The 72089-nt window shown below is 36.0% G+C and overlaps 5 protein-coding genes and 1 pseudogene across 6 annotated transcripts; 4 read left to right on the plus strand and 2 right to left on the minus strand.

The window, feature by feature from the left end:
- Nucleotides 1–9776: 9776 nt before the first annotated feature.
- Nucleotides 9777–12122, minus strand: LOC116128368 (annotated as a pseudogene).
- A 2638-nt stretch (nucleotides 12123–14760) lies between these two features.
- LOC116128393 (rop guanine nucleotide exchange factor 1-like) lies at nucleotides 14761–18060 on the plus strand. Its single transcript, XM_031414101.1, has 5 exons — nucleotides 14761–15244; nucleotides 15623–15739; nucleotides 15837–16375; nucleotides 16753–17106; nucleotides 17399–18060. Exons 1-5 carry the CDS (start codon nucleotides 14962–14964, stop codon nucleotides 17828–17830), a joined length of 1725 nt encoding a protein of 574 aa, XP_031269961.1. The 5' UTR covers nucleotides 14761–14961; the 3' UTR covers nucleotides 17831–18060.
- Nucleotides 18061–19454: 1394 nt separating this feature from the next.
- On the minus strand, nucleotides 19455–22458 carry LOC116128391 (F-box protein SKIP23). The gene is made up of 2 exons (XM_031414100.1): nucleotides 21184–22458; nucleotides 19455–20073 (listed from the first exon to the last, which is right to left on the minus strand). Exons 1-2 carry the CDS (start codon nucleotides 22351–22353, stop codon nucleotides 20008–20010), a joined length of 1236 nt encoding a protein of 411 aa, XP_031269960.1. The 5' UTR covers nucleotides 22354–22458; the 3' UTR covers nucleotides 19455–20007.
- Nucleotides 22459–22658: 200 nt separating this feature from the next.
- Nucleotides 22659–50240, plus strand: LOC116128369 (transcriptional elongation regulator MINIYO). Its single transcript, XM_031414078.1, has 10 exons — nucleotides 22659–22962; nucleotides 23530–24634; nucleotides 25100–25227; nucleotides 25419–25606; nucleotides 26603–26708; nucleotides 26810–27070; nucleotides 28627–28815; nucleotides 29007–31322; nucleotides 31693–31902; nucleotides 50073–50240. Exons 1-10 carry the CDS (start codon nucleotides 22768–22770, stop codon nucleotides 50238–50240), a joined length of 4866 nt encoding a protein of 1621 aa, XP_031269938.1. The 5' UTR covers nucleotides 22659–22767.
- LOC116128403 (acetylserotonin O-methyltransferase-like) lies at nucleotides 34300–35621 on the plus strand. The gene is given in 2 exon segments (XM_031414116.1): nucleotides 34300–35067; nucleotides 35178–35621. Coding segments are annotated over 2 exon segments (1068 nt in total). The 3' UTR covers nucleotides 35478–35621.
- A 17548-nt stretch (nucleotides 50241–67788) lies between the features above and the next one.
- Nucleotides 67789–69997, plus strand: LOC116128402 (acetylserotonin O-methyltransferase-like). Of its 2 annotated transcripts, none has more exons than XM_031414114.1 (2): nucleotides 67789–68699; nucleotides 69695–69997. In XM_031414114.1, the coding sequence occupies exons 1-2, from the start codon at nucleotides 67911–67913 to the stop codon at nucleotides 69995–69997; spliced, it is 1092 nt and encodes a 363-aa protein (XP_031269974.1). In that variant the 5' UTR covers nucleotides 67789–67910. The 2 variants fall into 2 exon arrangements, with proteins under 2 accessions (XP_031269974.1, XP_031269975.1); XM_031414115.1 differs by having other exon boundaries at nucleotides 69698–69997.
- Nucleotides 69998–72089: the final 2092 nt, after the last annotated feature.

Below are 72089 nucleotides of genomic sequence, written 5' to 3' on the forward strand. Positions count from 1 at the left end.
TTTGTACGGTCCGCAAGAGTGCATGTAGATGAGGATTGTACTCACTCACACAGCCAGGGTTCCGAATCCATGCATCAACTGAGTCCGGTTGGCAAAGAAAAGAAAGAATAAGAAAGAATGAGAAAGCTTGAATAAGCAAAGAAAAGAAAAACAAGAAAGAAAAGAGGAGCTTGAGCAAGCAAGAAAAGAAAGAAATGAAAAGAATAGAAAGAAAAGAAAAGAAATAGAATAAGAAATAGAAAAGAAGAAAGAAAATGCATTTCTATGCATTATTGCATATGCATTTCATTCATGCATATTACCATAACTTCCCTCATGGTTGGAAAGAATAGAAAGAAAGAATTAGAAAGAAAGAACAAAGAGAAAGAAAAAACAGCAAGAATTATAAAGAAAGAAATAGCCATGAGAATTAGAAACAGAGAAAGAAAAGAGAAAGAACTAAGAAAGAATGAAGAAGAAAAGAGGAAGAACCAAAAAGGAAGTTGCGGGGATAGAAGAGAAGAGGATTTACTTACTGAGCATTTTTGTGTTCACCCCGTTGTTTTTCCATGTTTTGCAGGAAATAGGTGAGAAGCAGTCGGATAGATGTCGAAAAGCGGAGAGAAATGGCATCAATGTCCACCGTTGCAAAAGTTTTTGTACATGTTACTTTGATATATGTAAAGAATTATATTTTATAAGTAAAGAAAAATTTGCGTCCAATTATTTTTCATATGCTAAGTAAGTATGTTTTCATCGTATATGTTCTAAAGTATACTAGTAGAAAGTAGTTATTACAATACTTCATTAATCCTAATTAACCACTAATTATGTTTAATTAACCTTAATCAATAATAAGACTATTTACTTAACACTTTTAAACTACATGAGGCATGTTTGGCTTATTATTTCTGCACATATTCCCAATCCTATTCTCCAAATAATGTTTGGCACATTATTCCAGAAATATTACCTATTTTTTAATTACTTTTAGACCCTATAAAGTTATTAATTTCATTAAATACCTCCTAAAAAAAGTTTAAAAATTAACAAAAACACCCCCGTGACCCATACCTGCCAAATTCCGGCAACCACTGTTGGTGGTAGCTGGAATCTGCCACAACGGTGAATTACCAACCGAAACTGGTCGGTAATTCACCGATCTGGCCTTTTCCAACCAGATTGGCCATCAGCGACGGCCAAATCTTGGCCATCGTTGACCAAAAACGACGGTCATATCTTTGGCCGTCAAATATGGCTGTCATTTTAGTCTTTTCCGGTCGTCGCAGCCATAGCAAGCCGTGGATCTGGCCTTTTCCGGCCATATCTGTGGTGGATCTGGCCGGAAAAGGCCATAACGATGCATTATGACACATATCCGATCGGTCTGTGTCGTAACGCGATTTTCTGACTAGATTTCAGCAGTGGTGGCCAGAATCTGGTACTACAAGTGGTGAGGGTATTTTTGTCATTTATATATTGGGATGTTTAATTAAATTAGTAAACCTAGGGGTTTTTTAGAAATTTTCAAACTTTACCTCGTAATACTCCCATATTCAACTATCTAATATTATTCTCAAAATCCTATCCAAAATAATAAATCAAACGCACCCATGGCCTTTTAATTAAATTTGAACTTGATTTGGCTTTTTAATCAAATGCCCCTTGCTTCTCCTCTTCGTGATCACGAGAAGAAGATAATTCAGTTTCTTTATTTATTATCGTCACTAAACCTATATTTATATATTTTTTAACTAATTTATATTTAATTATTACATAAAATGAAATAGAAAAGTGGAGTGAGAATTTGCTTTATTTGTGTTCCACTTCCATATTATTAATTAACATTTTTAGTTTATTATTTTATCCAATACAAAGAAAATTTTACAATACAGTACAGTACAGACAGGTGTTAGTCCCATTTCTGAGATCGGTTGAACTTGGTAAAATATCAAGTCCAATGGACCAATCAATTAAGCCCACGGCTTTAAATGACAACAAACTGGACCTAGAACCATAGAAGTCCCGCTGGCTTCGTTCACCCTGTACTACCCAAATTAATACTAGTCATGTTACAAGCAACCCAGTTGGCCAACTTGGGCCTATAGGCTCAAGCCCCATTTTAGTTGATTGTAGTTAAACGGTTGACCCAAGGCCAATCCAATCTCCCATGTATAATTGTATACCCTATTCCAAATTAAATTAAATTAAATTAAATTAAATTAAGTTAAGGGAGAACGACTTTTCCGACCCCAGTTTGATTAAACGACATTTGCCTACTGCTCAAGTTTCAAAATGATATATTTTTACTGTTTGTTAAGTTTTTGTTAATATTTTTAATTAATATTTAACTGAAAATATGAAAATACTCTTAAATAATTTATTTTTTAATTAGTTTATTATAAATTAAAATTAGTTAATTCAAAGTCTTTATTCGATTATTTATTAATCCAAGTATAAAGATATATTTTTTCTTTCTTTATTTAATTAATTAGGAATATTGATTTTTTATGTTAATTAGTAAAATTGAAAAATATTATAAATAATAGTGATTTAATATTGATGACATTATAAATAAATAAAGTATTAAGATTATTTAACTTTAAACAATTTTATAGTATTATTCCTAACTTTTTAGTGAGGTTAACTATTTTTTTTTTAATTTTTAATATTTGACTTTTTTCTAATTAAAAAATAATAAAAAATTTATAAAGTAAAATATTTAAGGTATTTTCGTCTTTTCAGTAAAATATTAACGGAAAACATAATAAAACCTAACGAATAGTGGGAATGTTTCATTTTGAAACTTGATGGATGGGAATGTGTCGTTTCGTCAAACCTTGGGTGGGAACATGTCGTTCTCCCTTAAATTAACTTTGCTTAGAGCATCTCCAATGGTGCTCTTTATTTTGAAGAACATCTTTCATATAAATAAAGAGCATCTTTATTAATTTTAAAACATAAAAAACACAATTTTTATTTAAATCCAATAGACTTTTTAAATTTAACGAAGGTGCTCTTTATTTTAAAAAAAGAGACTTAATGGGAGAGATAATTAATAAATAAAATGCATAGAAATTTGTAATTTATTAATTAAAATTATGATAGAGAGTGAAATTTAACTCTCTAAATGTAGAGAGTCAAACTCACTCTCTAATTTAAATTTTAAAGATAAAAAGTCTGTTAGACTCATGTTTTTATAGATAAACTCTTTATAATAAAGAGTTTAGGTCATATAAAGAATCATTTGAAGATGTTCTTATGCATTTATATTCTGTCAACCTCTCAATTAATTTAGTTTCAAATTATTTTAAATTTTTATTTAAAATTTAAATCCGTGTTAATCAAAGTATAAAACACTTCTAAATTGCCTATCCTAATTAATTCTCTTCGTAATCATAAGTATCATTGACTCCACATTACACGGCCAATGTCACTACCAAATCAATACCAGGTCAACGGCCCAGATTTCCCCATCAATTAACCGAAAAATAAAGCCATGTTTGCCACGTCACCCAAATAACACAATCGTATTTCTAGCCTTTCACTAAGTTAAGCCTAACAAACCCCTAACTTATAATTGTATCTAATAATATTACATATATCGAATTTTTGCACCAATCGACATATCATATGACTTAGATATAGTCACATAGCATACTAACAATTATTCTGTAAATGAACAGTCGTTCATCAAATATGAATAAATGTTCATAATTATTGAATGACCGTTAATTTTAAATAAAATCTTATTTATATAAAAATAACAATAGATTCTTATTTATCTAAAATAGATGCCGTTTATAGTTTAAAATATAAATTTTATAAAACAAAAATTATTACGCTCATCCATTGACATACCAGGATTTAAAAAAAAAAAAAAATTAGGTCTAAAAATTTTGGATCCTAAAAAAGTTTTAAAAAACAAAGGACCTCATATGTCGCTTTTCTTCTTCGTCCTCGTTCCTCATCTGCTGCTCTTCTTCTTCATCGTTGTTCCTCATCTACTACTCTTCTTCTTCGTCAAAGCCATCTGCTATTGTTATTGTAAGTTATTGAGTTTATTTGGTTTCTGTTCATCATGTTATATTGGTTTTGATTGATGATTGAGCTATAAAGAACTCAATGAGATGCTAGAAAAAAGTGAAATTAAAATTGGTGCTTTGATGTAAAGAACTAAATGAGAATATGTTTTCAGTGTGCTTGTGCAATCAATATAAGCTCCATGTGACGATCATTAGCGGCTGCTTGCTCAGTTCTATCTCCATTATATTCTTAGTTTTGCTTGATGCCCATGTGTGATGTGAGTCAGATTTAGCTTGGTTGTGATCTATTTAAAGATCGAAGTGAGAATACCCAAATGCTCTATCCAAGTGAGAATATGTTTTACTAGTTTAAGAGTCGCAGAACTTTTTAATCAATGGTCTGACACCTAGCCTATTGTAGATTGCTGGAACTTTAACTAGTAAATGTACGAAGCAAATTAAAACTTTGCCACCATTTAATTTCGTACTAAAGCTGTAGCCTACATTAGAGAATTTCAATTGACAGTCACAATTCCAGAGTTACTAGTTTCCTCGAGGAGAAGTGCATAATATCAATCTCACTTTGATGGTCACTAGATTTTCTTTGTAGCAAGCAAATGATAAACATATTGGATAACACACCATCCCATTTGGAAGTTGCAGACTAATCAACTAAAAGCAAAATGTTTTCTTTTGAAAACTGATCTTTACTCGACCCTAGGAGAGAAAGGCTTTAATGGAACTAGTCATCAATGCTTTTAAATCTAGTAGTCTATGCTTGCCAAGTAAAGAATGAAACAATTGGAAGAAATGTGCTTCAGGCAGATAGATATTTAGATATTCCTCAGATTTGGAATACGAAATCCTTGATTCATTTTAAGTCTACTACAATTGAGAATTTTTTTGAAGAACAGAGTGTTTCTTTATTTCTTACTTCATTTATGCTATGACTCCGATTTAACTGGCAACACCTTCTTCATTTTAAATAGGCATGGATACATTCTTTTGTAAGATTCATTTTGCACTAATACCAACCACTAGACTTGGATAAACTGAATTACCCTCCAACTTAACTACAATTAGCATTTGCAACGGCAGTCTGCAGAATTATTGTGATTATGCTCTGGAATAAAATTATTGTACTAGTCAGTTTGCATTAATACCACCAGTAAAATTAAAAGTACCAGAAATGCATTCCAAAATTTAAGACTCATGGAGTTTATCATTACTTCAACTCTAAACACAAGTTTTCTTATATAAAACATGATGAACATAAATTTCTCTTCTCAGCTTGAACATCATGGGAAACTTATATAAATTCAGCTTGAACATCATTATTTAATGTGATTGTTTGTGTTACATAATAGTATCAGTTTTCACATTAGTTTTTGTCCAGGGGAGGGATGATTAGTTGTTGGAATTGGTTTCTATAGAATTGTTTCCTGTTGTTTTTTTTTTTCTTATTTCTTTTTTCCTTTGTTGATACACGGATTCACAGATTTGTCTTCCACATTTTTATTATTATAACTTCTTTTTGTGAATATATTATATATATATATAGATATTATATATTTATTATCTATTATATATTAGCTTAAGCCTCGTTTTTTTTTGGAAGATTTGTAGTTGTTGAATTATGCTAGGTTAAGGTAAAAAAGCTTGATGCATTGGTGACTCAAAAAAGCAATGGACTTCTTGTAATATTGGATTTTGTCTGTTTAAGGATATCACTTTTTTTTTTCGTTTCTTTTTTGTGTATTATGTTCTTGATCTAGTTTTTCAGGGACATTCTTTATGTGGTTCTTTGTTTATTTTTATGAAGTGCCTGCAGAAAACATGTTACACATTCGGATGGGCACACTAATATAACATCAGCTTGAACATCATTATTTAATGTAGCTAACTGAGCTTAATTTCTCTTCCTGTGATTGTGTCATTTCTCATTTGTATTGACTTCATATGATTATTGATTGTTTTGTATCTTTCAAACTTCTTTAGTTATCATCGATTATGATGATGAATTTTTTATATATACAGGTTTTAGAAGAAAGCAAAAAATGGTAAGAGCAAAAAATACAATCATTCCTCATGGAGGTACATCGTCATCTGGAGTCCAATTTCAAAACTTGTGACATAAAAAGCAATACAAGAAGGTGTCGAAAAGAGATATTTGCCTTGGAAGAAGTTTTGATTTAAGATTTATAAGGTTTATTTGATGAAATTAATGGTTGGATCTGTGATTTGAAATGAGACTAGTTCGTGAGTATTAGATATGATGGATATAAGCATTTGATCTATGAGTTTTATGATAGTTTGGAAGTTGTGATGAGTTTTCGTCGTATACAATGTTTTTTAGATCAAAGAATAAGAATTTTGTAGTGAGACCACAAGATTTAGCAACCTGGATAGGATTTGATTTTGAATGTTTGGATAACGTATCCAGAACGTGGGATTCCAAACAGGCTTGGATGGATGTTTTTGGAATAGGGATTACCATCCACATATGTGTTAATCTACAAAGTTAAAGGATCCTATTATGAGAGTATTTCATAGGTATCTGACTTACATATTTAATGGTAGGAAAGAGACAAATGGAAATGTGACAATTAAGGATTTATTATACATGGAATCAATAATATCAAGGAGGCAAGTAAATTTTAGCAAAGTTATTGATTAAGACGTAGGGAGAGGTTCAAGCAGAAAAAGGAAAAATATATTAGGGGATGCTTATTACGTTAATATGTGAAAAGTTGGGTATTCAGATCACCCCTAATGATGAAACAAATAAGATTAAGTTTTTTACAAATAATTTGTTAGGGAGATGACATTGTATAAAATGGGTTTGATTAAAAAGAATATGGCAAGAGAATGGTTTGTGATTAGGGATGAAATGGAGGAAGATGCAATGGTTCAAGAAGGTGTCACTGTTCCAGAAGAGGTAAATCAAGGACAACTCTATGTGCGCAAAAGAAAAAAGAAGGAGTATTGAACTTGGATCATCTCAGAATGTACAAGATATGTCTTCTCATACTTTAGACGAAATAGTAAGTAGATTTGAGTAGATAAAAAAAGTTTCAAGAGGAGCGTTTTTCACGTATTGAGAGGAAAATGCAGGAATAACAGGATCAGTTGCGAAGTGATTTCAACTCGTTCACATCAAGAATAGAAGAAATGGTTAACATCCTTGGGGAACGCATGACAACAATTTTCAGCATGATGAAGAACTTCTCAACAGGCTCTTCCTCCTCTAGTCAACCTCCACCCCCTGCACTATGATGAAGAATTTCTCAACAACCTCCTCCTTTTCAACATCCTTGGAGAACACATTATGAATGTTAATTGTCATTATATGTGGTTCAAATACTAAGCTTTATGTACTAAGATTATATTTGCCTTTTGTTTATAAATATGTTAATTGTTAAAAATTTATTTCACAAGATGTTCTTGATAAAGATTGTCTTTTGTTTATAAATATATTTGCCTTTTGTTTATACATATCTTAACTATTCTTTTGAATGCATATGTATATGTAATACTAGACATACCAAAAGACATCAAAATTCAAATCTCAAATGAAACGTATATCCAAAATTTCATCTAGAACCGGTTAATAAATAGTCTGCAATATGACGGTAATATATACTAAAAACATTCAGAATAAGTTACATTAACGTTATTATTATGAATTCACAACCTTACAGTAGACAGCCTACTCATACTCAACCAACGACCAAAATAATAAAAACAAAACAACTGAATAAGCATACAACTCAACTGCATTCGTCAAAAATTAACCAAAACGTGAATAATTTCTACCAAATACAATTCTATATGCTTCAACCTGTCCAACATCAAGTCTCTCCCAACGAAACATGTTCATCATTTACAGACTCCTGCCCAGTACATAAATTACTTTTTCCTGCGAGATTCTGAACCAGACCAATGGACAACTTTCAATGTTTAACAACCACAATTTAGCACACGTTATAGAAAACTTAAGTCAGTTAAAATTATACAACATACATAACACATACATGGGTAGTAACATCATTCGACAACACTTGGGTTTTCGGCATACTTTCAACAATGTTGACGTAATTATATGGGAGGTCATCGGCCATGGAAGTAGATGAAAGAAATTGTTCATTTTCTCACTCTGTTGATGATTATTTTCCTAAAAAGTAGCATAACATATTAATAATCAAATCGATATTATTATAAATTTCAAATAAGTAAATAATGTTTCAAAAACAAATATCATGTAAGAATAGGTATATAATTCATACCAATTCTTAGTTTTTGTAATTTTTTATTTTTAACCCTACGTACAATTTCCTCAACATTCGATTGCTTGCTACAAACTGCCTGTGGACTAATAATTAGACTATTCCCCTCTTTCAGATGAGTGTCCTCATCTTTACTATTCAAATTGGTTATGGAAGAGGTGTACTTTTCTACCAAGCCCTCCCTCACTTTCTTTCTGCTTCAACTTTTTTCTTATGTCAATCATAAATTCCATCAACATATTACAATCTTCCTTATTGTTTGATGTCATATCGGCTACTGTCAACATTATATTAGACAACTTATCAAAACGTTGTCTTTCAAAGTTAGTGCTCCACCTATTATAACTTATCTTAATTTTTGTATGACAGCTGTTTATATTTTCCTCCAACACTGTAAAATGTACTTATTTGAAACATGTGAACCCTTTTATGAATCAACACAACAATGGCATGTCTGCAGAAAATCCCTTTAAACTCAAACAAATGATAAGTACAACGAATATCATACGAACTTTCTTCAAAGTATACTGCAAATAGAGGACTCCCCTTCTCATTTTCGGGATCTCTAATCTTTACTTTTATAAGCAATCAATAGCAAAGACAACCTATGAGAAAAAAACTGACTTGATATTCTCTCTAAATACTCAATTATTATACCTCTGCTAATTGTTTGCTATATACGACCTCTTGTAAACGTTCATATATAAAAGAAACAATGGACGTAGGAATCGCTTTAGACATCCGAAGCACTTTAAAAATCATCTCACTCATTTATTATTCAATTTTTGCATTTGATAATATTGTTTAACCTTATCCTGACTCTTAAATCAGTTAATCACGTATAATTTCCAAGAACAACTTAGCACTTTACACGTGCGGGTCGTTGATGTCAAAATCACGCATCAACAATATATATGCAATATATTTGTGATAAAAATGCAAAGCCTTTTGCCCCAAATTTTAAGTACATATAACTGGTGAATTTTATTTAAACCTTATATCCTATATGTCATAATTTGGTCCTCTTTCTGCAAAATTTAGTAGTTATTTTGATATACTTCCATGTTTTACTGTTAAGTGAAGTGAATAACGTTGAACTTTCAAATTAAAAATTATTTTTCCCAGTAGTTATGAGATCAAGCCAATTTTTGTTCCTTGAGCCTTCCCACATGCTGTAGAAGCGTATGATACAATAACTGGTAAATTATAGCACTGCAAGCATTTAACTGTTGTAGACTTCAGAAGCTCATCAACAAATTATCGTTTTCTCCCTGGATTGGTTGGCGTTTGTTGATTTTTATCATCTTTCATTGATATTGTGTCCCATGGTGTAATTAATGATTTTCATTACCATATACCTCTGGCTTCAAGCCAGGAGACATGAAAGGTTTGGCCCAGTGCTTTAAAGATCAATATTAAGTGGCTATTTGTTCAGCCGTGTTGTGGCGGTCCGAGTGCTCCTGACAGCCGTATTGACGACATTGAGTTGAATCCTTGAACACGCTCTCGCCCATAAATATAATTACTTAAAAAATGGCAGAATATTAATATCAGAGCAGCAAACAATTGGTGAAGTGAATCACCCCAAATGTAGATAGTAAATTACTCGTGATGAGAGGAATCGACCCAACTAGACCCTGCTGGCTTCTTAATATTATTTTTTTTCATTACTACTCTCAATTGTGTTGTATAGCAGCACGTATGGGGTTGAACTTTCTGGTTCAAGTTTCATCAATGCCTCAGCTGCAACTCGGGCCAACTCTACATTGTTATGCACCCGGCATGCACCCAGCAATGCACCCCACACAGCTTTATCTGGTTCAAATGGCATGTTTTTTATCAAATCCATGGCCTCCTCCAGATGCCCATGCCTACCCACTATGTCCAAAAGGGCAGCAAACTGCTCAATTCTTGGCTCAATACCATATTCACTGATCATTGATTTAAAATGTCCACGGCCTTCTTCTACTAGTCCTGCATGAGCACAAGCACTCAACGCTGAAATAAATGTTATATATGTAGGCAAAACTTTGGAACTCTTCATCAATTTGAAAACTTGTAAAGCCTCTGTTGCAAAACCATGGGATGTATATCCTCCAATCATTGCATTCCACGAGATTACACTTCTCTGCAGTTTCATCTCATCAAAAATACTACATGCCTCAGTTATTGCTCCGCATCTTGAATACATGGTGATGAGGCCATTGTTTATTGGCAAATCTGGAATAACTTTTTTAGTGACTAGTTGANACACTGAAATAAATGTTATATATGTAGGCAAAACTTTGGAACTCTTCATCAATTTGAAAACTTGTAAAGCCTCTGTTGCAAAACCATGGGATGTATATCCTCCAATCATTGCATTCCACGAGATTACACTTCTCTGCAGTTTCATCTCATCAAAAATACTACATGCCTCAGTTATTGCTCCGCATCTTGAATACATGGTGATGAGGCCATTGTTTATTGGCAAATCTGGAATAACTTTTTTAGTGACTAGTTGATGAATCTGCATTCCCAGGTGCAGGTCCAGAATTTGAGTAGACACACTGAGAACTGAAGATAAGGTGTGCCGGTCAGGTTTCTCTACTTCATCTTGCATCTGGCTGAAGAGCTCAATTGCTCCTTTATAGTCCTCGTTTCTCTCACATCCTGCTATCATTGAATTCCATGAGACCAAATTCTTTTGAGGCATCCTCTCAAAAAAATCACGAGCAAGCTCTAAATTACCCATCTCAGCATACCCCGATATCATTTTGTTCCATGAATGAGTATCAGGATTCGGCATTTCACCAAAGAGATTAGAGGCCTCTTCCATATTTGACAAATGAACATACCCACTAATCATAATATTCCATGAAAAACTGTCTCGTTCCACCATTTGATCAAAGATTCCCCTTGCAGAAACAATATCTCCCGCCTTCACATAACACATAATCATCGAATTCCATGACACAACATTTCTCCTAAACTTTTCATTTCCTTCTTCTCCTTGCTCACTACAAACTGGCATTCGATCAAAAAGCCTTTAAGCTTCATCTACTCTTCCTCTCCGGCCATACCCGGCAATCAAAGTATTATAAGCATGGACTAAATCTTCTCTACCATCATACCTATTCCCAAATTTAACCAGAATTTTTCCCGCTTCATCCAACTCACCATTCTTAATAAGACCAGCCACAAGAGCGCTTAAAGAGGCAGAGTCCCGTTCAGGCATTTTCTCAAAAAACTCAATAGCACGAGCCACGTCACCATTCTGCAAAAACCCCGAAATCATAGCGTTCCACGACACAACATTCCTCTCACTCTCAGGCATTTCATTAAAAACCCTCAACGCCGCCTCCGTTATACCATTCTTCGCATACCCACTAATCATTGTATTCCACGAAACACTATCTCTTTTAGGCATTTTATCAAACAACAATCTAGCCTCCTCCACAAGCCCACTTCCACGACACGAAATATACCCCGAAATCATTAAATTCCACGAAACGACGTCTCTTCGAGGCATTATATCGAACAGTTGTCTTGCTTTAGCCATTTCTCTGAATTTTACATACCCATTGATCATCGCATTCCACGTTACAGCGTTTCTTTGTACTGTTTTATCAAACACGGCTCTTGCTTCACTCAGACGGTTCGTTCTTATCAAATGGGAAATCTTCTTGTTAGGCGAGTAAACGTCGGGCTTCGGCTTCGTCTCGGAGGCAAAGTTGCTAGACAGTGAAGTTACTTTCCGGGTAATGCACGATCCCAGTAAATAACGAGAAAGATAGCTTCGAGCTTGAGCTCTTCTTTTGCTGGCCAAAACGGTCGCGTTTAGCCTCTGCATGGTTTCAGTGGAACCCCAAGCTAGCTGCTGAGCTTACCGCGTTGTTAGATAAACGGTGACAGCCTGAACAGACCGAGACGTGCAAGTCTGAAACGGTTTCCAACATATTGGAATTTCGAGAGCGGGAACTGGTTGTTTTTTATGGGAGGGAATTTGATTGATTCTTACTGTAAAAATGATTTGAAAGGTGAGTTTCGTGAGATTTGTGGTCGTTTGAGCTTATAAGTGATTCTTCTTCCGTTTATGTAAAACGCCATGGTTATAAGTCGATGGTTAGTGGTTAATTTGAGTCCCTCTAATAGGAATAGCTAGAGTCTTTACTCATGCAGATAATTCTAGAGTCTTCAATGGGTTAGTCTAAAAAGGATTCAATAATATTAATGTACAAACAAATCTTTGAGTGGAATAGTTAAAACCAAAAGTCATATTCATTTTATCTCTTCTTCCATGATATATTAATTTGTACATAAATCTTTGTAAAATTTATTTATACATATAATATTATCATTTTAGTTAAATTGTAAGTAAGTTAGTCGGCCACTCGAGACATTAAAAAAAAAAAAATGGAGAAATAATGAGAATTTAATTTATTTGTGTTACATATTATTAATTAATTGCAAGTATGAAAAAAAAAAAAAAAAAGCATAAACATTTTTAGTTTATTATTGCATCCAATACAAAGAAAATTCTACAATACAGTACAGTACAGTTAGTCCCATTTCAGAGATGGGTTGAACTTGGTAAAATATCAAGTCCAATGGACCAATCAATTAAGCCCACGGCTTTAAATGACAACAAATTGGACCTAGAACCATAGAAATCCGCTGGCTTATTTCACCCAAATTAGTATTAGTCACATTGTAAGCAACCCAGTTGGCCAACTTGGGCCTCTAGGCTCAAGATGGCCCGATTTTAGTTGATTGTAGTTCGACGGTTGACCCAAGGCCAATCCAATCTCCAACCTATACTTTATTTCAAATTAAATTAACTTATCATTAACTCCACGTTACAAAGTCAAGGTCAATTACCAAATCAATACCAGGTCAACGGTCCACATTTCCCCATCGATTAACCAAAAAATAAAGCCATGTTTGCCACGTCACCCAAATAACACAGTCCTACTTCTAGCCTTTCACTCAAATGGAACCAAACAATCCCCTAACTTATAACTGTACCCGACCAGCCGACCTACTATTTAAACTTTCTTACTAGGTCAATGGCGTGCACGAAACTCTACGGTGCTCCTCAGTCCTCGGTCGTCGGATTCAAAATAATGCTTCCGTTATTGATCTATTATGTGCACGTGGGTCCTGCTTTGACGGCTGAGATTTAACTCATGGCGATTAAAAGGAGTTCAAAATTTATCTGGGTTGTTTACTCACAACCATCTGATTCGATTACTTTAATGACGCAAGATAAATCAATCTCGAAGAGATCCAACCAATGGGAAACTGAAACGTGTATAATATGAGCTGTACACGTAACGTAATCATATCCGACATCGTATGCTTCTTCCCCACACAATGTCAGACTTTTGGCCTATTAAAGATGCTCCGCATCAACGAGATCTAGACCGTCCATATTTTGTGTTTGTTGTGGGCTCAGATTCTCAGAACCAATGAAGTTTAAACAAACCGAGCCTGGAGTAATCCCATGATTACCGTTGATTGTTAATTAAGCATTTAATAAGTCATGCGCTGAAAATGATGAAATAAAATATTTTCGGTTTTCGATCGGACGCTTAGAGATTCGAGACCACGGCTCTTAATTTGAGGATGAATGCTTAGGAATTTCTTTCCCGCGTTAAAATAAGCCTCTTTTACGTATTCTACACGCGCCATTCCCTCCGAAACCATCTAAAATAAACTGACGTTAAGAAGGCACATGCATGTGGGCCCCACGTCTGCTCCTCCTGGCCACCTATATTTATTTTATTACATAGAAATAAAAAATAACTTTCCACTTTGCTATATCCAATAATCAATTTTTTTTTTTTTTTCTGAATACTAATTAAAAAAATAATTTAATATAAATTGAACTTTGAAACCGAAACCATCACCATCATTAGCTGATCAAATGGCTGATTAGTACTCTAATGTATTATTTAAAAAATTTTGAATTCGTGCAATCTTAATCCTCAATAAGAATAATCACTAAAAATTTATTCCTGTGTTAACTTTAAGACTTGAAAAATTAATTAAGATACACATAAACTAATTTAAATAAATTTAATCATTAAAAAAAAACTTTAAATCTATCATCAAATCAAAATAAAATTTTATGCGTTTATATATAATTGAATTGGTTTGTAATTTATTTATTTAATTATTATATGTACGATCTCTTGGATTCGAGGGTTGGCTATGTGGAAAAAGACGATTATAGCAAAAAAGACATTTAAGTAAAATAAAAAAAAAATAGAAATAGAAGACGGACGGACGGACCCCACAGAAAAGGGGCGTGTCGGGTGGTGAACCCAGCAGTTACGGAAAGACAACATCTGCAAACGCCGTCTGCTTCTGCTTTTTGCTTTTGCTCCCACCATCATCTCTCTCAGCCCAGCCTCATCATCACTACAACTTCACACACGCAACAACCACAACACATTCTTTTAAAAACAACAAAAACAAAAACAGAATCAGAATCACCTCACTCTTCACCACTGACCAGACTACAGTTGATATAAAAGAAAGAAAAAACCAAAAAAAAAGTACTATAATGTGAAGGAACCAACGAACGAGCTGAAACACAGTCTCTCTTCTCTTTCCTTTTGCTTTTTTTCTCGCTCTTTACTCTTTGGTCTCAACCGTCCGATCTTGATCAGTAATCGCCGAACGCAATGGGGAGCGTGACCTCCGATGACGAAGCCTCTGATCAGCAGAGCGAGAGGTGCGGGAGCTACTCTCTCAGCGCTGACGTCAGCGAGTCCGAGAGTTGTAGCAGCAGTAGCTTTTCCTGTCGGAGATTCGATGCCGAAGGTGCTTCCAGCTCGCTCACGTCATCTCCCCGTCCGGTCGCTGGAGGTTTTGGATTCCCTGTTCCGGTTATGGTGCCGGTGATTGGCGGTAAGGATGTCGTTGTTTGGGACGAGAAGCCCGAGAAGCCTGATACAGATTTGTCAGGTACTATATTTTTATATTTTTGTTGTTTATTTATTTATTTTTATATTACTGGTTTTCTTTTAATTAATGTCTAATTCTTGTGTAAACTGTGGTTGAAAATGGAGGAAATGAACACTAGTTCTTTCTCTTTCAGTTCCATCGCAACCAAAATTGTGATGTTATCTTCTATTAGTGGAGATCTGAATACGTGTCAGTTTTCTCTTTGTTTAGATTTTTTTAATTAATTTTTTTTGGAAGTCATATATTGAAGTCTTGATTGAGCGGACATCTCAGTGTGTGATGTTGCTCTTTTTTTTTTTTTCTCTGTCAAAGTTATGATAATTACTTTAAGTTTTAATTATAATCATATTTGTAATGTTTTATTTTGTGGTTCTGCAGAAGTTGAGATGATGAAGGAAAGATTTGCTAAGCTACTTCTCGGAGAAGATATGTCTGGTGGTGGTAAAGGTGTTTGTACTGCGCTTGCCATCTCTAATGCTATCACCAATCTCTCTGGTTAGCTTCAATTTCAACTTATTTATTAATATAATGTGATTATTTGCATTTTATTGACAATTTTCTAACGATGCGATGTGTGTTTTTGGCTGTTCAGCGACTGTGTTTGGAGAGCTGTGGAGGTTAGAGCCATTAGCTCAGCGAAAGAAGTCAATGTGGCGGAGAGAAATGCAGTGGCTATTATGTGTTAGTGATTCGATTGTGGAGCTTGTACCTTCCATACAACAATTTCCAGGTGGGGGTACATATGAAGTGATGGCGACACAGCCACGTTCAGATTTATATGTGAACTTGCCTGCACTTAAGAAGCTTGATGCTATGTTGATTAGTATGCTTGATGGGTTCAGTGAGACAGAGTTTTGGTATGTTGATAGAGGGATTATTGTTGGTGAAGGTGCAGAGTGTGATGGCTTTTCATCATTGGTTCCTAATGGGAGGCCATCGATTAGACAGGAAGAGAAGTGGTGGTTGCCATGTCCGAAAGTGCCACCAAATGGGTTGTCTGAGGATGCCAGAAAAAAGTTACAGCAATGTAGGGATTGCACGAATCAGATACTGAAAGCAGCCATGGCAATTAATAGTAGCGTGCTTGCAGAGATGGAGATACCAACTGCATACTTGGAGACCTTGCCTAAGGTACTGGTTTCTTTATCTCAAATTACGTTTTTGGCATGACTCAAAACAAAATAGTAGTGCACATTATGATTTCTGAACCTGTCACTGGTAATGATGGTTCTGTGCGAGCCCAGAAAAATGAAAACTATGAGTTTTTAACTTTCAATTTGTGGGGTCTTGTTAAATTTAATATATCAACATCCTATCAAATGAGAAAAACATTGTATCAATATTAGGAACGTGAAATCTGTATGTACCATTGAATTTCTCACATTGAATATTTGGAGCATAAAAACAATGGCTAAGTATTTCATATAACATAGACATCCTCTCTGCATTTGCTTTAAGTAACTGAGTTGAGCTCTATTAAATGAATTAACATTTTTTTTTATTATCAGAGTGGAAAAGCTTGTCTAGGCGACATCATCTACCGCTACATAATTGCTGATCAGTTTTCACCAGAATGCCTTCTTGATTGCCTTGATTTGTCATCAGAACATCACACTCTTGAAATAGTTAACAGGATTGAGGCAGCGGTGCATGTTTGGAAGCAGAAAGATGAAAGAAAACATACAAATCATATGAAAGTTAGGCGCTCAACATGGGGTGGCAAGGTCAAGGGCCTAGTTGCTGACACTGAAAAGAATAACTTACTGGCCCAGCGAGCTGAGAACCTCTTACAGAGCCTGAGGATTCGTTTCCCTGGCCTCCCACAGACTGCATTGGATATGAACAAGATTCAGTACAACAAGGTACCATTGCTGGTCCTGAAATATCATATACAACTGGCTACTTATTATCCACGTCATTTCATCTCAAATAATGATCTATTATAGTGTTTTTAACATGTAGTATACAAGATATGGATTTATTTATTCGGTTTTAGATGCCATGTTGTATTTTGAACATCTTAACGGACCCATAAGTTGGAGGTTGGTGCAGTACATTTCTGTTATATAATCAGTTATTTGTTCCTTGGGAAGAAACAATGAGAATAAATGTTTTTAGAGCTGCGATATGGTAAAACTGTTCTTTTTCTTGCAGGATATAGGGCAGTCAATTCTCGAAAGTTACTCGAGGGTGATGGAGAGCTTGGCTTTCAACATTATGGCAAGAATCGATGATGTGCTTTACGTTGACGATGCTACCAAGCGATGTGCTGCTGCAGAATCACTCTCTCTATTCAGCAGGGGAGGTCTGAGTGGTGTTCCCATCCAGAAGCGAATGTCTCCAAGTCCCTTCTCTATCCAACACACCCCATATGCTTCTCCATTTGCTACACCAACCTTCTGTTCTTCAACTCCTGTCAATGGAAGCCCCGGAAGGGCACCTACATCTATGAGGAGAAGTGGTCTCAAGGAAGCACCGGAGCGGAAGCTGGAAAAACCATGCCCAGTCGAGTTTGAGAGGGTTTGGTCTTATACTGGGAACCTAAGTTCGAGACGAGTTCCTGGGGATGCCCCAGAGCGAGATTGACAAGAGTCCTCATCCAGTTCCTGTATCAAAGAAGTTGCACAGGCATTCAGGAGACTTACGGCTGACAGGAGGATAGGATATGATTATTATATCTTGTATATTGTTTAGCAGTAGGAATATCATGTTCAAAAAGTTTTGATCATGGTGTTTTTGTCAGGTGTTAACTAAGGAAAGAAGATGATGATTTAGGCTTGGGCCATTAATGTATTATCTAATGTGTTGGTGAAGAATTTACCTCTCCATCTAAATTTGGCAACAGCATTTTATTAAATCGAGTAATTAGTGGTAACTAAATTTTAACGAGTAAACGACATGTTTCCACCCAAACTTATAGCTAAATTCAAGGTTTCACCCCCTGGTTTCATAAATACAAGATTACTATCTTTAAATTAACACCATTTATGATTTTTGAGTTCGATAATAATATAGATACTGTTATTATCAAACTACTTTTGAAAAATAAATTAAAAATTGTTATTTAAACCCTAGATTTTCAGGCCCATTTGGTCGTTTCCTAGAGTCGACGACCTTCCCCAACACCACCCATAGCACCCCAGTCCATCTGCCACCAAAACCTCACCCTCTTCTCGCACATTCACCCATCATCACCTCGATCGCCTTCCCAATTGCAAGTTTAGAGAAGTTTGGTTTGTTTGATTGTGGAGAGGCTTTGATTGGTATATTTTGGAGATTTGGGGGAATATTGATAATTGATTGTGTGTAGTTTTAAGAAGTTTAGATTGATTGTGATTTATTGATGTAAATTTATGGCATTCCCAACTCATTTAAGCAGCTTTCTACCCCAAACGCACACCAAGTGCTAAAAAAAAAGCCCCACCCACCCACCGCCCCACTAGGCTCAAAAGAAAGGTCGGTGGATGGCAAATGGTGAGTGAGGGAAGTTGATGTCGGGGTGGGTTTTGAAGATGGGAGAATGGGGGGTCCAATGGAGGTGGTTGGGTGAATTTTCAATGAATGAGGCGATCGGAAAATGGTTGTAAAGATGGAGGTTTGTGAAGTCAAACGCCCCCACTAGGTGCAAAAGAAAGGCCGATGGACAACAAACGGTGAGTAAGGGAAGCTGATGTCAGGGTGGAGGTGTTAAAATGGAGGTGGTTGGGTGAGTTTCCAATGAGTGAAGCGATCAGAAAATGGAAAATAGCTGCAAAGATGAAGGTTTGCAAAGTCGAATGGTCACCGTTTTTCGACAATTCTAGTGTGCAGGAGGGTGGGCAAAGGTGAGGAAGAAGCAAGGAAGAGGTAGGGGGCTGTTTTAGGTAGAAAGGTAGCCGGAAAAATGCTGGACATTTGCTAATGTGTGCCGCCCCTGGCTAAAATGTGTCGGCCATTGTACAAGGATGCTACTGTGCATGGGTACAAGGATGCTACTGTGCCCCACGCATGTGTCCGCCACCCACCCTTTGGATTCAAGAATAAAATGACCATTTACCCTTTAATTGTTAACTTAAACATTTTCTGTTAATTTAAAGGTGAGAATTTAAAATTTATAAAACGGGAACATGTCGTTTACTCAATTTTAAATAAGCATACAAGTAGGCAGCTTCCAAATCTCTTGAAATCAACATACATGCCGGTCAAAAGTTGAAATATAATCATACTGACCTTTGTAAAATGGTCTTCAGTACATGATACAACAACATCATTTATTTTCTGGGCTTTAGTTCAGTACAAATAGAAGTATTGAGTTCCGGAAAACAAGAAATGAAATAAAGAAAAAGAAAAAGAACGTTGGGAAAGGAAAAGCAACACCCAACAAAGCAGATGAAAATTACATTGGTATCAGTAAGCAATAGTCCCGGGCTCCTTGTTCAAATTGAGAGAAAAAAAGACCACTGATGCACTTAATATGCTGCTGGGTTCAAATATATTTACAGATAAGGAATATCCGTCTTTCGGCCAAACTTTTTATTTCATCGGCAAGAAGAGAAAAAGAAAATGAAACCTGGCATTCACAGCAAGAAGGAAAGAGCTTATTAACTGAGAAGGACAGCGCGGCTCATTTGCTATGGGGATTCTCCATATTGTTGGAAACTTACATCTGGTTTACCAGCTGCTGTTTATATATTCAGACAACTGAGCAATCCAGATGAAGATACAACTTCTGTACTGATGAAAAGTTTGTCTTCTGAACATTGTAAATTTAAAATGATCAAATTTCACAAGTGAACTACATCCTGGAAATGAGCTTGTAAAGAAGCCACTTCTTCGGCCTGATTTTGCACCTGTTGCATAAATTAAATCATCACTTCATATAATATTTTTTTTTGGGTAATCCACTTCATATAATATTATGTAAATATTAGAAAATAAATGGGCTTTTTTACTAAATATCAAAGAACAAGAAGTTTAGTAAAGGAGCAGTTATTTAGGCAAAGAGTAATACTACACATATAACATTTTTATAAAATATTTTTCATACAACTTAATGTGGCAAAAGATGATTGGGTAAAAGTTTATTTTTAATTTAAAATCAGTCAATCATCTTTTGCTACATCATGTTTTATGAGAAATATTGTATAAAAATGTTGTATGTGTAGTATTATGTTTAGGCAAATATGCAAATAAAAAATCATTAAGAAAATGCAAAATAAACGCGATCACACAATAATTGTGGGTCTCCAACTTGACAATTCAGTGGCATCACATAAAGTATTAACTTCAAAAGGCAATGAATTACAGTACATCCTACTTTACCTACATAGCTTTGAATGTCTATATCATTTAAACTCAAAAGGAAACAGAGGGCTAACTTGATGAGCTACGTGATGCAAGCAAGAAATATTTTTCATTTTGTTTCCATATTAATGATTAATGGCTAAGGAATTTCGCCCTTTTTCATTTCTTTTGTTCAAATACATAAACATCGCCTTTGCTTTTGGCTACTCAAGTATCATATCCTAAGTCCTAAAAAAGAATTTTCACAAGCATGTTTTCATCATCAAGAGTTCATTTTGGGCTTTCCTTACTATACAGTGGTACCATTCATTACCAGACATGAAATTAAGGCTGAAAAAAAAAGAAATAACAACAAAAAAAAACAACAAACTAATTAATGCTACAGTTAAATTCAAGAACAATCCCAAAAATTCGTAACCTACGAATAAGAAAAAAAGGCACATAATTTGGAAGAAAAAAACCATCTGAATAACACATGTATAAAAAAACTCTCAAAGTTTGGGAATGCTAGTCAAGTTTGACTGTACATTGCACCGTGTACAACACATTAATTTAACAAAAACCATATCCATACGGAAATAAATGAATTTGCAAAGAGGCTTTCAATTTACCAAACATTATAGTTTGCTCATAAAAAAACAAGAATGAACACTTACTTCCAACGTCCTTGAAGCAATCCAATCAGGAACTGGCCAAAACAGCTTGGAAAGTTCCGGGTAATTTCCTAACGGCTTAATACAACCACTCTCTAAATCAAATACACCGACACCAAGATGAACATCATCATCTGCCCCATCCTCACTCAAACCATAGACATTATCAACAAAAAGTATGCAATTCCCTCTATTCACACCAAGCTTATTGACAGACACTGAAAAAACACTATCTTCACCCAAAAACAACACATCATCCTTCAAATTGTTCACCTCAGCCCACTCCTTCCTCTCCTCATCCAACTTATAAAACTTAAACATCACCGTCCTCTCCCTCACAAAATACGCAAGTTGTTGCTCCCAATCCAAATTTGGATCAAATGTGGCAGCGTCAATGCTTAGATGCATATCGACCAACAACAGATCACCCTTACACTCAACCAAATACTTCTTATCACCACCAAACACAGGATTTCCAACTAAATTCACACTACAACGCGAACAATCAACAACAACAGTACTCCCCGTATTATCAACAGCGTAAAATCTCCCTTTATACACTATCACATCATCGAATGGCGAGGGCATGTATTGTAATATTGTCCATTTCTTATGCCCACTTTTAAACATAGCTAATTTACCAGAAACATGAACAGTAAGCAACACGAAACCATCAGAATCGCTTTCACGACTACCTAAATGCATCAAAACAACCTTCTCCATGTATAAATTACATAATTCGTTCATAAAATTCGAATTTGGGGGGCTATTTATGTAATTTAGAACATATTCATGTCCGATTTCACAGATATTAAGATTTTGAATATCCACTACCTTTCTGAAGTCAAAACGGTGTCGCTTCAAAGGATATATCAATCGTTTTCTATTAAGCGTGTCTTCTTCGATTTTGATCAGCCAACTGGTCGCCATTTGCGGTGATTTGACAAGAAAAACGGTACGTTTCGAGAGGTGGAATCCGAAGGAGGTGGAGGAAATATTAGTGTTGTCGTCCGGGAGCATCGGAAAACGGCCGGGGAAACGGCGGCGTTTCGGTGCAACGGAGGACCGCCACGTGGAGCAGACGGAGCGGAAGCGGAAGCGATCTAAGGAGGTATCTAGGCGTTTAGCGATTAGGTATAGGAGGTCTTTCGGGAGTCCGGACCAGTCTGTCATGTTGTATTGAGAAAAGTTATAAGTTTTTTCGCGAGAAAGTGACGGAAAGTAAGAGAGAAAGGAAGAAAATGTATGAAAATGCAAAATAGCTTGTGGTTCTAAAATTCAAATGGCAGGAAAGAAGTTTGGGCCTGTGGCCCACATCCAGTTAAGAGTCTATGTGGGGGAAATTTCAAGGATAGGAATAACTTTCAGTCAACTCCAATATGTTTTTAAATTTGATAAAAAAACCTAAAAAATTATATCTTGCTTGGGGATGTTTCTGTTATTTTATTAAATAAGTGTGCTTTGAAGATCGCCTAAAATTCATAGGTTTCAAAAAGTTTATCGTTCATATAAAAGCTCTCTAAATTCATCTCCTTTGCGCTTCAATTTCAGTAACAACAAACATCAAACTTGAAATCAGCTTGACTGATGGAGAAGAAGCAAAGCAAAGTAGTGGGCACGACCAAGCTTCAAATCAGTGAAGAAGGGGTGTCTCACTTAGTTGGCAGTATAATCGAGAAGGGCATCTCGGATAAGCCTCAAAGCAAGTCTTTTTCACCCACTCCAGCCCCTAAACCCACTGTTTTACCTTTTCCCGTCGCGCGCCACCGCTCTCACGGACCGGTTAGTTCTCTCTTTCTCTCTTCTTCGTTTACATTTATAAATTAGTTTTGTTTTGATTAATTTGCATGATATTAGAAAGAACATTTTATCAACTTTACAGAAAGCTTTCATTTAGTTATAATTAGGTTTTGTACAGAGCTGTGCTTGAATGAAGTGCTTGGGTATAAGAAAATAAAAATAAAACGAAAAGAAAATGTTAATGCGTTTGGGGCATTTTAAAAACTATTACTGTGTTTCAAACGGGTAAATTTGATTTTGTATTATAGTGTTTGGAAGAAGTGTTTGTTAGATAAATCAAGTGCTGTTTAAAATAAAGTATGTCTTATGTGAGACAATATTTGAAGTAGTTTCTTAGAAAAGCATTTGATAGGTGCTTTTGTAGAAGGCACATTAACTCGAAACAAATTAAAAGTGCTTCCGACAAAATCATTTCCCAATTTACCATGTATTTTAGATGAGATTATGGTGACTTTGGATTTAAGGGGGGAATATTCTGGAAATTTTCTCCTTTAAATTGTGCACAACTGCACGGGTTTTGTTCACTGATATGAGAATTTAATTTTGCAGCATTGGGGTCCAGTAGGTAGTAATAGAGGTAGCAATTATGTTAATGAAGACAATGAAGATGATGAAGATAATGACATTAGTGATGCGTTCCCAATGGCAGCTTTTGCTAATCCAGTACACAGGAAAAGCAAAAAAGATTTAGATTTAAGCAGGTGGAGAGAGCTAATAACAAGCGAGTCTGGTGGGAAAATAGAAGAAAGAGGGTCAAGCTTCGGCAATATCAAAAGAAAAAGCAAGGATGGTAAAGAAACCAAAATCGATAATGGGAGAAACATATCATGTGGCCCATCTTCAGCTGACAAGGATGTGGTTGTTCCTGTGGAAATGGATGTCTGGACAGATTTGAATTCTCGTGTGCCACTAGATAAACCTAAAAATGTTGTCACAAGTTCTTCAGGTTTTGAATTGCTTGATTCAGCTGCTGACATGGAATTAGATAACGTTAATCAACTAAATCATCCTGAGAATTTGAAAGAAGAAAGCACTGGTGTGATGCCCTCAAACAGCCAACTTGGTGTGGAATTAATGTCACATGATGATTTTGGAGCACATTTTGAGAAAAAGGATCATGCATTACAAGGGGTGGTGCTGAAGAAGAGGGACAAAAAATCTTCAAGTTCAACTAAAGATTTTAGTTCCAGGTCTAATAACATTGGAAATGAGCGAGAGCCCATGTCTCTTGAAAGTGAGATTGATACAGAGAATCGTGCCTGGTTGCAGAGTATGTCACCTGATGAGATTGCACAAGCACAGGCTGAGATAATGGAGAAGATGGATCCTGCATTATTAAATCTACTAAAAAGACGGGGTAATGATAAGTTGAAAAAGCAAAAGTGCTCAAGCTCAGTTCTGGCTACCAATAGTGAAGCTGTTGCTATTGTGGAAGAGAATCAGTCTATCCAGGACGCTAAAGGTTCTCTGCGATTTGAGGGGGATCTCTCTCACTCACAGAGAAGGCAAGACAATGGATTGATCCAAAATACAGGCCAAGCTGTTGGCACTTTGTGGAAGGCTTGGACTGGGAGAGTTGAGGCTGTCAGGGAATTAAGATTTTCCTTGGATGGGTCTGTCATTTCATATGATTTTGACCCAAAATCTGAGAGTGGTAAGGCTAAATTGTTGTTCTGCTGATTTTCCATTTTCTCCTGTTTAGTTTTTCGATGACAGCATTTACGTAATTTACTTGATGCCTACATATCCTTCTTTAAGTATATGGGACTTTTGATAAATCTAACCAAGTTGTAATTATTCAATTCATCCTTTTAAAGGTTGAATCTCTGTAGTCACTATTTCATTAGCCATTTAAACAAAAGATATTTACATTCAGATCTTTGGAAGCCACAAGTGTTTTGGGACCCACTGATTTTCTGAACTTTTTTTTTTTGGTCATGTTGAGAACTTAGTTCTTTAGTTTTAAAGTTGATAAGTCGGTAGTTCTTTGTTATCTAGTATATAATTGTGCAGTATACCATATGATTTATTTAGGGGTCCTGATACGCTTCAATTATATGATATCTGATTAATTTGTTCTTCATTTTATTTCACCACTTTTTTATATTGTATTTGACAGGCGATAATTCTGCTCAAAATAAGCTTAGTGCTGATAATGTTTCTGAACGTGACTACCTTCGGACTGAGGGTGACCCTGGTGCTGCAGGTTACACAATCAATGAAGCTGTGGCGCTCACTAGAAGTGCTGTAAGTTTTGGCTAATATTTTATGTAATTTAGCTGCAAGGAGATTTTTTGGATTAAGTTTTGAGCCTTGTGATGGAAACATGCATTGGGTTTCTAATGTGTAACATTAAATTGCCATATTTCTTTTTTTTTTTTTTTGCTGTATGCTTATTGGTCAAATGTTTTATTGTTTGCTAAATTGGTTGATTTTAGGTACCTGGACAACGGGCCTTTGCATTGCATCTCCTTGCATCTGTGCTTGATAAGGCATTATACAATATTTGTGAAAATCAAGCTAGGTATGCCTTGAGATATGATAATAAAGTTGAAGGAACTATTGATTGGGAAGCTGTTTGGGCTTATGCACTTGGCCCTGAACCTGAGCTTGCATTATCATTAAGGTAAATAAATTTGAAGGCTTCTATTGCTGATTTTTATTGACCTTCTGTATGACTAGATTATCCGCCCTTAGTTTGACTTATTAATCTGCTGATGAGTGTGTTGTATGCTGATATTTCGTGATAATGTAATTTCAATGCATAAGATGTATACATGACAAAAAGTTTCAATATGCATGGTGCAAACTTGGCTTGGCAGATCAATGTTTGCTGTTAGGCAGTTTAATGTCATGAAATCTGATGTATTTCTTATTTCTTTTGTTTCATGTCTTTGTTACGAATTAAATTGAGGTATATATATCAATAATTTAGCTGTTGTTATTGCATTAGGGTTTCAACTTGTGGCGGTTATGGTATCAGCTTTAATCAATATCAATATATATCACATGCATTTCATATTAAGAGGATTGTCATTAAAGAATTATAACGTGGAAACAGTATAAACTAATATGTTTTTGTTATATCTTCAAAGTTTATAAGAATTCAAAGGTTTCTGACATGTGCAAAAAGATACATGAAAAATATGTTGTTATTATGCTATTTCTGCTTGGTGAGAGGATTGTCAGATCTCTTTAGTTTGTATTTCTGCTACATGTAGCTAAAGTTGTCAAACATTCCTTTGGGTGAATACAGCCATAAATTTTTTGGCCTAAGTTTTTGAATCTTTTCATTCCTGATCTGCATGGCAAGCAGCATTGCAATTACTAAATATTACATATTTAATACATCATACATATAATTCAATATTCTTTTTCTTTATATATATATTATTTTTCATTGGATGCAGTGAAGTACTGAGTTAATTACTAGATAAGATTTTCAGTGTTCCATATTATACCAGTCCGAGTTGTTGCACATGTTTGAAGAACCCAGATTAAAATCAGAATTATTTCTTTTAAAGTTTAAAGTTATTTGTTCAAACTTCAATTTCTTCTGATCTCTGTCGCCTTAAAGTTCTTTTTTCACTTTAAGTCTTAAATCTTTGGTGTCGTTATGCAGGATGTCACTTGATGACAACCACAATAATGTAGTTTTAGCATGTCTCAAAGTTATTCAGTGCACTCTCAGCTGTGACGTAAATGAATACTTCTTTGATATCTCAGAGGTAGAGCCTTTGTCTTTTGATTGTTACACACACAGATGTGTTTCTGCTCACACACTTCAACTTTGTTTTGGATAAAAAGAATAATGCCTATCTTGCTTCAGAAAATATCAATTATTGGGAAGGATATCTTCACTGCCCCAGTGTTTCGAAGCAAACCGGATATTAATCTTGGTTTCCTTGGTGGTGGATATTGGAAGTACAGTGCAAAGCCTTCTAACATTCTTGTCTTTGGTGAGGAAATCATGGATGATGAGAATGAAGGGAAGCATACAATTCAGGATGATATTGCTGTTGCTGGACAGGATTTTGCCGCAGGATTGGTTAGAATGGGAATCCTCCCCAGGCTTTGCTTCATATTGGAGGTGAGCATGGTTATACTGAAAATTTTCTCTTATTTTGCCTCATATTATTAAGGAAAGCCCTAAAGTCACAGGGCTTTCTTTTGAGTTGTCAGATTATTACTGTTTTCCAAGATTTGTAAGTGGGAATGAATCCTTCGCATGCTCTCTTCCTTCCTTCCTTTATTTTTAACTTTTATGCCTATATGCTTTTATTGAATTCCTTGCATGCAGTTGTTGGTATCATTAAATTCTTATGGCTGAGAGCTAAGATTCATTTAGTGCATCTGTATAACAAACTTTGCCAGTTTGTGGTCTCAAATGAAAGTATTATGTTGCCTATTCTAGATTTATATTGAAGGCTTGTAATTCCTGAGAAAAAGTAAAAGTGTTTCTGTAGATTTTAGCTTAGCAAAAGTAAATACATGAGATAGATTACAAGGATAAATCTAAATATGTATTCATATCCATTTTGGTGCAAAATGTGCAAGAAAGATATAAAAATCATCATTCATCTGCCTTTTTCTCTAAATTTTTTTTATTTTCTGCTCTCAGCAGTAAAATTGGGGAATGAACTCTTTAAAACTGTGCCTTGGGGAAATGTGGAAAATAAATTGAAGAATTATTAGCTGTCCAGAAAACTGTGCCTTGGGGAGGTTGGGAACAGTCAACTTTATGGACGTGAAATATTTACTATTCTGTGGGTTATGTGGATGGATGGAAATAAATTGAAAAATTATTTTAAATGCTCAAGAAGAAAAAATTGTATTTTTATAGGACAAAGCTCAATTTCTTGCTCCCATTTGGGCATCTATTCAAAAGATTTCACATACTCTATTGTTTTTCATTCTGCAAAACTATGAGTCACTGGTTAAATGACATTTTGTTTGAAAAGGCTTATTTTTCTTGTAAAGCCTGTTTCTTATGATTTGTTTGAGAAGGCTTTTATCTTGTTTTGTGAGGGGCGAATATCTGGTTCACTTTTCTTTCAAATCCATTTTACTTGTATCTTTTTAATATGTAAATAATGGTAACAAATAACTGTATCATGCATTTACATGCTAATTAGATGCCTGCTTGGAAGTTTCCCAGAATTAGTTGCAGGCTCATGGCTTTATATCTGTGTTTGTAGAACTTTATTTATTAATTACACGAGCACAATGTAACTATCCGCACGCTTGAATGTGTCTATTTGTGGAGGAATTATAAAATTTCAAGTATTGGAGTGTGGTATCATATTTAATAGGTTCGCTAGCAAAAATGCATAATTTACTTATTGTTCTTCACAGTATTAAATCATTATCATAAAATTGAATGATTCTATCAATTTGGAAGTGGTTCATGTTTCAATGTCTATTGGTAGTGATTACATGTCTTAAGGTCTTGGTACAAATTGTTGCGGCAAAGATTTGAAGTTTGTATTTTAGATTCCAAGGAAAGAATTGGTATCAGTTATTTTTCAATTTTGCTCTGTTCTGTTTCTTAAATTGCTCTCAACTGCTTAATGTATCATTGATGTGTGTTTATGTATTATATCTCAGCATTGTATCTAATAGATATCGATATATATATGGTTTCAGACAGGCCCTACAGTCGCTATGGAAGAATGCATAATTTCTATACTTATTGCAATAACGAGGCATTCACCTACATGTGCAAATGCAATCATGAATTGTGAAAGGCTTGTCCAAACAGTCGTCCACAGATTTACCTTGAATAACATTGCTGAAGTTCAACCTTCCAAGATTAAATCTGTATGCCTTCTGAAGGTAAGGATTTAATATAAGTTTGTTCTTTGGAATCGCAATGCTGGCATAAAGAGTAAAAAGTAAAATGTGTGATTGTTTATGTGTTTATCATAAATATCTTTTGGATGGTCAATAAACTGTGGTTGAGAAGGTGAAACTTATATCTTTTTCTTTCTTTTTTTTTTTTTTTTTTTTTTAATTGACACGAAAAGGTGTTGGCTCGGTCTAACAAGAAGAATTGTACGGAGTTTGTAAAGAATGGGATTTTCCAGTCTACAACATGGCATTTGTACCGATCAGTTTCCTCGGTTTATGAATGGGTAAAGTTGGGAAAGGAAAACTGTAAATCTTTATCTGGTTTGATGGTTGAACAACTCCGGTTTTGGAAGGTCTGCATTCAGAATGGATATGGTGTATCTTATTTTCCAGATATCTTTCCTGCCCTTTGCCTGTGGTTGAATCCACCTTCTTTTGAAAAACTTATTGAGAGTAATGTTCTTAGTGAATTTACTTCCATCTCAATGGAAGTCTACCTTGTTCTCGAGGCTTTGGCGGCAAGACTTCCAAAATTCTATTCACAGGAGCAATCAGATTGTGGTGATGGTGATATGGAGACCTGGTCTTGGAGTCATGTTAGTCCACTGATTGATACAGCGGTGAAGTGGTTAGTAGTGAAGAGAGATCTGTGCATATCGAAATTTTTCGAGGGGCAGAAACTAATCACAAGTGAGTTTGACTTACGAGATTCATCTGCATCTCCCTTGGTGTGGGTGTACTCTGCTATCATGCTTTTCCTTAATAGAGTTCTTGAAAGAGTAAGCCCAGAGGATAGCATCAATCTGCAAGGGAGTGGCAAGCATTTGCCCTGGTTGCCGGAATTTGTTCCTAAGATTGGACTTGAAATTGTTAAGAATGGGTTTTTTGGCTTTCTGGATGCATATGGCACCGGATATGGAACTCATTTTGCTCAAGGAATCTCTTTTGTTGAAGAATTATGTCATTTGAGGCGCCAAGTTGAATATGAAACATCATTAGCTTCTGTATCATGCCTTCATGGACTAGTCCAACTTGTTGTTTCCATTGATAACTTGATCCAGTTAGCTAAGCCTGGGGTCCGTAATCCTACTTTTCAAGGATACAATCTCTCTAGAGATGAAAATATACTTGAGGATGGGATACTGACGGGATCTCAGGTTGAATTGAATTGTGTGTTGAGAATTTTTATGGAGTTGGTTGCATCGGAGTGGAAGTTTGTGCAGTGCATTGAAATATTTGGTAGAGGTGGCCCAGCTCCAGGTGTGGGACATGGCTGGGGTGCTTCTGGTGGAGGATTTTGGTCTTCTACTGTTTTGTTAGCACAAATGGATGCACGATTTCTTATTCACTTGCTTGGATTCTTTCAAATGGTATCTGTCTCAGATTTACCCACGGATGAAGAGATGACTTTTGCTGTACAAATTATTAATTCTACCTTAGGATTATGTTTAACTGCTGGACCAAGAGATAAAATAATTGTGGAGAAAGCATTAGAGATTTTGTTTCAAGTCCCTGTTTTGAAGTTCCTGGATCTCTGCATTCGACGTTTTCAAGCTAATAAAAGAATGAAATTATTTGGGTGGGAATATAAAGAAGAGGACTACATGCTCTTCAGCAAAATATTAGTTTCGCACTTCAAAAATAGGTGGTTGGGTTCTAAGAGAAAATCGAAAGCCATTGTTGAAAACAGTAGTTCTGGCAGTAAAACATTTAAGAAGGGTAGTGTAGCTCTGGACACCATACCTGAGGACTTAGATCCGTCAAATATTATGAGTCAAGATCATTGCTGTACCTCTTTAGCAGTAGAGTGGGCTCGTCAGAGTTTGCCACTTCCCATGCATTGGTTCCTCAGTCCTATTGCAACCATCAGTTCTGGTGAACATGCTGGTCTTCAAAGTGCTTCTATGGTGCTAAATGTTGTGCAGGAACCTGATGTGCTTGAAATTGCTAAATTTGGACTTTTTTTTCTTCTGGGCATTGAAGCTATGGCCACCTTCTTATCCACTAAAGTCCCCTCCCCTGTTCAGAGTGTGGCGTTATTTTGGAAATTGCATTCTTTATCTGTGATATTACTTGCTGGAATGGGTGTGCTTGAAGATGAGAAGAGTAGAGATGTTTTTGAAGCATTACAAGAGCATTATGGGAGGTTGCTGGATGAGGCATGGGCTAGCAAATTCAGTGAACTCATTCCAGACGTAAATATGAATTTATTGCAGACCAGAGAGAATTGTAATGTAGAGCTACTGAGGTTTCAGTCAGAAATTCATGAGAGTTACTCAACATATGTAGAAACTCTTGTAGAACAGTTTGCTGCTGTATCTTATGGTGATCTGCTTTATGGCCGTCAAGTTGGAGTATATTTACACCGTTGTGTCGAAGCTCCTGTGCGCCTTGCTGCTTGGAATTCACTGTCTAGTGCTCGTGTTCTTGAACTTCTGCCACCTCTTGAGAATTGCTATGCTAAGGCTGAAGGGTACCTTGAACCTGAAGAGGTAATGTTGGCTGACTATTGACGACTTTTATTACTAAACTATCTGCAGTGATCAATGATCATCTTCTTTTACTTGCAAGTTGCTTTTATTAGCACAGCAAAGCTTCCATATTTGGCTGTAAGTGTTGCACCACAAAATTTCATTTTGGATTTTTTAGAAGTTTATGTTATGGGAAAAAGTGAGAAGAAATTATTTAATTGTCTTGGCCAGGGAACATATCAGAAAATGAACTTGATTGCAATGTTGAATATTGTACTATACAGGATGTCAGTGTTCATTCATTTCGTACTGTCTGTTTGAGTATGATAATTAAAATTCAGTTCATGTTAATAGGTAGTGGCAAGAAACTCTAATGATTTGTTCGGTGCAGGATAATGAAGAAATTTTGGAAGCATATGTGAAGTCATGGACTTCTGGTGCCCTTGACAGAGCTGCAACTCGAAAATCAATGGCATTTACACTGGTCCTGCACCACCTTTCATCTTTCATATTCCTCTTGCATGCCAGTGGTAAGTTATTACTACAGAATAAGCTTGTAAAGTCTCTTCTGCGAGACTACTCCCGACAGAGGCAACATGAGGTATGCAAGTTGTTTGAATGCTCTTACTTTCAGTGTGGTCAAATGCTTGAATATCTGCACTTATGTCAAAAGTAATTTGTGCATTGTGTGCACAGAACTATTTGAAGCTGTGATATTCAACCGAACTCACATTAAATTGAGAATATACAGTTTAGACAAGCAATTTTTGAAGTTCAATAAATGCCACCAGATTAAATGAACTTTTGACTGCATGGCTATCATATTACATCTTGTGTTGCCTCACTATCCTTTTAAAACAAGAAATGCAGACACTTTACTTGAGAGGTTTATCTTTAAATTTAGCCTACCTGAGAAAAGAGGCCAATAAATGATTGTAGTGGTGTTATTAATCATACAAAATATTCAGTACCATCGGGCCATCTATTTTTCATTCTCATTTTTTTTCCTTTAACATTTATGTCCCTTGTTTTCATAGAGCAATATAGGTTTAATCTGATTGCTTTCTGTGCATTGTTGTTACAGAGGATGATTTTTGATCTTAGATATAACAAACCATCTCAAATGCATGGTCAAGGAGATTCATCGCTGGATCAGAGCAATATAGATAAAAGATTTGGATACTAATGAAGCTTGTGAAGGAACTCCTCTCTCATGATTCAGTGGAGAAGCTCAGTCTTATGTACAGAATAGTTCATTGACGATTAGATTAAAAGTCAAGAGAGAGAAGAAAAAGGATACTTATTGTGGGGTAGGGTTTCTGCAAACTGTTCAACCAACCCCCTCTTCCCCTCATGTTTTGCACCATAAACAAGTTAAATTGTTGTGGGAAAAAAGATGTAAATTCTTTTTAATAGAAAATATTTTCTATTGCTTCAAACATCAATACTTGTCTGTTTCACTTTCTTCATAGCGAATCTTATCATTGTTATAATGCACTTCATTTCTTTAATTTTTAATGAATGATTGAAGCTTCCAGGGGCCCTGCTTGGTTTTGCAAATATTCAAATGCAAATGCCTTCATCATTATTCGAAGGCTTCCACTAGAGACTAAATACCAACTATGCTAAAGCAGAAAGCAATAATGGGTTGCTTTGGTCCTTTAATGTTAATTTATATTAGGGGTCAAGTCTATTATTCTAACGAAGAAATGATTTATCACTCAAGGAAGCATTAGAAAGATCGTTTTATGAAATCTTTTTGTGTATTATTATACAACCATAATATTCTACACAAAGTTGTATTTCTGGGTAAACTCAATAATTGCCTTCTTGGACTTAACACAATCCCTGATATATTTAACAGTATGACTAAAGGGCTTGCCTAATCAGAATGCATATAAAATTATTATTATACACCATAGTAGTCTAACAAAGGTTGCTATGGTATGGTATGCATGTCATGCAATACTCAAGAATGCATATAAAATCTTTTAATATGGAATTTATATACTTGTAATATGTTTAATTATAGTCGATTAAATGATTAAAAAGACAAAATTACATTTTTGTATGCAAGAAGTTCAGTTGAAACTTGAAAGTTTTCTTTTGTTAGTCAACAATCTAATGGTTTAAAAGGGGATGAAATACGGATAAATGATTCCTTGATATATATATATATATATATATATTGAAATAAAAGTATTATCACCAAAAAAAAAAAAAAAAAAAAAAAAAAAAAAAACCCTGATTTTATCAACATTAAATGAAAGATGTTTATAGTTTATATATATGAGAGTATAATATGACAACTACATGTGAAGATTTACTTGAGATAGATCATTCTTCCAGAAACTTGTACTAATTAACATAAACATATGAAACTGTTGCCAAGCTACTCAGAAAGGCTAATAATTTTAAATGAATTGGAGGCCAACCTAATTAATATATTTTGATGAAAGAACAAGTAAGATTAATTAATAAAAACTACCTCTAAGTGGTCGAGTGGTTCGACGGGGACTCTCAGATGTATTACTCAAGAGATCTTGAATTCAAGTCTCTTCTAGGTTGCTAATAAAGATAGCCACTGGAATTTTTACCTAGCCGGTAGTTCCAAGGTTCCGGAGGATTAGTTGAAGTGCGTGTAAACTGGTCTGGAAACTCTAATCATAAAAAAAAAATAATAATAAAAAAAGAAAAAAGATTAGTTAACAAGTCGTGAACCATGTTAAACACAAGATTAGCATGCTATAGATCAATGCATTAACTTTAGATATTTTTTACAACTTAATCATGCAAATTGCCACCTTAAATAATGTTGAATTAGAAAGTTAATATGACCCTTTTGATTAAAATATTTAAAGTAAAGAAACTATAATAGATTTCCTACTCATCAGGATCCCACTGAAAACAACTTTCTCTTAACATTTTACTACCATATATTCACGGAGCCAATTGACAAAAATCTTAATCACATTTGTCAAAACACAGAAAGAGAGAGATGGAGGCAACACAAATTCAAGTGAAAAAGTAAATGGAAGAAGAAGCTCAAACAGAAGTTGAAATCTGGAATTACATATTCGGGTTTGTGAAAATGGCAGTAGTTAAATGTGCCATAGAGCTCGGAATAGCTGACGCCATTGAAAACCATGGTGGCCCCATGACACTTTCAGAGTTATCATCAACTCTCAATTGCGCACCCTCAAATCTTCACCGAGTACTGAGATTTTTAGTTCATTACCAAATCTTCAAAGAAAAACCCACCAGCCAATGCTCCATCGCCTTCGAACAAACCCCAATCTCTCGCCGCTTCATAAAACATGGACATAACAGCATGGCCGCATTTGTCCTTCTAGAGAGCAGCCCCGTGATGCTGGCTCCGTGGCAAGGCCTCGGCGGGCGTGTGTTGGCGAATGGGACATCGGCATTTGACTCGGCTCACGGCAAGGATGTGTGGGCGTATGCCGCGGAGGATGCGGCTCACAGCAAGCTGATCAATGATGCAATGGCGTGTAACGCTAGAGTTACAGTGCCTGCCGTGATTGAAGGTTGTCCTGAGGTGTTTGATGGGATTGGGAGCTTGGTGGACGTTGGTGGCGGGAATGGGACGGCTTTAGGATTGTTGGTGAAGGAATTTCCATGGATTAGAGGGATAAACTTTGATCTTCTTCATGTTGTGTGTGCTGCAGATCAAGAGTGGGATGGAGTTGAGCAAGTTGGAGGTGACATGTTTCAGAGTATTCCCATGGCTGACGCTGCTTTCTTCATGGTTGGTACCTATCATAAATTTTTATTAGGTGTTTACAATTAATAAATAATTACATTCACCTTTCAATGTCTCACTTTCTAATACATGTAAATTATTTTGGAATACCGCAGCAAGTTTTGCATGATTGGGACGACGATGAATGCATCCAGATCCTGAAGAACTGCAGAGAAGCGATTCCAAAGGAGAAAGGGAAAGTGATAATAGTCGAAACCATTATCGAAGAAGAAGAAGAAAGGGACAAATTAAAGTTTGTGAGATTGATGCTGGACATGGTGATGATGGCTCACACTAGAAAGGGCAAAGAGAGAACCTTGAAGGAATGGGACTATGTTCTTCGGCAGGCAGGATTCAGCAGATATAATGTTAAACCTATTCATGCGGTTCAATCTGTTATTGAAGCTTTTCCTTAATTAATTAATTAAGATTTATGAATGAATCTTCCATGTTTTTGTATTAATGGTGTGGTGCCGGTTGGTGTTTTTCATGTTTAGATCAAACAGAACTTGCTCTCAAGTTTTTTTAATAAGTTTTCTAATGAATTTGGGTTATGTATTTGATTGTGAGTCCATGCAGAGCTGTTATTCAACAATAATTAACCCTTAATTAGTTATTGTATGTGCTCTCTTAATACAAAGTTTTTCTATATGTGATCGATCATTTTTTTTTTTTTTTTTTTTTTAATTTAGACTTACTATGAGAAAGAGAAATACAAATAGTGGATGTGAGTTGAAGAAATACAAAGTTTCGATGCGTAGTTTTTTCTTTTAACCACCATTGGATGACTTGATGGTAAAAGAATAAAAGAAAGTTTTATGAGCTTATGAGTTCGAATTCTCCTAAGCACTAATGAGGATGGCCATTGGAAATTTTACCCGATCGACAATTTTAGAGTTTCAAGAGATTTATTAAGGTGCATGCAAGCTGATTCGGACACTTCTGTGATTTAAAAAAAAAAGTAAGTAACAGAGGTAAAGCCTATGAATTTTTCTTTAACTGAAAATAGTGGGACAGATTAAATAATTAAGTGGAGAGTAATATTACACTTACAAAGAAATTTTACAAATATCTTCATACAAAATTGTGACAAAAAATGAATAGAATAGTGAATTTAATGAGTTTGACTTTTTGTTTTACTCTTCTATTCATTTTTTGTTATATTACTTTGTATAAAAACTTCTGTAAAATTTTTTTATAAGTATAGGATTATTGTTAAGTGGGTAGATGCACTCCTTTAACATAATGATGATCATATGTTCATCTATAATGAATGTTACATGCTTAGCGCCCATGCGAGACTTTATTGCTAAGGGATATACATATATACATACATCAAAAAGACAAAAACATGTTTGATCATGTGTGATTTGACCGAACGATATTAATATAATAGTTAAACACCAAATAGATAAGACCAAGTCTGTCAGTCACTACTGTTTTCCTAATAAATAATACAAATTATTTTTGAATCATTATTGTCTTGATCAATAATTCATCCATGTTTTTTTTATGAAAATTTGTCAATATGAGTGAGTTTGAATTTGGGACATAAGTTTTTAGCCATATAGTATCGTATTTTCTAGATCATGGCCATGAATAAACACAAGTTTTAGTCCAGAGCAAGCAAGAGAAAGATTGATTCCTAAGATTGATAGGCATCCAGTTAGATCTTTTATAACGAACGATGAAGGTACTTTTAGCATGGTAATCGGATTTGGCCGATGGTTAGGTTAATCAATATTTGTTGTGCTTGGTTATTGCAAATGGTAAAATCGATGGTTGATTCAAGCAAGGTTAATCCTATGAGGCCATTGACAATCATATAGACCGCAAAGACAAGGAAAACGTACATGAAGGCTTTGAGGACACTGTTGTGGTATCTGTCATAGGTACTCCGATACTCAAATCAACATGGTTGAAGGGAATATATAAGTGATGCTGAGAGTGGGAAAGGGTTTATCAAGAGTATTTGGCTAGGGCAAGACTATCATAAAGTGACCGAATCATGACGACTACGGGAAGTAAAGTTAGTCGAAACCAAGCTTGTCAGCATGGTTGAAGGGAATATATAAGTGAGGCTAGGAGTGGGAAAGGGTTTACCAAGAGTGTTTGGCTAGGGGAAGACTATTGTAAAGTGACCGAATCACGGCGACTATGGGAAGTAAAGTTAGTCGGAACCAAGCTTTATAGCGGGGAAAGGCGACGGTTCTTGAGAGCGAGAATTTTTAAAACTAAAGCTATGGGTTGTATGTGAATCAATAATAAGAAGGCGGAGGCCGCTGTTCTATTTATATAGTGAGACAAGAAAGCTTGAGTTCTTGTAGAACTAGGCATTCTCACAATAGGAGTTTGAGTAAATTGGAAACTCATAATGTTTATCCATGTAGAAGTAGAAGTATTAGTTAATATAAAATTAGGAATTTTTGATGAACTAGGAAGTAAGTAGGACTTTGAGTCCTATTTTAGAACGAATATAGGCTAATTGGGCTAGAGTCCAATTTAGCTTAACTTGTAGAAAGACTCAACTCGTGGAGTGGCCTAAAGCATGAGTTGGCCCAGTTCGTAAAGTGATATTGATCATAGAGTAATCCAACTCGTAAAGTAGTCCAACTCGTGGAGAGGGCTAACTCGTGATGTGGTCCATCTCGTAGAGTGGGTTGACTCATAGAATGGGTCTTCTTATAAGATGAGTCATCCCGTTGGATGGTCTTTTCCACAAGGTGGCCTTAACCGTGGGCCCAATTGACGTGGGCCCAATTAAAATTCGGCTAAAGCATTGGTTTCATAATGTTTATTTCATTATTGGGTCTGAAAGAGTCCTATATGATTTTTGACTCATACAATTATATTGATATTATTATGTTAAATTAAATTAAATTTCTTCTAATAATCTAGAAGCAATCTCTCAACCGTAATGCATTACAAAAGTAATTAACAACATCATCTCATTAAACACACCATAAGTTAACAACGCCGGCTTTTGAGGCGGCTCATGGGAAGGATATATGGAGCTATGCAGTTGGGATTGAATCTTTCAGTAAGTTTATCAATGATGCAATGGCTTGTGGAGCTGGAGTGGTGAAAGTGCCGGCGATTATTAAAGGCTGTCCTGAGGTGTTTGATGAAGCTGGGAGCTTGGTGGATGTTGGTGGCGGGAATGGAACGGCTTTAGGGTTGTTGGTGAGAGCTTTTCCATGGATTAGAGGGATCAATTTTGATCTTCCTCATGTTGTTTGTGATGCTGAGGAGTCCCATGGAGTTGAGAATGTGGGAGGTGACATGTTTCAGAGTGTTCCAATGGCTGATGCTGTTTTCATTATGGTTGGTATTTATTCATCATTAAATTTAATTATTGTTAAAATTTAGGTTAAGATTTATTTTAATTTCTTCTATTTAAGAATCTAAAAAATTGTCTTTTAAAAAACGAGGAATGGGATAGAATATTTGATTGAATTTATATGTTAAAAGTATTTTTCCTTTTCTTCTTTCTATACATACTTCAAAGTAATATTGATCTTCATACTTCTGTTAAATAAAATTAATGTGATAATTAATTTTATGTTTTACTATAAAAAAAAAAAAGGTTCAAATTTAAGTATCGACTTTGAGATAATAACCCTTCCATGAGTGTCCTAGTTGGTTAGGGCAAATTGTAGATAGTGTGGAGAGACGTATAGTCTCGAGTTTGATTTCTCATCTGAGCATCCGTGATTTAAATAGGGAATCGTGATGGTTGGTTGTTGCATTAGTCTCCCCCGAGAAATAGTCGAGATGCGCATAAACTGACACAGACATCTTGGAAAAAGGCTTTAAGATAATATAAAACATAACAATGTTTTAACATAAATTTAACTGTAATTATACTTTCCACTTTTAAATATGATAGCTCTCTCACTTTCTAGTATGATAATATAAAAGAAAAAAATCAATAATATTACATATTTGAATTTTGTATGCCAATTCATATAATAGTTGATTTGATAGTATCTTGTCTTTTATTATAGGATGACAGGATAAGTGAATTAATATGTTAAATCAATTACTATATGAGTTGGTATGTGTGACCTTACTTGAAGAAAGAAAAAACATTATGCTCTCCACAATATTCGGCATAATTAATTGGTATTAAGTTCTATAAACCTCATCAAATTATTTGTTAATATATAAATTTGGTTTCATTTTTTAATACTGCAGCAGGTTTTGCACGATTGGGGGGATGATGAGTGCATCGAAATCCTGAAAAATTTTTTTTATTTTTTTCTAATGTTTATTGGTAATTTTTTATTTTTTTAATTATTATTGTATTATTATTAAAATTTTGTTTTTTATTTTATTTTTTTTTGTTTTATTTTGTTTTTGTAATGATGGCTCACACTGACAAAGGGAAAGAGAGGACATTGAAGGAATGGGATTATGTTCTTGGACAGGCAGGATTTAGCAGATATAATGTTAAACACAGTCGTGCAGTGCATTCGGTTATTGAGGCTTATCCTTAATTGCCCTATTACAATCAAGATTATTAATTAATTAATGTTGTATGTTTAAAATAATGGTGGCTACAGCTATGGCTATTACCATTGGACAATTGGTATTTCTCAAGTTCTACTTCTAGCTCGCAGGGTTTAGTTATTGAATAAGTAAGTGCATTCTCGTGTGATAATGTTTATTAAATGCAATTTCTTGCAACAATAACTAATATTAAGGTGTTAATTCATCATTCTGCCGTAAGAATCTCTATCTTTTGGTTTTAATAATAGAGTGAAATTAATCACCCTGAGTGACCGAGTGGTTGGACATGAACTCTTAAGTGTATTACTCAAGAGGTCCTGAGTTCGAGTCACATTAATTCCTAATAGGAATTACCATGAGAGGTTATACTTGGTCTTTAACTTCAAGACTCCAGAGTATCAGTCCCTAATAGGGATAGCCATAGGAGGTTATATATACTCCATGCTTAACTTTAAGACTCTGGAGGATTAGTTGAGAGTACAAATAGTTATGAGGTATCATCAATATACAAGTTATAATTAATGATAAATTACATTGGCAACAAAGAGTTAAATAGGAAGGAAACAAAATATTAAAAAGTAAGGCTGGAAATTGATGTGTTTAATATGAGAAGAGTAAACGAGATGTTCCCACCCAAAGATTAGCGAAAATCCAAGTTCCCACTCTTGGTTTCATTTATCTCATATTTCCACTCTTAAATTAACACCGTGAATGATTTTTGGATTCTAACACAATATGGAGAGTGTTATTACCAAACTACCCTTACAAATAAGTTAGTAAATTACTTTTTAACCCCAAATAGATTTGAATTTTTCCAACAGTTGCAAGGGAAGGGAAAATAGGGAGAAAAGGCTCAGATCTAGCCAAAATGGAGGCGGACGAGGGTGGGAGATGGATGGGTTTTGTTGAGGATGAGTGGGGGAAGGTAGTGGTGGTGATGGTGACGTCAGACAGCATTGGAATCCTGCTAGATCTAGATTTTTCTAACAGCCGCAAGGGAGGGGAAAATTGCAGATAAAAGGCTTAGATCCGACCAAAATGGAGGCAAACAAGGCTGGGAGATGGATAAGTTTTGTTAGGGATGAGTGGGGGAGGCTAGTGGTGGTGGTAATGATGTCAAATGGCGTTAGAATTTAGCTAGATCTGGGTTTTTTGGCAGCCATAAGTAGGGGTGTTCAAAAGAACCAGTTGGAACCGGAACCGGCGGGTACCCTGGGTTTGGTTCCGGTTCCTACCCAGAACCAGTCGTTAATGGGTAGGTTCTGGTTCCAAATTTTTGGAACCGTTACTATGCGGTTCCGGTTCCGGTTCCTATAGTTAGGAACCAGAACCGGAACCAGGAACCAGGAATCGAGACTAATATAAAATAAAATTAAAGATTAGGGGAGTTAATATAAACTTTTGTAGAAAAAGTAATGTGAATACATTTATATTTATATTTCATAACATTTAAAGTAAGTTGGTTTGACTTTTGAGAATCTACCTTTACAAAGTAATGGAGTTTGTAATTTTTAATTTATAATTTGTAATTTTATTTTTGTTAACAAGTGCCAGTTGTGGGGTTTTTTTTATTTTTTTAATGTTTTTTTTTCCATTTTAAAAACTTTTGGGGGGTCATGTAATTTTACAGGGTACCCAGAACCGGAACCGGAACCGTTGTTACAGGTTCTGGTTCTGGGTACCTAGGAACCGGAACCGTCGGTTCCGGTTCTGGTTCCAAATTTCAAGGAACCGTCGGTTCCGGTTCCGGTTCCGGTTCCTTCAAAAAGTGTAGGGTACCCGGAACCGAACACCCCTAGCCATAAGGGAGGGGAAAATAGCGGATAAAAGGCTCAGATCCGACCAAAATGGAGGCGGATGAGGCTAGGGGATGGATAGGTTTTGTCGAGATGAGTGGGGGAAACTAGTGGTGGTGGCGGTGTTGTCAAACAGTGTCGGAATCTGGCTAGATCTGGATTTTTTCGGTAGCACAAGGGAGGGGGAAATTGCAGAGAAAAGGCTCAGATCCAACCAAAATGGACATGGACGAGGCTGGGGATGGATGGATTTTGTTAGGGATGAGTGGGGGAACATAGTGGTGGTGGCGGTGATGTCCAACAACGATGGAAGCCGACCAATTCTAATTTTTTGGATCTGTCGCGAGGGAGGGGAGTGATGAGGGGTGCTTGTGAAAGAAATTTGTAACATCCACTTCGAGGTACATCTTTTATTCATATTCATTTGCCTTTTAAATGTTATTTGTTAGCCCTAAGTTTACTTGATATGTGTTATTGTTGTTGGGTTGCCCTTGGTTAAGTTTGTAAGTTGTTAGAATTGCTTGGATGCCCTGAATTTGGTGAAGTCTTGGCGGATTTTGGGAAATGCAGACTTCGCTGCGGCGAAGAAGAATCATCGCCACAGCGACGTAGGCTTTGTATTCTTTTGCTGGGGCGAAGATCTGGCTGATTTTCTTTGTGAAGTTTCTAGAGAATTTTCCATATGGGTGAAGTGACCATTCTACCCCTAATTAGCAGGAAAAGTGGGGAGTGAAGTGTAAGAAAATTTCATGGAGAATAGTTTGGAATGGGGGTGAATTTTGCAAAAAATTAAAGGATAAGGATGGAATTTCCAAGAAAGTGTAAGGGAAAAATGGGAAAGAAGGCTTAGTTATATAAGATATTAAGGGTTCAAACACAGAAACCCTCTCATTTTCTTTATCCCACACGCCACCTCTACCCCTAATTCTCTCATCTTTCCATCAATTTTCCAAGGTTGATTTGAGGGCTTTTGGTTGGATTTCTATAAGGATTTGATCCTAAGCATCAAGAGGTAGGGATTCTTGTTCTATATGAGATTAATTTAAGTTAGTATGGAATTCTTATGAAGTTTATGCTTAGGATTTGAGAGAAGAAGCGAGTCCAACAAAGATAAAGAGTTTCTAGTAGAGGAACTCAAGCAAAAGTAAGTAAATCCAACCTAAGTTAAGATTTAAGCAACTAAATGATTTGATATGCATGTTTATGCTTATGAGCTTGTAATTGATTGTTGAGAATGTTGATGTTGATGAGTAGATGGCTTTTGATAAGTATAATTAAGCCATGAGAAGAAGAGTTGAGATTGTGGTGACCAAGTGGAGTTTGGTTGCATGTAGAAAGAAATTAACTAGAATATTTGAAGTGTTTTTCTTGGCCATGTTTAGATTTATTGTGGAGAAGTTTTGCTCCATGAATGGATGTTAAGAAAGAAGTAGAGATGTATCAAAATAGAATTAGTATGCATGCATGATGTTTGATGAATGCCTAAGAAAGCTTGTGCAATAGAGAAACTTATTTTTGTGCAATATAGCATAATTGCACTTAAAAGAAACATAAGCACGAGTCATCCATATGCATATACTTATATCATGAGAACTTAAAGAAAGAATAAGAATAAGGAAAAAAAAAAAAAAAAAAAAAAAAAAAAAAAAAAAAAAGGGAATGAGAAAGCTTGAGCATACAAGAAAAGTAAAGAAAAGAAGAGCTTGAGCAAGAAAGAAAAGAAATGAAAAGAAACATAATAAGAAACAGAAAAGAAGAAAGTAAATGCATTTCTATGCATTATTGCATGCGCATTGCATTCATGCATATTACCATGATTTTCATCATGGTTAGTAAGAATAGAAAGAAAGAGTGGAAAGAATAGAAAGAAAGCACGAAGAGAAAGAAAGAACAAAAAGAAAAGAACAGTGAGAACTAGAAACAGAGAAAGAACTAAGAAAGAATGAAGAAGTAAAGAACTAAGTAAGGAAAGAATCATGAGAAAGTTGCGTGGATAGAAGAGAAAAGGATTTACTTACTGAGCATTTTTGTGGTCATCCCATTGTTTTCCATGTATTGCAGGAAATAGGTGAGAAGCGGTCAGATAGACGTCAAAAAGTGGAGAGAAATGGCATCACTGTCCACTGTTGCTAAAGTTTTTGTACATGTTATTCTATTGTCAACTTTTTCTTCAACTATTGAAAACTCTTTTCACAAGCAGCTGACCATATAAATGGAGTTCTCTGTTTGGTAAGAGTTGTCAACGGCTTAGCCAACTGGGCAAACCCTGCCACAAACCGTCGGTAGTAACCTGCTAGTCCCAAGAAACTTCTAACCTCTTTCACTGTCTTTGGCCTTTGCCAATCAAGGATTGCCTTCACTTTACTAGGATGCACTGAAATTCCCTCTCTAGAAACAGTATGGCCCAGAAATATCACCTGATCAAGCCAGAACTCACACTTAGAAAATTTAGCATACAGCTTCTTTTCTCTCAATCGCTGCAGCACAAATCTTAAATGTTCCTCATGCTGTTTTACTGACTTAGCATAAACCAAGATGTCATCTATAAATACCACTATAAACTGATCAAGGCAATCATGAAATACCTGGTTCATTAAGTCCATAAAGACTGTTGGGGCATTAGTCAACCCAAAAGGCATCACCACAAATTCATAATGCCCATAATTTGTCCGAAAAGCAGTCTTAGCTATGTCTTGTTCTGCCACTCTTACCTACTGATAACACGACCTCAAATTAATCTTTGAAAATACAACAGCTCATTTCAATTGGTCAAAAAGAACATCTATCAGAGGTAGCAGGTACTTATTCTTCATTGTCACTTTATTCAACTCTCTGTAATCAATACACATCCTCAATGACCCAACTTTCTTCTTTACAAACAAGATTGGAGCTCCCCAGGGAGAATGACTTGGTCAGATAAAACCTTTATCTAAGAGCTCTTGGAGTTACTTCTTCAATTCCTGGAGTTCAGTTGGGGCCATTTGGTAAGGGGCTTTAAAAATCGGCGCTATCCTTGGTGCTAGTTCAATACTAAACTTAACTTCTCTTTCCGGAGGCAAACCCGGTAAGTCTTTTAGAAATCCATCTAGAAGTTCTCGGACTACTGGCACACTTTATAATTCTGGTTGTGGGACATCTCTACTTTGCACCACATGGGCTATATACCCAGAACACCCTTTTCTTAGGATCTTTCTAGCCTTCATGCTACTAATCAATATACTCAACTAATGGTCCTCTCTAAAACTAAACTTGTCTCCACTATCGAGATTAAATCTCGCTTTCTTCTTCCCGACAGTCAATTTCTACTCCATACCTCCTTAAGAAATCATGCCCAAAATCACATCAAAGTCGGGCATATCAAACACTATTAAATTAACTGCTAACTCTCGACCATGTATCACTACGGACTCTCCTGACAGCATCTTATGGGTCACAACACTAACCCCATCAGGTAACTCTATCTTAATGGGTTGGCTCACTCTAATAGGTTTCAAACCTAACCTTTCTATCATCCCATAAGATATAAATGAATGAGTGGCTTCGGAATCAATTAAAGCATAAAGCGGAACTGCATGAAAAAACAACTGACCAGTAACAGCTGATGGACTGGCCTCTGCTTCACCTTGTGCCAAGGTAAACACCCTGGCATTAGTACCTCTAGAAGTCTGTGCTGCAGATGGAAGAGGAGCTTTACAATCTTTCATTAGATGCCCTAGCTGCCGGTATCTATAACACACATTACGGCCCAACTCTCTCAGGCACTATCCTGGATAAGTCTTCCCACATTTAGGACATGGGGGAAACTCCATTATTCTCGGCCGTTTACTCTACCAATCTTTTATGTTCTTCTTAGGCTGAAACTTCTTCTTATTCTTCACTTCTCTAGTTCTTGCAACCTCAACTCTTTCTCTCTATAGAGCGGGAGATGGTTCACTTGGTCCCACTAGGGTGAGCTTGTTCACAAAAATTCCTGCCCTTAAAGCCCTCTCCAAAGCTTCACTATAGGTTCGAGGGGGCTCAGCTCCTGCCATTACATCCCGAGTTATCTCTAGCTTCAGCTCATGGACAAACTTATCCTTTCTCAGCTCTGGGGTACTCACTATACCGAGTGCAAACCTCGCAAGGGAGTTAAGCCTCACAGAATACTCTTTCACTAAACTCAACCCTTGCTTCAAGCTGATAAATTCTTGTATCTTCTCATGTACCCGGTCCACTATTCTGTACTCAACATCAAACAATCTTCTAAGCTAGCCCCAGGTCATCACAAGAACACCATGAGTGTCTTCCATCAATTCCCACCAGATTCGGGCGTCACCCCGAAACAAGAAACTGGCATACCGGATCTTTTCCCGATCCGTCATGGGGAACAGTGCCATCATACGCTCAACAGACGTAAACCATTCCTCTGCCACTAAAAGGTCCGTTGTACCCTTAAATTTTGACGGCTGATGTTGACTTGGGAACCCATATATCGGCTCAATCTGATTCTATTCTGTCTGAGGTACCAGCCTTTCTCTTTCTCCTCTAGTAAGCGTACTTGAACAAGGGTTTCAATTCTTTCTGGTTCAATTCTCCCCTATCTTTCTACTAAGACCTGCTGTATAATCCCCCGAATTCTAGCTTCATCAAGGGTAGGGGGAGTAGGTTCTGGCAGGTTAGAGTGTTCCCCCGTACTCATTGACTTTCTACTACTTGCTCGGATTCTACACTTCATCTACATAACAACCACATTTAATCAACTCATAAAACACTTTAAAGTAAGGAAAGACTTAACTTACAACGGTCGGCTATGGAACGTCGTGGCAGCGAGAATGGCACACTGTCAAATCCCAAAATCTTTGCTCTGATACCAAAAATGTAATGACTTCTTTCTACTAGTATACCTAAGAAAATATACGATGAAAATATACGTACTTAGCATATGAAAAGTAGTTGGGCCCAAATGTGTGTTATAGATACCGGTAGCAAGGGCATCTAATGAAAGATTGTAAAGCTCTTCTTCCATCTGCAGCACAGACTTCCAGAGGTACTAATGCTAGGGTGTTTACCATGGCACAAGGTGAAGCAGAGGTCAGTCCATCAGCTGTTATTGGTCAGTTGTTATTTCATGCAATTCCTCTTTATGCTTTAATTGATTCCGAAGCCACTCATTCATTTATATCTTATGGGATGATAGAAAGGTTAGGTTTGAAACCAATTAGAGTGAGCCAATCTATAGATATTAGATATCAAAGGAGAGTTAAAGATAGAAGATGGGTAGTCTGAGAATTAAAAGGAAAACCTACTCAATTCCCTAAATTTATGGACTCCGTCATACTCAAAGAAGAAATATTTGGTTTCATAAGCCCCGACGTTGTTAGGGTAACCAAATATACCTCCTTCAATCATTGATCACTTAGAGAGGTAGTATGAATCCTTGTCTTTACTCCTCTTTAGATAATAGGCGCAGCCGAGTTCCACTGTTGTCGATTCACCGAGATTATTTTCTCCAAATGCAATCTACATAGCGATTGCTATCAAATATGCATTGGGCTTTAACTAGAATGGTGCGGCTTGGAAGTGGTCGAGAATTGATGTAATGTAGGGGTGGAAGAGTATCCTCACCCCACATTTAAAAATCGCTTTCGAGATCGCAGTCATCCCCTCGAGAGGGTCCTGAGCAGTGTGTGACCTGTGTTGGTAGATTTTTACGTTGATTGCAAGTTGTTCTATCACCTTTTGTATCTCCTCCTCCATAATTGTTGTTCGTACCACTAGCTCGGGACCTACCGAGGTACCCGACGGCTGCAAGCTTCCCTCTCTTGCTGTTCTTACCTCAAGAGTGTCCATTGCTCTTAAAGTCTAAAAATGTGCGACATGTAGAGGTGACTCAGTCTCCGTACACATTCCCTCATACAACAACTTACAACAAGTTCTATGAGAAACTTGGAATGGGCTTAGGGTTTTATAGGGAAGAAGGTGATTTTTGGTTTCTTTTATACGTGACGATTGGGTGGGACACGTTTCTAGCCATTGATTGCGACCACGTGTCATCAATCTGCTCGGAGAGTAACTGTCACGCTTCGTGGAAATCAACCAGCATTTCCCTTCATTGAAATCGCCAAGCGACGACGTGATTATCTCTTCCATATTAATTCCACCCTCATCTGTATTTAATTCCTTAAAAGAGAATGTCGTTTCAGCATACCTTGCATTTAATGCTCATGGCTAGCACTTATTGCACAAAGACACGTCTATCAGATAAAGCTTATTTTATTGACTAAGACAGCTATCAAGCGCAACGGATAATATCTAAAGAGGTCGTTCGAATAAAACACTCTTTTTCATGAGTTAAGCTCAAAGCGAAGTGATTCTTAGTTTTCGACAGTAAAATATCTAAGTGTTTTTAGGTTGCAAATGACAGATAAAGTTCGAAGCATATCGGTATAGCACTGAGTAGGATCCGACATAGGTCGTTGAACCTCTTTGGAACAATCACCTCAGGTCGCTTGTGTAATGCTCGAAGATCCATGTCGTGACCTCCATTCGATTCGCTGGTCAAGTTAAGCTGGCATCCTCATGTCGTTTTGGTATTCTCAACTATTAGTTCGGGTAAGTCCTCATTGGGACAATTCAGATTGCGGCATAAGCATGAAGTTATAATCATGAAGTTTTCAAGATTCAATTCTTGAACCTTAAGAATTGGGAAGCTTCTGTTATGCCTAAAAAATTAGGGTTGATGTAAGCCTACATCAGCTAGCTCTAATCAGAGTTCAAGAGGGCTTTGCGCTGTACAAGAGCTGCCACGTCGCCCCAAGACAAAGAGAATACGGCTGTCACCAACTTGGTAGATTCAGGTTTTGTCTATAAGTCAATGGGAGCCACACACTTGTCCAAGCCTCAGGTAACTTAAGGATATATCCTAAGTTATCAGCCAATGGGAGGCAAGGAAAGACTTGCACGACACTTACCTATTTGCAGATTTGTAATCATTACCTTGAATTCCTCTACCATAAATAAAGGACTCCCCCTTTCATTTTCGGGATTCTGAGACAGAAAACTCACACTTTGATTGTAATCTATATTTTTAAAGCAAAGATAACCTGCGAGAACGAGACTGACTTGATATTCTATCTAAATAATCAGCTGTTGTACCTCTGCTCTATACACGACCTCTTTTAATCTCTCATATATAAAAGAACAGTGGACGTAAGACTTGCCTTCAGTATCCAAACCACTTTAAAAATCGTCTTTTATTTATTATTTAGTCTTTGCATTAATTATCATATTTATTCACGTGTAATTTCTAAAAGCAACTTAGCACTTTACACATGCGAGTCGTTGGTGTCAAAATCAAGCATCAACAATTATATTATATACCGTTACATGATGAGAATATATAGTAAAATATTATATGATTAGGTCAAGAGAAAGAAATCAATACTGCCTTAAGATGCAATCTTGAGATAATTATAATATTTTTAATTAGCTATGGGACAATACATGTCTCTTGTTTGGAAAAGGGCAAAAACTCAGGGACAATCAACAAAAGAGCATGGGTTAAGCAAAATATACGTTAAAAAAAAAAAATTTAAAAATTAAAAAAAAAAAAAAAAGATAAGGGGTGGGGGTCGAAATGTCATATTGATAAACGGAAATTCATGAAGTAAATCACAAATATTAAGGAGCTCATTATTTAAGGAATGCATTCAATAAGGATTTAAATGTTGGAAGTGTTAATTTATTTGAGTTTCAAAATTTAAACCAATTTCAAAGGGGTAAATTCACTAAGCCCGAAACAATGAATATTGAAACCCAATATGATAATCAATGTTCAATAAGCCTAAAATAAATGAATAAGGGTCCATAATATAAAAGTATAAAGTTGGCCAGTGTGAGAGATTTAGGAACTTAAGGGCCCAAACATGAGAAGTCTTCCTAGAGAAGTAAGCAGGCCCAAATATGTTTATTGGGGTTTTGATCTTGACCCCTAAAAAGGAAGAAGAATTCTACAGAGAAATAAAGAAGAAAGGACATGTTGATTGTTGACATGGAGTAACCAATGTTCCGATATCGAGACCGCCCTTCGGCCCCGTCAAGGGGACGGCTCCTGGGTTGATCGGTCCAAACTTTTGGACCGATTGGTCGGATTGGTGACTTCAGCATGTTCAGCAGGCTTGAAATCCAGCACACACTCTAAGCTTATAAAGTCTCTTCTGTGAGACTACTCCCGGTAGAGGCAACATGAGGTATGCAAGTTGTTTGAATGCTCTTACTTTTAGTGTGGGTCAAATGCTTGAATATCTGCACTTATGTCAAAAGTAATTGTTGCAATCATGTGCAGAGAACTAATTGAAGTTGTGATAGCATTCAATACAAACGTCACATTAAATTGAGAATATACAGTTTAGACAAGCAATTTTTTCCACACTTTTGGGCTTTTGACAGAATGGCTATCATATTACCATCTTGTGTTGCCTCACTATCCCTTAAAACAAGAAATGCAGACACTTTACTAGAGAGGTTTATCTTTAAATTTAGCCTACCTGAGAAAAGTAGGCCGATAAATTGATTGCAGTGGTGTTATTAGTCATACAAAATATTTAGTATCATCATGGGCATCTATTTTTCATTCTCATTTTTTTTTCCTTAAAATTTAGTCCCCTTGTTTTCGTAGAGCAATATAGGTTTAATCTGATTGCTTTCTGTGCATTTTTGTTACAGAGGATGATGTTCAACCTTATACGACATAACAAACCATCTCAAATGCATGATCAAGAAGGAGATTCATCGCTGGATCAGAGCAATATAGATAAAAGATTTGAGATACTAACAGAAGCTTGTGAAGGAAACTTCAAGCTCAAGTCCAGTGTAAAAAGTAGTTCATTGTGATAGATTAAATTGTGTATAAAAGTCCAGAGAAAGAAATGTTGTAAAGAATCATAAACAAATCAAGCAAACATCAACCAACAAACACACAATCAACGCAAACCAAACAGATTCAACACACAGTATTTACCGTGGTTCACTTGTTCACTTGTTCAATATTGAACAAGCTACGTCCACGTTGAGCTCCAGAATATGGATGCTCGCTGCACTTTCTATTTCGATCAAGAACGATTACAACCCTCAACCTCTCTCTCTTATAAGATTTCACCAAGATCAAACAGGATTTGAACCCACAACAATAAACCTACAATCTGAGATCAGAACACTACACCAGGTTCCCTCCCTACTAAGAAACACAACTTAATGGACAGATTTCCCGCAGATTTACACCCACATGAACAAACCCTAATCTTGAACCCTAATTTGTAACTCAGAGAGATATCAAAACAGAGAGAAAAACGCGTTAATGAAAAACTGAAGAGTCATCAGCTTTTATAGGTTTGACTCAGCCTAAGTCCTCAGCCGTTAGATCTAGATTCAAACCAACGATCAGGATTGAGCGTCGGTTTAAGTCACAATGGTGTCGTTTTGGAAATTCTTGGCTTAAGTTAAATGGTGTCGCTTTAAGGCTTCACATTTAACAATCTCCACCTTGAAGCCTTATTCTTTCCTTTGTCAGTAACCAACAGGTGCAGCAAGCAGTTCTCATATTCCTTCTTTGCTCTGCTGAATTCAGTTGATGTGAAGAATGTTCAAGTAGTGCTTGAACTTTACAGCAGTTACAACTTTGGTTCCCATATCAGATGGATTTTCTTCAATTGGAATTTTCAGCAGGTTAACAGTTCCCTTTGAAATCTGATCTCAGACAAAATGATACTTTACATCCACATGCTTCGTCCTCTCATGGTATACTGGGTTTTTACTTAGATGAATGACACTTTGACTGTCAGAATATACAATCACAAGGCCATTCATCGAGTTTATCTCTTTCAAAATCCCTTGTAGCCAAATTGCCTCTTTGAAAGCATCAATTACTACCACATACTCAGCTTCTGTTGTGGACAGTGCCACTAATGGTTGAAGCTGGGATTTCCAGCTAATGCAGTTTCCACCTAAATTGAAATAATAAGCTGTAGTGGACTTCTTTGAATCACGATCTCTTGCAAAGTCAGAATCCACATACCCAACAAGATCAAGTGTAGGAGTTCTTTTGCAATACTCTAATCCAACATGCATTGTAGTGTTAATGTATCTAAGTGTCCATTTTAAGGCAACCCAATGCTCTATTCTTGGATTTGACATAAACCTACTTAATAGAGATATTGCAAATGAAAGATCAGGCCTAGTGCTTATCATTTAATACATCACTTATCCTATGGCACTATAGTATGGGATGTTTTCCATTTTAATCCTATCTACATCATTTTTGGGGGATTGAACTTTGCTTAAGGTGAAATGACCTTCTAAGGGTACATTTACATTTTTAGCACCATTTAAACCAAACCTAGTTATTAGTTTCTGTAGATATGGGAATTTTTGTAGTTTCAATCTATTTTCTTTTCTATTTCTATCAATCATCATCCCTAATATCCTTTTTGCAGATCCTAGATCTGTCATCTCAAATTCAGCATTTAATTTTGCTTTTAATTCATCTATTTGAGGTTTGGACTTACTAATTATTATCATATCGTCTACATATAGCAGTAAGTACATGGGTATGTCATTAAAACAAGCATAATACAAACAGCTATCATAAGCACTCCTAATGAACCCAATTCCCACTATAAAGGAGTCAAATCTTTTGTACCACTGCTTAGGGGATTGTTTGAGTCCATACAGGGACTTGTGCAACAAGCAAGCATGCTCAGGTGGGTTTCTATATCTAAACCCTAATGGCTGACTCATATAAATTTTCTCTTCCAGTTCACCATGTAAAAAAGCTGTTTTAACATCTAACTGTTCCAGTTCTAGATCATATTGAGTTACTGTAGCTAGCATAAGTCTAATTGTTTTAAACTTAACCACAAGAGAGAAAACTTCTGTAAAGTCTATACCTGCCCTTTGTGTGTAGCCCTTTGCCACCAGTCTTGCTTTGTTTCTTAGAGGGTCTGATCTTGTTAGACCTTCCTTCAGTTTATAAAGCCATTTGCAGTCAATTAGCTTCTGGTCTGTAGGTTTTGGGACCAGAGTCCAAGTGCTATTTTGTCTTAAGGATTTCATCTCCTCTTTCATTGCTTCCAGCCACTTTTTACTATCTTTTGAACTCACAGCTTCCTGATATGTCTCTGGTTCAGATCTCAGTGTTTCTATCCCAGCCACTAGGGTTATGTAGATCAAATCTACATAGCTGTATCTGTTTGGGGGCCTTATTTCCCTTCTGACCCTGTCTCTAGCCAGGTAATCTACTAGGTTCTCATCCTATTCTTCTTCATTGTTCTCAGGCTGCACAGTTTCTTCATATTGAACCCCAATGTTTTACAGTGTGTCATTTTCCGGTTCTGTTTGTTCAGGTTGTTCTAAGTGCACTGGCAGGTTCTGTGGCTCTACCTCAAACTGTGATCTCTCTATTTGATCAAGCAGTTCAGAATCTGTTTTTGAGTTTCCTGCATTATCAGTAGACACTTTACAAGGGAAGGTTAGCTCATTAAAGACTACATCTCGGCTTATAACGATCTTAACTCCTGGTGCATTTCTCTCCCACAACTTATAACCTTTTGTACCATCCTAGTACCCTAAGAAGACACACTTTAGAGACCTAGGTTCAAGTTTACCCTCTCTGGTATGCGCATATGCTGCACACCCAAAAACCCTTAGGTGATTTAGGTTAGGTTTCCTTCCAAACCATCTCTCTTTAGGGCATTTAAAACCTATTGAACTGGATGGACTTCTATTGATCAAATAAACAGGTGTAGTTAGGGCTTCTCCCCAAAAGGTCTTGGGTAGCCCAGCAGTGAACAGAAGACACCTGACTCTTTCTAGGAGAGTCCTATTCATTCTTTTTGCAACCCCATTCTGTTAAGGGGTTGCCCTGACAGTTCTATGCCTTTGTAGCCCCTGATTTTGGCAGTAGGTGTCAAATTCTAGGTTACAGAACTCCAGACCATTATCAGTCCTAAGGGTTTTGACCTTTCTATCCAATTGTGCTTCTACAAGGGTTTTCCAACCTTTGAACTTGGTTAGGGCTTCATCCTTAGTCCTTAGAAGGTATATCCATACCTTTCTATTGTAATCATCCACAATGGAGAGGAAGTATATGTTCACTCCATGTGACTTCACCTTTTCTGGACCCCAAAGGTCAGCATGGACATAGTCTAGACAGTTTGCAGTAAGATGAGTCCCCTTTTGAAAACTCATCCTGTGCTGTTTTCCAAGGATGCAGGTTTCACAAAAATCTAAGGTTGTTACAACATCACTACCAAAATAACCTTGCTGTTTCAATGCATTCATACCATTCTGGCCTATATGGCCTAATCTCAAGTGCCATTTTGCTGCAGCAGATATGTTAGTAGACAATAAAACAGAATTAGAAACATCAGGATAGAACTGTCCACACAATATATAGAGACCATTTTTCTTAACCCCCTTGATTAACACATTTCCATTTTGTAGACTTCTATACAACCATTTTGTGCCTTATAAGAATAGCCTGATTCATCCAAGGTTCCCAAGGAAATTAGGTTTCGTTTTAATTCAGGTATAAACCTGACCCTAGTTAGTAATACTAACCTACCATTATTTAGCTTAATGGTTATATCCCCTATCCCTTGAACCTCACAAGAGTGGTTATTTCCTATAAAAAAAGTTTCGTGCTCCCCAATTTTAAGTCTTTGGAACTAGTCCTTGTTAGGGCTCATATGGAAACTACAACCTGAGTCTAGTACCCATTCACTGCCTCTAGATGTATTAGAAATGGTAAGGGCTTCTGATATTTCTAGGTTACTACTAGAGCTGGCTAGGTTTGTCTCTGTATTGTTCTGTTTATTCTTTTTAATCCAATCATAAAAAATTTTCTTTAGGCGTCCTACCTTGTTACAGAAGAAACATTTCCTAAATTTCCCCTTAGTTCTACCATTTCCTTTACTGTTCTTCTTATTTTTAAAGCCTACATTTCTCTGGTGAGTCTTTCCATTTTCTTTACTAGATTGCTCAACCTCAACTTCCGCTTTCACAAACAAGTTGCTACCATTACGCTTCTGGATTTTTAATTCTAATTCCCTAGATTTTAGTCCAGAAACTATCAGGTCCACACTAGGTACTGTCCCACTATACTAGAGTGCATTCTTAACTACTAAATATTCTTCAGGTACTGAATTCAACAGAATCATAGCAAGGCTTGAATCTCCTAGTTCCTGGTCAGTACCTTTTAGGGCTAGGGTCATTTTTAAGAATTCATCAAGATTGTCATCTAGTGATTTAGCTATATCCATCTTATAAGAAAATAAAGCACCTTTCAAGAAAGCTAAATTAGGGGCAGATTTAAGAGCATACAAAGACTCGAGTTTACCCCAGAGTGGAATTAGAGATTCCACACCATCCACCTTTCGTAGCACGGTGTCTGACAAGTTCATAATGATCAAATTGTATGCTTCTTCGTCCACTTCTGCCTTTTTCTTTTTCTTTTTCTTTTCTTCTGGCCATTTGGACTCATCCTTTTCAAGTGCGATCCCGACTTTGTTGTGTGATAACAAAGCCTTCATTTTCTTTTTCCATGTATTGAAGTCGATCCTCCCATTGTATTGGGAGATATCCATACGAGTAGTGCTCATTATACTGTAATGACAGGGCAAAAACAAAAAAGAAAAACAGTTTAAGAAGTACGTGACATTGTTGGACCAGAGGTTGCCAAGTATTGTCAGGCAGATTTTAAGGCAGTCACTGGTGTTCCAGCCGAAATACTCTTAAACAGATGCAGTGTGATTCGAAACCCTAATTTGAAAGAAAACCCCCAAATTCTAACGAAACCCTAATTTTGATTTTTGCCCAAAAATCATCAATCCCTTGTGTCTGTGACCGAATCTCAAGAATTGGCCCCACGATTTAGCAAGATTTGAAGTCCTAATGATCTAGGAACCTTTAAATCGAAAAACCCCCAAATTCTACCAAACCCTAATTTTTGAATTCGTCAAGATTCCTAAACCTAGATGCACCTTAGACCTAATACAAGGCTCTGATACCACTGTTGTAAAGAATCGTAAACAAATCAAGCAAACATCAACCAACAAACACACAATCAACGCAAACCAAACAGATTCAACACACAGTATTTACCGTGGTTCACTTGTTCAATATTGAACAAGCTACGTCCACGTTGAGCTCCAGAATATGGATGCTCGCTGCACTTTCTATTTCGATCTCTCCACCTTGAAGCCATTCTTTCCTTTGCAGTAACCAACAGGTGCAGCAAGCAGTTCTCATATTCCTTTTTGCTCTGCTGAATTCGTTGATGTGAAGAATGTTCAAGTAGTGCTTGAACTTTACAGCAGTTACAACTTTGGTTCCCATATCAGATGGATTTTCTTCAATTGGATTTCAGCAGGTTAACGTTCCCTTTGAAATCTGATCTCAGACAAAATGATACTTTACATCCACATGCTTCGTCCTCTCATGGTAACTGGGTTTTTACTTAGATGAATGACACTTTGACTGTCAGAATATACAATCACAAGGCCATTCATCGAGTTTATTCTTTCAAAATCCCTTGTAGCCAAATTGCCTCTTTGAAAGCATCAATTACTACCAAATACTCAGCTTCTGTTGTGGACAGTGCCAAATGGTTGAAGCTGGGATTTTCAGCTATGCGTTTCCACCTAAATTGAAATATAAGCTGTAGTGGACTTCTTTGAATCACGATCTCTTGCAAAGTCAGAATCCACATACCCAACAAGATCAAGTGTAGGAGTTCTTTTGCAATACTCTAATCCAACATGCATTGTAGTGTTAATGTATCTAAGTGTCATTTTAAGGCAACCCAATGCTCTTTCTGGATTGACATAAACTACTTAATAGAGATATTGCAAATGAAAGATCAGGCCTAGTGCTATCATTAAATACATCACTAATCTATGGCACTAGAGTAGGGGATGTTTTCCATTTTAATCCTATCTACATCAGTTTTGGGGGATTGAACTTTGCTTAAGGTGAAATGACCTATAAGGGTACATTCACAGTTTTAGCACCAGTCAAACCAAACCTAGGTATTAGTCTCTGTAGATATGGGAATTAGTGTAGTTTCAATCTATTTTCTTTTCTATTTTATCATAATCATCCCTAATTCCTTTTTGCAGATCCTAGATCTGTCATCTCAAATTCAGCATTTAATTTTGCTTTTAATTCATCTATTTGAGGTTTGGACTTACTAATTATTATCATACGTCTACATATAGCAGTAAGTACATGGGTATGTCATTAAAACAAGCAATACAAACAGCTATCATAAGCACTCCTAATGAACCCAATTCCCACTATAAAGGAGTAAATCTTTGTACACTGCTTAGGGGATTGTTTGAGTCCATACAGGGACTTGTGCAACAAGCAAGCATGCTCAGGTGGGTTTCTATATCTAAACCCTAATGGCTGACTCATATAAATTTTCTCTTCCAGGTCACCATGTAAAAAAGCTGTTTTAACATCTAACTGTTCCAGTTCAGATCATATTGAGTTATACAGCTAGCATAAGTCTAATTGTTTTAAACTTAACCACAAGAGAGAAAACTCTGTAAAGTCTATACCTGCCCTTTGTGTGTCCCTTTGCCACCAGTCTTGCTTTGTTTCTTAGAGGGTCTGATCTTGTTAGACCTTCCTTCAGTTTATAAAGCCATTTGCAGTCAATTAGCTTCTGGTCTGTAGGTTTTGGGACCAGAGTCCAAGTGCTATTTTGTCTAAGGATTTCATCTCTCTTTCATTGCTTCCAGCACTTTTTACTATCTTTTGAACTCACAGCTCCTGATATGTCTCTGGTTCAGATCTCAGTGTTTCTATCCCAGCCACTAGGGTTAGTAGATCAAATCTACATAGTGTATCTGTTTGGGGGCCTTTTCTTCTGACCCTGTCTCTAGCCAGGTAATCTACTAGGTTCTCATCCTATTCTTCTTCATTGTTCTCCAGGCTGCACAGTTTCTTCATATTGACACCAATGTTTTACAGTGTGTCATTTTCCGGTTCTGTTTGTTCAGGTTGTTCTAAGTGCACTGGCAGGTTCTGTGGCTCTACCTCAAACTGTGATTCTCTCATTTGATCAAGCAGTTCAGAATCTGTTTTTGAGTTTCCTGCATTACAGTAGACACTTTACAAGGGAAGGTTAGCTCATTAAAGACTCATCTCGGCTTATAACGATCTTAACTCCTGGTGCATTTCTCTCCCACAACTAAAACCTTTGTACCATCCTAGTACCCTAAGAAGAACACTTTAGAGACCTAGGTTCAAGTTTACCCTCTCTGGTATGCGCATATGCTGCACACCCAAAAACCCTTAGGTGATTTAGGTTAGGTTTCCTTCCAAACCATCTCTCTTTAGGGCATTTAAAACCTATTGAACGGATGGACTTCTATTGATCAAATAAACAGGTGTAGTTAGGGCTTACGATTACAACCCTCAACCTCTCTCTCTTATAAGATTTCACCAAGATCAAACAGGATTTGAACCAACAACAGTAAACCTACAATCTGAGATCAGAACACTACACCAGGTTCCCTCCCCACTAAGAAACACAACTTAATGGACAGATTTCCCGCAGATTTACACCCACACGAACAAACCCTAATCTTGAACCCTAATTTGTAACTCAGAGAGATATCAAAACAGAGAGAAAAATGCGTTAATGAAAAACTGAAGAGTCATCAGCTTTTATAGGTTTGACTCACCCTAAGTCCTCAGCCGTTAGATCTGGATTCAAACCAACGATCAAGATTGAGCGTCGGTTTAAGTCACAACGATGTCGTTTTGGAAATTCTTGGCTTAAGTTAAACGGTGTCGCTTTAAGGCTTCACATTTAACAAGAAGAAAAAGGATTACTTATTGTGGGGTAGGGTTTCTGCAAACTGTTCAACCAACCCCCTCTTCCCCTCATGTTTTGCACCATAAACAAGTTAAATTGTTGTGAGGAAAAAAGAAGTAAATTCTTTTTAATAGGAAAATATTTTCTATTGCCTTCAAAACATCAATATCTTGTCTGTTTCACTTTCTTCATAGCAGATCTTATCATTGTTATAATGCACTTCATTTATCTTTAATTTTTTAATGAATGATTGAAGCTTGCAGGGCCCTACTTGGGTTTTGCAAATATTCAAATGCAAATGCCTTCATCATTATTCGAAGGCTTCCACTAGAGACTAAATACCATACTATGCTAAAGCAGGAAAGCAATAATGAAGGTGGCTTTGGTCCTTTAATGTTAATTTAATTAGAGGGGTCAAGTCATATTATTCTAACAAAGAAATGATTTATCACTCAGGAATGCATTAGAAGATCGTTTTATGAAATCTTTTTGTGTATTATTATACAACCATAATATTAACAAAAAATGTATTTCTGGATAAACTCGATAATTGCCTCTCTACGACTTGAACACAAATCCCAAATATATTTAACAGTAGTGATAAAGGGCTTGCCATAATCCAGAATGCATATAAAATATTATTAACAACCATAGTAGTCTAACAAAGGTTGCTATGTCATGGTATGAATGTCTAGCAATACCAAGAAGCATATAAAATCTTTTATATGGAATTATATTACTTGTAATATGTTAATTAGAATTATAGTCGATTAATGATTAAAAGACAAAATATACATTTTGTATGCAAGAAGTTCAATTGAAACTTGAAAAGTTTTCTTTGTTAGTCAACAATTAATGGTTTAAAAGGGGATGAAATACGGATAAATGAGTCCTTGATTTTATATATATATTATATATATATATATATATATATATATATATATATATATATATGAAATAAAAGTATTATTACAAAAAAAAAAAAAAAAAAAAAAAAAAAAAAAAAAAAAAAAAAAAAAAAAAAAAAAAAAAAAAAAAAAAAAAAAAAAAAAAAAAAAAACCCTGATTTTATCAACATTAAATGAAAGATGTTTATAGTTTATATATATGAGAGTATAATATGACAACTACATGTGAAGATTTACTTGAGATAGATCATTCTTCCAGAAACTTGTACTAATTAACATAAACATATGAAACTGTTGCCAAGCTACTCAGAAAGGCTAATAATTTTAAATGAATTGGAGGCCAACCTAATTAATATATTTTGATGAAAGAACAAGTAAGATTAATTAATAAAAACTACCTCTAAGTGGTCGAGTGGTTCGACGGGGACTCTCAGATGTATTACTCAAGAGATCTTGAATTCAAGTCTCTTCTAGGTTGCTAATAAAGATAGCCACTGGAATTTTTACCTAGCCGGTAGTTCCAAGGTTCCGGAGGATTAGTTGAAGTGCGTGTAAACTGGTCTGGAAACTCTAATCATAAAAAAAAAATAATAATAAAAAAAGAAAAAAGATTAGTTAACAAGTCGTGAACCATGTTAAACACAAGATTAGCATGCTATAGATCAATGCATTAACTTTAGATAGTTTTTACAACTTAATCATGCAAATTGCCACCTTAAATAATGTTGAATTAGAAAGTTAATATGACCCTTTTGATTAAAATATTTAAAGTAAAGAAACTATAATAGATTTCATACTCATCAGGATCCCACTGAAAACAAGTTTCTCTTAACATTTTACTACCATATATTCACGGAGCCAATTGACAAAATCTTAATCACATTTGTCAAAACACAGAAAGAGAGAGATGGAGGCAACACAAATTCAAGTGAAAAAGCAAATGGAAGAAGAAGCTCAAACAGAAGTAGAAATCTGGAATTACATATTCGGGTTTGTTAAAATGGCAGTAGTTAAATGTGCCATAGAGCTCGGAATAGCTGACGCCATTGAAAACCATGGTGGCCCCATGACACTTTCAGAGTTATCATCAACTCTCAATTGCGCACCCTCAAATCTTCACCGAGTAAGATAAAATAAAATATATATTTAAAGTTATTAGAGACAATGATTTATGTTTTAGAATTGTTATTATATTTTTTATCTTGTGGGTACATAATAAATCATCAACATGGACACTTTTTTTGAAGCCAAAATATTTCTAACTGCATGTTTGGAGCTTCTTGACACGAAATTTTTGGTATTTCTGTACTATTTATCCTCAAGATTATCTCATTTATCTTCTTGTCTAATTTCAGTAATGATTTCTTCTTCAATTAAAGTATACACGACTTGTCGCTCATTTAGATGATTAAGGAATATATTAATATCCATTTGATTAGTGTAGTGAAGTTGTCGATTCTGATCACTCAATTTTGTACTAACTCTTTGATATTAATTTTCATACTATCATAATGCTACTAAAACAATGAATTAAAATCTTAATACTACTAAAACATGAATTATAAAATACGAAATCAAAACAATAATTTTTTAATCAAAACAATAATTTTTTAATCAAAACAACAATTCTTATAACTACACCTCTATTAAATTATAACTTTCTCGTAGTAATAAACTTAATTTGTCCTAACATTATGACTATAAAGAGGTTCTACTGTATAGTGAATGTTAAATGCTGAGTGCCCATGCAAGACTTTATTGCTAAGGGACATTTATATACTACAGATATGTAAAGAAATAAAACTTTATACGTAGTTATATTTTTTTTTCTTCAAGTAATCCATTCAAAGTTTAATCATATTGTCACATCAAAAACATGTTTGGGCACATGTATTGAATAACATAAACATTATACATATGGAGAATAGTTGGTGATTGATCATGTGTGATTTGACCGAACGATATTAATATAATAGTTAAACACCAAAGAGATAAGACCAAGTCTGTCATCCACTGTTTTCCTAATAAATAATACAAATTATTTTTGAAAGTTTTAAATTTTGTGAAGTAGTGGTATGAATATCATTATTGTCTTGATCGATAATTCATCCATGTTTTTGATGAAAATTTGTCAATATGAGTGAGTTTGAATTTGGGAGATAAGTTTTTAGCCATATAGTATCGTATTTTCTTGATCATGGCCATGAATAAATAGTTAAACACAAGTTTTAGTCCAGGGGAAGCAAGAGAAAGATTGATTCCTGAGATTGATAGGCATCGAGTTAGATCTTATATAACAAACAATAAAGGAGTTTTAGCATGGTAATAGGATTAATTTGGCTGATGGTCAGGTTAATCAATATTTTTTGTGCTTGGTTATTGTAGATAGTAAAATCTACAGTTGATTCGAACAAGGTTGATCTTGTGAGGACGAGGCTACTGACAATCGTATAGACTTGTAAAGACAATGAAGGCAAACGTGAAGGCTCAAGGGACACTGGTGTGGTCTAGCGTAGGCACTTCGACGCTCAAGGCTCAAGTCAACACGGTTGAAAGAAATATATAAGTGAGGCTGAGAGCAGCAAAGAGTTTACCATGAGTGTTTAGTTAGGGCAAGACTATAGTAAAGTGGCCGGATCACGGCCTTACAAAAAGTAAAGTTAGTCGAAACTAAACTTTATGGTGGGGAAAGGCGGCGGTTCTTGAGAGCTGTTACAGATGTATATAACTTCCTAGATTATAGGGATCACATTGATATCCTGGATTATAGGGATCACATTGATATCTAGGATTATAAGGATCACATTGATCTTGTATCCTAATAGAAATTAATCTCCTACCTAGATTAGAACACTACAAGTGTATATAAATATGTATCATTTTATTCTATGAATGAAAAAAAAGTGTGAATATTCATCCTTAATACGTTTTTACATGGTATCAGATTCTTAAAAGGTAATTAGGGTTTGGGTTTCAAATTGGGAACACATGTTTAAGGTGAGATTAGTTCGACACCGCCACCCTAGGGAGAATCAGAAGCCGTCGATCGGCAAAACCCCGAGTTCTGGTCATCAGAATCCCCGCGCGTGAGCTCCACGCACCACCCGAAACTTCGGTCAATAGTACCACGCATTGGCACATGAGAGCACGTCCACTGTTGAAGTCTCCTCTGGTTCTCTTTGTCTGCTTCACCGGCACTTGTACAGCACATTTTCGTGCTGGATTGGGTAATCTCTTACTGGTTATTATTGTCCATTGTTTGGATATTTTTGCGGGTTTTGTTTTGTTTGGATATTTCTGGGGAGTTAGTTGTGAGTTTTTCATAACTTTGTTTTCGTTTGGTTATTGGATTTTTTGTTGTGCTTTGGTCTCTGGTTGGTGGTGGCTGTTGATTGATTTGGTGTGTCACTGAAGTTTGGTTAATTTGCTTTGTTTTAACCTTTGTTGGTGTGCATTGGGATTATAGTTTGTTTAAGACATGTCTGATACAAAGCCAGTGATGGAAATGATACCGACGATGTCAAAAATTACAGAACATGAGCTCATGGGTATAACTAATTATCATGATTGGCGTAAAACTGTTATACTGTATTTGCGGAGTATTAATAAAGATGATCATATGACTGATGATCCACCTGAGGATGATTCAAAAAAGACATGGCTCCGGGATGATGCTCGATTGATTCTACAAATACGGAACTCTATTGACGTTGAGATACTTGGCCTGATTAATCATTGTGAGTTTATTAAAGAACTGTTGGATTATTTGGAGTTTCTATATTCTGGAAAAGGGAATGTTTCTCATATTTATGAAGTGTGTAAGGCATTCTACCGTGCAGAGAAACAAGATAAGTCTCTTACAGCTTATTTTATGGAGTTTAAGAAAACTTATGAAGTGTTGAACATGTTGTTACCCTTCAGTGCTGATGTCAAAGTTCAACAAAAACAACGGGAGCAAATGGTAGTCATGAGTTTTCTTGTAGGTCTTCCTTCTGAATTTGAGACTGCTAAGTCTCAGTTTCTAGCCAGTACAGAGATCTCTTCGTTGCAGGATGTCTTTAGTAGGGTACTTCGCACAGAAGGTACCCCACCGGTTCAGTTTAGTGGTGCTCTTGTTAGTCAAAAGAACGAATATGAATCTGGCCGATCACAATTTGGAAGTGGCAAAAAAAGAGGAGGGTCAAATAGTAATATGGGAGGAATTGTGTGTCACTATTGCCATAAGCCAGGACACATGAAGCGTGATTGTAGAAAGCTTTAGAACAGAAATAAAAGAAATCTCTTTGCCCATGTTGCATCCACCAATGATACGTCTGATCAGTTAGTTCTCATCTCTGCAGATGAATATGCCAAGTTTTCATTGTACCAGGAATCATTAAAAGCTTCATCTACTCCTGTCACGGCTTTGGCTGACTCAAGTAAGCCAAATACATGTCTCCTTTCCTCATCCTCCAAATTCATCATTGACTCTGGCGCAACAGATCACATGTCAGGTAATCCCAGTCTCTTTGCTACTTATCAATCAAAAACCATTTCGAATGTAACTTTAGCAGATGGGTCACCATCCTACGTCCTTGGGTCTGGCACAGTTACCCCTACCCCACAGCTTCCCTTATCAAATGTCTTACATTTACCAGATTTTCTTTCAATTTGATCTCTGTTAGCCAACTTACTTGTGCTCTTAACTGTTGTGTTTTATTCTTTCCCAATTATTGCTTGTTTCAGGATCTTACAACGAAGAAGATTATTGGTAAAGGACATGAATCTGGAGGTTTATATATTCTTGACAGACCAAAATCTACACCTGTCACTTATTCTAGCGTTGCATCCTCGTTTCAAGCATATTATCATTTGGGCCATCCATCTCTTCCTTCACTGAAGAGATTGTGTCCTCAATTTAATAAAGTGTCGACATTAGAGTGTGAGTCATGTTAGTTTGCTAAATATCATCGTGTCAATTCTAGTCCTAGAGTCAATAAAATAGCTAATTCTCCCTTTGAATTAGTTCACTCTGATGTTTGGGGTCCCTGTCCAGTTTTGTCTAAAACTGGTTTTAGATATTTTGTTATATTTATGGACGATTACTCTCGTATGGCTTGGTTATTCTTAATGAAAAATCGTTCTGATTTGTTTTCTTGTTTCTGTGCTTTTTGTGCTGAGATTAAAACTCAATTCAATATTTCTGTTCATACATTGCGCAGTGATGATGCAAAAGAATATCTATCAGTTTCTTTTTAAAATTACATGACTCAGAATGGCATTCTTCATCAAACTTCAAATGTTGATACTCCATCTCAAAACGAAATAGTAGAATGGAAAAACAAACATCTTCTTGAAACTGCCAGAGCCTTATTATTCCAAATGAATGTTCCTAAACCATTCTGGGCTGATGTAGTTTCCACCGCATGTCATCTTCTATCCTTCATGGTGAGACCCCGTACAGTATTCTTTTTCCTAACAAGGCATTATTTCCTCTTGAACCTAAGGTATTTGGTAGCACTTGCTTTGTTTGGGACGTTCGACAGTTAGTCACTAAATTAGATCCCAAGTCATTAAAATGTGTCTTTCTTGGTTATTCTCGACTTTAGAAAGGATATCGGTGTTATTGTCCAAGTCTTAATAAGTATCTTGTTTCCATTGATGTTGCTTTTCTAGAAGAAACACCACACTTTCCCTCTTCTCCTGCAGATCGTCAGAAGGATGATGATAATGATGATTTGTTAGTTTATACCTTCACTTCCCCTACACCGATATCTGAATTGGCTCCTGTCTCTGACCTTGTCACTATTCTTGTGCTCCCTGCATCGGCTCCTATTTTTGATCTTGCTCCTATCAAAGTCTACTCTCGTCATCCACCTCCTTCTGCTTCATGTCCGACACCAACTTCTTCGTCATCCAATCCAGTTTCAAGTGACGATCTTCCTATTGCATTACGAAAAGATAAACGACAATGTACTTATCCTGTTTCTTCTTGTGTTTCTTCTGATCATTTGTCACATTCATCATGCTCCTTTATTGCTTCCCTTGATTCTATTACTATCCCTAAAACTGTTCATGAAACCCTTTTCTCATCTTGGTTGGCGTAATGCCATGATAGAGGAAATAAATGCCTTAGATGACAATGGTACTTGGAAATTGGTAGATTTACCTTTAGGGAAACAGGCAATTGGATGCAAATGGGTGTTTACAATTAAAGTTAATCCAGATGGGTCAGTTGCTTGGCTAAAAGCTCGTCTGGTTGCTAAAGGATATGCTCAAACCTACGGAGTTGATTATTCTGATACTTTTTCCCCTGTGGCTAAGTTCACCTCTATTCGGCTGTTTATCTCTATGGCAGCTACTTATGATTGGCCTTTGCATCAGCTAGACATCAAGAATGCTTTTCTTCATGGCAATCTTTAGGAAGAGGTTTATATGGAGCAACATCTTGGGTTTGTTGCTCAGAGGGAGTATGGGAAAGTATGTCATCTTCGCAAATCTCTGTATGGTTTAAAACAGAGTCCTCGTGCTTGGTTTGGAAAGTTTAGTCAGACTGTTGAGAGATTTGGTATGCTGAAATGTAAAACTGACCATTTTATTTTCTACAAACGGTCTGAAACTGGCATCATTCTTCTAGTTGTGTATGTGGATGATATTGTTATTACTGGGAGTGATAGCGTGGGCATCACATCTTTTAAGTCTTATCTCCATATCCAATTCCACACAAAAGATTTAGGGATATTGAAGTATTTCTTGGGGGTTGAAGTTACAAGGAGCAAAACGAGGTATATTCCTCTCTCAGAGGAAATATGTGCTCGACTTGTTAACTGAGACAAGGAAATTGGGGGCAAAGCCTTGTAGTGCTCCGATGGTTCCTAATATGCAGCTTACGAAAGATGGTGAACTATTTGGAGATCTTGAGAAATATAGAAGATTGGTCGGGAAGTTGAACTATCTTACGGTGACTTGTCCAGATATTGCATATTCAGTAAGTGTTGTCAATCAGTTTATGGCCTCCCCAACAGTTCATCATTGGGCGGCTTTGGAGCAGATCTTGTGTTATTTGAAAAGAGCCCCTGGACGTGGTATATTATATGCCAATCATAATCACTCTCATATTAAATGTTTCTCAGATGCAGATTGGGTAGGTTCCAAGGTAGATAGAAGATCCACATCGGGCTATTGTGTCTTTGTCAGAAGAAATTTAATATCATGAAAGAGCAAGAAGCAGAATGTCGTGTCACGATTAAGTGCAAAGTCAGAATATAGGGCTATGGCACAAGCTGCTTGTGAAATAATGTGGATATGTCAGTTCTTGACTGAAATAGGCCTTGAAACTTCAATACTAGCGAAATTATGGTGTGATAACAAAACGGCTCTTCATATTGCATCTAATCCAATGTTCCATGAACGAATGAAACACATTGAGATCGATTGCCATTTCGTCCGTGAGAAACTACAACAAGGTCTGATTTCCACTAGGTACGTGAAGACTGGAGAACAATTGGGAGATATCTTCACAAAGGCTCTAACTGGGATTTGAGTTGATTATCTTTGTAACAAGCTAGGTATGATTGATATCTATACTCTAACTTGAGGGGGAGTGTTATAGATGTATATAACTTCCTAGATTATAGGGATCACATTGATCTTGTATCCTAATAGAAATTGATCTCATACCTAGATTAGAACACTACAACTGTATATAAACACGTATCATTTTATTCTATGAATGAAAAACAAAAAAATGTGAATATTCATCCTTAATACGTTTTTACAAGAGCAAAAACTTTTTAGAGCAAAAGTTATGGGTTGTATGTGAATCAATAATGAAAGGGTTGACCTCTGTTTATATAGTAAGTCAATAAAGCTTGATCCTTGTAGAACTAGGTGTTCTCACAGTAGGAGTTTGAGTAAACAAGAAACTCGTGATGTTTATCCATGTAGAAGTAGAAGTATTAGTTCATGTAAGATTAGGAATCTTGGATGAACTAAGAAGTAAGTAAGACTCTGAGTCCTATTTTGGAACGAATATAGGCTAATGGGCTGAAGCCCAATTTAGTTTAACTTGTAGAAAGACCCAACTCGTGCAATGGCTCAAAGCATAAGTTGGCTCAGTTTGTAGGGTGGCTTTGATTGTAGAGTGATCAAAATCGTAAAATAGCCCAACTCATGGAGAGGGCTGACTCATGGTGTGGTCCAGCTCATAGAGTGGGCCGGCTCATAAAATAGGTCTTCTTATAAGATGGGTCATCTCATTAGATGATCTTTTCCACAAGGTGGCTTTAAGTATGGGTCCAATCGGAATTGGGTTAAGACACTGGGCAACAGAATGTTTATTTCATTATTAGGCCTGAGAAAGTTTAGTACGATTTTTTGCCCATACAGTTATATTGATATTATTCTGTTAAATGAACTGAAATTTCTTCTAATAATGTAGAAAGCAATCTCACAACCATAATGCATTACAAAAGTAATTAACAACATCTTCTCATTAAACACACCATAAGTTAACAACTCCTTAAATACATGATTAGCGTTTAATTAATGCTTTTTATAGCGTAGATAATGGCTCTACAATTTAAAAATGTCAAGCAAGAAGTTGCTATTTTTCAACAATGTAATTTTATAATGAAGAAAATCTCTCCAATCATCAGAGGGTATGGACCATTTTGGTTAACAAATAATTTTAGTGCCGAAACTAAAATCTGAATCCCATGCAACTAATTGCTATATATAGATGGGAAACAATCAATCTTGTTCAGGAACACACAGAAAGAGAGATAAAGAGAGATGGAGGTAATCACAGAAAGAAAGGCAACGACAAAGGAAGAGCAAGAGCAAGAGCAAGAAGAAGAAGCTCAAGCAGACGTTGAAATTTGGAATTATGTATTCGGATTTGTGAAAGTGGCAGTCGTAAAGTGTGCCATTGAGCTCGGCATAGCTGACGCCATAGAGAACCATGGAGGCCCCATGACACTTTCAGAATTATCATCAGCTCTCAATTGCGCGCCCTCCTCTCTTCACCGAGTAATGAGATTTTTAGTTCACTACCAGATCTTCAAAGAGAAACCCACCAGCCACGGATCCATAGCCTTCGAACAAACCCCAATCTCACGCCGCTTCAGAAAACATGGACAAAACAGCATGGCCGCTTTTGTTCTACTGGAGAACGGCCCGGAGATGGTGGCATCATGGATAAACTTGAGCGCCGGCGTCCAAGTCAGTGGAACGCCGGCTTTTGAGGCGGCTCATGGGAAGGATATATGGAGCTACGCAGTTGGGGATGAATCCTTTAGTAAGCTAATCAATGATGCAATGGCTTGTGGAGCTAGAGTGGTGACAGTGCCGGCGATTATTAAAGGTTGTCCTGAGGTGTTTGATGGAGTTGGTAGCTTGGTGGATGTTGGTGGCGGGAACGGAACGGCTTTAGGGTTGTTGGTGAAAGCTTTTCCATGGATTAGAGGGATCAATTTTGATCTTCCTCATGTTGTGTGTGATGCTGAGCAGTCCCATGGAGTTAAGAATGTGGGAGGTGACATGTTTCAGAGTATTCCAATGGCTGATGCTATTTTCATTATGGTTGGTATTTATTTATCATTAAATTTAATTACGTGATTAAAAGTTATTTATCTTTAAAAACAAGATAAATACAAAACAAATTATAAAAATTTTCAGGTGCAAACATGCTGGGATTTTGTTCTTAAATTTTAGGTTAATATTTCTGAGGTGAAGAATCTATTAAAAAGACATAATTTCTTCTCTTTAAGAATCTAAAACAACGTCTTTTAAAAAATGAGGAATGGATAGAATATTTGATTGAATTTATATGTTAAAAGTCTTTTTCCTTTTCTTATTTCTATACATACTTCAAAGTAAAATTAATCTTCTATTCTTCTTACTTATGTTAAGTAAAATTTATGTGATAATTAATTTTACTAAAAAAAAAAAAAAAAAAAAAAAAAAAGGGTTAAAATTTAAGGATTGGTTTTGAGATAATAACCCTTCCATAAGTAGCTCAATGGTTAGGACGAATTGGAGATAATGTGGATAGGTGTACAATCTCAGATTGAATTTTTCATCTGAGCATTCATAATATAAGTGGGGGATCATGGCGGTGGGTTGTTGCGTTAGCCTCACTTGAGGATTAATCGAGATGCGAGTAAATTAACCTAGACATCTTGAAAAAAGGCTTTGAGATAATATAAAAACATAACAATTTTTTAACATAAATTTAACTGTAATTAGACTTCTCACTTTTAAATATGATAGCTTTCTTACTTTCTAGTATGATAATATAAAAGAAAAAGAAAATCAATAATGTTACATGTTTGAATTTTGTATATTAATTCATGTGATAGTTGATTTGATAGTATCTTGTCTTTTATTCTAAGACGACAGGGGAATTGAATTAATATGTTAAATCAATTACCATATAAGTTGGTATGTATAGCATTACTTGAAAAAAATATATGCTCTCTACAATATTCGGCACTATAAATTGGTATTAAAATTGTGTAAACCTTATCTAATTATTTGTTAATATTTAAATTTGGTTTCACTTTTGAATACTGCAGCAGGTTTTGCACGATTGGGGGGATGATGAGTGCATCGAAATCCTGAAAAAATGCAGAGAAGCAATTCCAAAGGACAATGGGAAAGTGATAATCGTTGAAACAATAATGGAAGAAGAAGAAAATTTAGGAGATGAATTGAAGTCAGTGAGGTTGAAGATAGACATGGCAATGATGGCTCACACTGACAAAGGGAAAGAGAGGACTTTGAAGGAATGGGATTATGTTCTTGGGCAGGCAGGATTTAGCAGACATAATGCTAAACACATTCGTGCAGTGCATTCTGTTATTGAGGCTTACCCTTAATCGCCCTATTACAATCAAGATTATTAAATAATTAATGTTGTATGTTTAAAATAATGGTGGCTACGGCTGTGGCTATTGCCATTGGGCAATTGGTATTTCTCATGTTCTACTTCTAGCTCGCAGGGTTTACCGGTTTAGTTATTGAATAAGTGCATTCTCGCGTGAGAATGTTTATTAAATGCATTTCCTTGCTACAATAACTAATATTAAGGTTTTAATTAATTATTCTATCATAAGAATCATCTTTTGGTTTTAATAATAGAGTGAAATTAATCGCCCCTAAGTAACCGAGTGATTGGACATAGACTCTTCGATGTATTACTCAAACTGAGTTTGGGTCATATCGGTCCCTAATAGGAAAGACCACGAGAGGTTATACCCGGTCCTTAACTTTAAGGCCTCCGAAAATTAGTTGAAGCTATGTGTACAAATGGATATAAGTAAACAAACAATACTTAGAATCCCAGTGGCAGCTACTCCATCCTAGTTTTTGTTGTTATAAATGTTGATAATGTACATAAGACAAGCTTACCATGTAATAACTCTTTCTAGCTAGTAAACTTTGTAAAATATATCATAAAGTCATTAAATATATCATAGAAATTATATATGTATTTAAGTACAAAATAGTGAGCCCAAAAATTTCTTTATTTTTATATACTAAATTCTTTACAACAACAAAATTATCATATACATAATCTCAAAATACAGTGGATAGTAGTGCCATTCTCCTCCACTCTCGACGTTCCATCCGACCGCTTCTCACCTATTTCCTGCAAAAACAGAGAAAACAACGGAGTGAGCACTAATTGCTCAGTAAGTAAATCCACTATGATACCCTTCTATCTCCATTGCTCATATTCTGAATTTATTTCCTTACATTACACTTCTCTATTCTTCTCTGTTCTGTATCTGTTCTTACTTCTCTCTGTTCTTTCTCTATTTCTTATTTCTTATTTCTTACTACTCCTGATAGTAAGCATGGTATCATGCATAGGTATGATGCAAGTGAACAAATGCATAGGATGTGCATTTTTTTTTTCTATTTCTTATTCTGTTTTTCTTTCTTTTCTGTGTTTCTTTCTTTCTTTGTTTTTCTTCTGTCATTCTATTCTTTCTTTTCTTTTTGTTCTTCCTTTTCTTTCTATTCTTTCTTTTCTTTCTCTTCTTTCTTTTCTTTTCTTTTCTTTTCTTATTCTCTGCCAATCGGTCTCGGTTGAGGCATAGATTCGGAACTCTGGTCATGTGAGTGAATACAGTCCTCATCTACATGCACTTCTTACGGACTGTGCAAATTCTTCTTCTTCTTAGGCCGCTCACTAAAGGCGGCGTGCATGTAGGTATATTCTTTTGGGTACAGTCCTCATCCACGTGTACTCTTACGGACTGTACAAGTTCTTCTTCTTATTCTTAGGCCACTTATGCACTAAAGGCGGCCTACATGTGGGAATATTCTTCTTCTTGTCACTCACAGGCTCCCCATCGCAACAACCTTATTTTCTTTTATTTTTCCTTTAGAAATTAGTATTCAATTTCTTTTCTTTAATAATTCTCTTTTCTTTCTTTGCTGTTTCATATTCTTGTATGCATGTAGATGGCTTTTTGTATTGTTCTTTCTTAATTCAAATGATTAAATGCAAAGATGAAATATAGCATGTAAACATGTCATCCTCTACTTTCTCTACCATCTACAAACTCATATCAAAAAGATAAATCAACATACTCATACATGCACTTCTTTATGAAATTTCATCAAACACTTGGTATGCACAAATAAAGCACTAAGGTGATTACACTTCCATAACAATCTCTAACCACCAAAATTTTGGAGCAAAACTCCCTAGAAACAACTTCAAACCTAGCCAGGAAAAATACACTCCATAACTCTACTCAGATTCTTTCTTAGCTCATCCAAACTTCCATCAATTTCTATAAACACAATCATCACTCCTCATGGTGGAATTCTAACCATGAATCATCATCAATTCCATCAGCAATTCTCAACAATCAAGCATATAAATACATATAAAACTTTCTCTACACAATTCTTGCTCAAATCATGACTAGGATTGGATTTACTTACCTTAAACTT

Source organism: Pistacia vera, unplaced genomic scaffold (assembly GCF_008641045.1).
Source record: "Pistacia vera cultivar Batoury unplaced genomic scaffold, PisVer_v2 Contig2, whole genome shotgun sequence".
Taxonomy (NCBI): domain Eukaryota; kingdom Viridiplantae; phylum Streptophyta; class Magnoliopsida; order Sapindales; family Anacardiaceae; genus Pistacia; species Pistacia vera.

Coding starts and splice junctions, on each gene's coding strand:
- LOC116128391 (XM_031414100.1), bottom strand. CDS start 22,353: ATGACAGACTGGTCCGGACTCCCGAAAGACCTCCTATACCTAATCGCT. Junction 20,074..21,183: donor TTGCTTCAAGGACGTTGGAA/GTAAGTGTTCAT, acceptor TTTATGCAACAG/GTGCAAAATCAGGCCGAAGA.
- LOC116128402 (XM_031414114.1), top strand. CDS start 67,911: ATGGAGGTAATCACAGAAAGAAAGGCAACGACAAAGGAAGAGCAAGAG. Junction 68,700..69,694: donor CTGATGCTATTTTCATTATG/GTTGGTATTTAT, acceptor TGAATACTGCAG/CAGGTTTTGCACGATTGGGG.
- LOC116128369 (XM_031414078.1), top strand. CDS start 22,768: ATGGAGAAGAAGCAAAGCAAAGTAGTGGGCACGACCAAGCTTCAAATC. Junction 24,635..25,099: donor TGACCCAAAATCTGAGAGTG/GTAAGGCTAAAT, acceptor TGTATTTGACAG/GCGATAATTCTGCTCAAAAT. Junction 25,228..25,418: donor TGGCGCTCACTAGAAGTGCT/GTAAGTTTTGGC, acceptor GGTTGATTTTAG/GTACCTGGACAACGGGCCTT.
- LOC116128393 (XM_031414101.1), top strand. CDS start 14,962: ATGGGGAGCGTGACCTCCGATGACGAAGCCTCTGATCAGCAGAGCGAG. Junction 15,740..15,836: donor TGCTATCACCAATCTCTCTG/GTTAGCTTCAAT, acceptor TTGGCTGTTCAG/CGACTGTGTTTGGAGAGCTG. Junction 17,107..17,398: donor ACAAGATTCAGTACAACAAG/GTACCATTGCTG, acceptor TTTTTCTTGCAG/GATATAGGGCAGTCAATTCT.